The 71,563-nt window shown below is 39.6% G+C and overlaps 5 protein-coding genes across 10 annotated transcripts in view; all 5 read left to right on the forward strand.

Moving 5' to 3' along the window:
* Positions 1–2,913: 2,913 nt before the first annotated feature.
* On the forward strand, positions 2,914–20,797 carry kptn (kaptin (actin binding protein)). Its single transcript, XM_029449006.1, has 12 exons — positions 2,914–3,491; positions 8,174–8,256; positions 8,370–8,454; positions 8,544–8,598; positions 9,113–9,191; positions 9,884–9,957; positions 10,396–10,502; positions 14,755–14,847; positions 14,965–15,028; positions 15,168–15,303; positions 18,775–18,948; positions 20,451–20,797. The coding sequence occupies exons 1-12, from the start codon at positions 3,290–3,292 to the stop codon at positions 20,610–20,612; spliced, it is 1,314 nt and encodes a 437-aa protein (XP_029304866.1). The 5' UTR covers positions 2,914–3,289; the 3' UTR covers positions 20,613–20,797.
* A 698-nt stretch (positions 20,798–21,495) lies between these two features.
* On the forward strand, positions 21,496–43,875 carry nova1 (NOVA alternative splicing regulator 1). 2 transcript variants are annotated; one of them, XM_029447763.1, is made up of 4 exons: positions 21,496–22,016; positions 29,107–29,250; positions 35,432–35,598; positions 35,949–43,875. In XM_029447763.1, the coding sequence occupies exons 1-4, from the start codon at positions 21,842–21,844 to the stop codon at positions 36,966–36,968; spliced, it is 1,506 nt and encodes a 501-aa protein (XP_029303623.1). In that variant the 5' UTR covers positions 21,496–21,841; the 3' UTR covers positions 36,969–43,875. The 2 variants fall into 2 exon arrangements, with proteins under 2 accessions (XP_029303623.1, XP_029303624.1); XM_029447764.1 differs by lacking the exon at positions 21,496–22,016 and adding an exon at positions 26,189–26,485.
* A 5,804-nt stretch (positions 43,876–49,679) lies between these two features.
* Positions 49,680–55,896, forward strand: capns1a (calpain, small subunit 1 a). 2 transcript variants are annotated; one of them, XM_029447890.1, is made up of 11 exons: positions 49,680–49,832; positions 50,681–50,737; positions 50,831–50,867; positions 50,960–51,052; positions 51,229–51,286; positions 51,453–51,517; positions 52,101–52,169; positions 52,918–52,996; positions 53,292–53,408; positions 53,532–53,590; positions 53,706–55,896. In XM_029447890.1, exons 2-11 carry the CDS (start codon positions 50,691–50,693, stop codon positions 53,730–53,732), a joined length of 651 nt encoding a protein of 216 aa, XP_029303750.1. In that variant the 5' UTR covers positions 49,680–49,832; positions 50,681–50,690; the 3' UTR covers positions 53,733–55,896. The 2 variants fall into 2 exon arrangements, with proteins under 2 accessions (XP_029303750.1, XP_029303751.1); XM_029447891.1 differs by lacking the exon at positions 49,680–49,832 and adding an exon at positions 50,382–50,450.
* A 457-nt stretch (positions 55,897–56,353) lies between these two features.
* LOC115018707 (nuclear apoptosis-inducing factor 1) lies at positions 56,354–59,811 on the forward strand. Of its 4 annotated transcripts, none has more exons than XM_029447889.1 (5): positions 56,354–56,668; positions 57,339–57,536; positions 57,786–58,160; positions 58,563–58,616; positions 58,715–59,811. In XM_029447889.1, exons 2-5 carry the CDS (start codon positions 57,410–57,412, stop codon positions 59,155–59,157), a joined length of 999 nt encoding a protein of 332 aa, XP_029303749.1. In that variant the 5' UTR covers positions 56,354–56,668; positions 57,339–57,409; the 3' UTR covers positions 59,158–59,811. The 4 variants fall into 4 exon arrangements, with proteins under 4 accessions (XP_029303749.1, XP_029303746.1, XP_029303747.1 ...); XM_029447886.1 differs by having other exon boundaries at positions 56,355–56,668; positions 57,786–58,208; positions 58,715–59,157; XM_029447887.1 differs by having other exon boundaries at positions 56,355–56,668; positions 57,343–57,536; positions 57,786–58,208; positions 58,715–59,157.
* Positions 59,812–70,642: 10,831 nt separating this feature from the next.
* Positions 70,643–71,563, forward strand: part of dlb (deltaB) — a 5,383-nt gene continuing 4,462 nt past the window's right edge. Inside the window, exons 1-4 of the mRNA XM_029447356.1 lie at positions 70,643–70,862; positions 70,952–71,191; positions 71,328–71,385; positions 71,514–71,563. The exon at positions 71,514–71,563 is cut by the window's right edge and continues 208 nt beyond it. Of these exons, the coding sequence (XP_029303216.1) occupies positions 70,812–70,862; positions 70,952–71,191; positions 71,328–71,385; positions 71,514–71,563 (399 nt within the window). The 5' untranslated portion in view covers positions 70,643–70,811. The remainder of the gene's footprint in view (positions 70,863–70,951; positions 71,192–71,327; positions 71,386–71,513) is intronic.

Consider the following 71,563-nt stretch of genomic DNA (forward strand, 5'->3'; position numbering starts at 1 on the left):
GTATCTCCACAGAGGAAATGTTTTCTTTAGCTCAAGGCCAGGCTTTTTTAGTTTATTGGTTTGTAAATTTAAAATTCAAAACATACAAATTAAATAAGTGTATCAGAAGTTTTCCACATAGGGAATGAGGATCTTGTGATATTTCTGTTTCATACTGTCACTTCTGCAATGAAGGTACAATAAGTAAAGTTTTTACTGCCCCAAACTTATTTATTTTTTTAAAGCCAGAAATTACAACCTATTATTCAGGGTTCTACATCACTCCACTGTGAACTATGACTTTGTAACATGTATTACAGTAGCAGAACTTGAAAACTGAAACTGAAAAAAACTGAAAATACTGATATTTGTTTTAATGATGGAATTACACATTTTATGCACAAATATTTCCTGTCCCTCAATAACTGGTATGTTTTTTTTAAATGTTTTGTATTGTGCATCTATTCCAGTAATAAAAGTATTAAGTGTAAATGACCATTATAGGAAAAACATCCCATAATTACCATGTCATGCATCATAAGTGAATGTGCAAAGATTTGATTTGCTGTTGAAATGAACAGTTTGTTCAATGTCTGGGCCATTCAAAATGTCCAGTACTATATACTGTATATATATATATATATATATATATATATATATATACATGATAGTGTTATCATTGACCTCCTCACAGGACCTTCTCACAAAACAGCATCAGCATCAAATGTTTATCATCTTTATTACGCTGTTTTTTTCTTCTTTGTTATGTATAAGGTACATTGTAATCACCTGAGAGGTCGGAGAATGTTAGCAGCCAGTGATAGCTGCAAAATTGTTTGATTGTTTAAAAGACTGCCGAGGAAGTTTTTCACATCAAATGTGAATGTAGAAATGCTACCTGGTCCTCTTTCTGATGCTGCAGTGACATATAACAAGTATATTACAGTAAAGTACAGGTCCCATTGCCAGACCTTTCGAGGTGTGTTGAACTTGGTAAAGTAGAAACCAATCAATTTGATGAGATTAAGAAGAGACACTGTTGGATTTTTCCAGAGAGCTAGGTCTGGCTGCTGAGATGGGAACAACTCTGTTAGGTTCATGCATACACCTTTTGCACCTCAGATCCACATCCACACAAGTGCTTTTCTGCATTGCTGTCAAATGTGTTACTACACAATATTTTGCTTCCAATCAATTCCCAGTGAATTGTTAGACTTTTGGTGAGGATGTGAGAGTCCTGTGAGGAAACAGGCAGGTTTCTCAGATTCAGTGCAGCATAAGGAGAGAAAATTTGGTCAAGTTTAGGCTGAGCTAATATGAAACTCACCTAAGGCTTGGAAATAGACATGGGAGCGCAAGCTTCACCCAAAATATTCTATGACACTTTTTCCTTATTTACTCTCTTAAAACTGGGTAAGAGAAAGCCTAACAGATGATAAGAAAGAAGTGATATTGGAAAGTGAAATAAAACAATGTTTAGATTATTTTGACTGCTTCTTTAAAAAGTTGAAAGTTAACAAGCTGGTGGTGACCAACAGGAGGGCAGCGCACAGCTTTAAGTGTTCACTGACATCTGGTGGGCAAACATCACTACTGTAACTTTCTCTAACTCCACTGGGTTGTAGGTCGGCCTGGTGTATGCTGTACATGAGATGCCCTAATGGAAACATTTGTGGTTTGGCGAGTTTATAATCTAACACACATAATGGTATGTTTGCATACATTTAAATACGTACAATCTTTTTAACACTTATACTATTGTAGTTTTGTAGCATTATCTGTATACTATGATGTTTGACTTTTGCATCTTCAAGATTTGCTGTGGTATCTGTTTAGTATGTCATTTATTTACATCACAGTAGACACAATGGTCTGTATTTGGATACAGCCAGACTTGATCATAAATATCTTTCTGTAAATACATTTATGAAAGAAGAGAATAAGAGGAGATGAACAGTCATTAGTGGAAAAGTATTTTACTTAAGTAAAAGTAGCAATACCACGTAGAAATACCATTACAAGTAAATGTTACTTATGTAAACGTACACAAGTATTGGCATATACTTGAAGTATCAAAAGTAAAAGTTCTCAAATTGCAGATTAAAGTATATGATGTCATTGAATAATGATTATTGCTGCATTAACATTACTTTTATGTTGCAGCTAGTAAAGATGGGGCTAAGTGTGTTGCTATATAAGCTGTTGGGTAGCTTGGGAATTTCTCCAAGAGATCAATAAAGTCTTAACTCTATCCATAATAATACATAATACTATCAATGTAATTTATTTTGTATTAATAATCTGAATCTAAAAATAAAATGTAAAATGATCAAATAAATGTAGGAAAAAAAACTGTATTTCTTTCTGAGATAGTGGAGTAGAAGTAGGCTACGAAGTAGCTCAAAATGTAAATACGTAAGAAAGAACAAGTAACTCAGAATTGTACAGTAAGAAGGCTACAGTACTTGAGTAAATGTACTCAGTTACTTTCCATTACGGTCATTAGCAACATGTTATTGATAATACAATCACTAAAAAAGTAAAAAAGTCAGCCGTTTTATTTGGGATGTAAGAGACAGATAGTACCGGCAGGTGGCAGGATTATGAATGTGATGCGTGGAATCAATTACAACATGAAATAAAAGAGCCACGCTGCCTTTCAGAACCACAGGTGCTAAGAGGCAACAGGCCACAGAAGACACTCAGGCCAGAGGTCCACGAAATATAATTGTTTGAACTTGAAAATGATGACCTAACTCAGTCTGTAACAGGGTGGACATTTTGTTTGTTGTTGAAATAAGCACGGAGCTACCTTTCAGCAACATCAGAGGAAAACAAAACATGCAGAAAAAAACTAATAGTAAACCAAACCGAAAACCAACTTGGGGAAATGGGAGATGCATTAGCCTGGTTTCAACTTTGTCAGGAAAAGTCTTTTGTTCTCTTCGCTGGATCGTTTATGAGAACTAAGTGCTATATATCCAACAGTCTTGAACGCACCTCCTCCCAACCCGGATGTTTTGCTTCATGTACTGTCGGCGAGGCTATTTACAATCAGGCAGAAGCACACCAGACCATAAACTGTAAATGTATGTCTTCAAAGTATAACAAATAAAAGATAATTAGCATGAGCTAATCATCTAAGTGACGAGAGTGTTAGCTATATTTAGAAAATTCATTTTCTCATTTGAGCTAATTTGAAATTCAACTTGAATGGAGTTGGAGAAGACTGCAGCCAGTAAACAACCATCGACAGTCTTCATTCTTGACTTTTCTGATCAAATCAGTGAGTTCAGTTTCACGTAGCAGGATGCTTCGAGAGTCGTATCCCTTCGTGGAGGACAGCTTCAGCCGCTTCCCGTCGCAGAGCAACATCTACGGGCTGTGTCAGGCCGGGGAGCAGGAGCTGTTAGCGGCTACTCTCAAAGGGAAGGTGGTGTGTTTCAGATACCAGGAGCTGCAGCACAAAATCAGACCTGTGGCCAAGGAGGTTCAGTTCACCTACATCCCAGGTACTCACCGGAAACACCAAGACAGAAACGTGCCACAGCCTATGGAGGTCCACAAAACCCATATGAGGCAAAATAAGTTCTCAGTTAACTGACTGAAGTAACGGCCTACAGACACATTCAGTGGTCTTCTTGGAAGATTACAGTGATGTTTTGTAATTTAGATCAAATGGATTATAGCTCAGCTGAATATCTCGTACTGTTCTGTTATGGTGTAGCCGTATCAGTGATGTATCGCTTCCAATACACATTACAAACAGGGGTCCGGGGAGTAGCAAGAGCATACATCAATACATGCCAAGGCGCACATGTGCACAACACAGATCTCAAGTAGACCTACTGTACTGTACTATACTCAAGTGAAGCGAAAGTACCTCACATTAGTACAGTAGGTCACTGTACTAATGTGAGGTACTTTCGCTTCACTTGAGTATTTCCATTCAATGCTACTTTATACTTTTCCACATTTCAGTTCGAATTATTGTACTTTTTGCTCCACTGCATTTAACTGACAGCTGCTGATTTAATAGTTTACATACAAAACTTATGAGGCTATAAACTGTTTTGCATTGTTATAGATTAAACTACCCAACAGTAAATACAATATGTTAAATTAGCTACACCTCAATCCAACAGTAATATGTTAATTCTACTTACACAGTAATGCATCAGTAATATAGTATATCATATAGGCTAGCACAACACTGACAGGAGCCAAGTGTCTTTTACTGAAATACTATTCACCTATTTTTACTAATGTAACATTTTCAGTACAGGACTTTTACATGTTATGGATTATTTTTACTCCATTTTATTGAAGTATTTATTTCTACTTTACGAAGTAAAGGATCTGAATGCTTGCACAGTATACATGGCAGACACACTAATTGCAAGTGAAAGAAGTACAAATAAATCAAATCAAATCAAATTTATTTGTATAGCCCAATATCACAAATTATACATTTGTCTCAATGTGCTTTACAGACTGTACAGGTTACGACACCCTCTGTCCTTAGACCCTCACATCACACAAGGAAAAACTTCCTAAAAGAAACCCCATAATTAAAGGGGAAAAAATGGAAGAAACCTCAGGGAGAGCAACTGAGGAGGGATCCCTCTCCCAGGACGGACAGACGTGCAATAGATGTCGTGTGTACAGGATAAACAACATAGTACAAATACAACATTTGACAGAAATTATGTTGTGTTGGAAAAAAAAGAGAAAGTTTGGATGAATCCAGGAAAATGTCAATAAGGCTTCCCGGTGTCCAGCAGGACCAGGTCAGCAGGCGCAGCCACGATTCATGATCCTGACGTAAACTTTATCAGTGGCAACCTGCCACATGAGAGACAGACACTCCGGGGATGATACCCCGGATGGTGAGTTAGTAACTACATTTACATAAATGCATACAGATAGAGAGGGAGAGGAGGGGAGAGGGAGGGGAGGAGAGAGGAAGAGAAGGAAGAGAGCAGGGAGGTGTCCCCCGGCAGTCTAAGCCTATAGCAGCATAACTAGGGGCTGATCCAGGGCAAACCTGAGCCAGCCCTAACTATAAGCTTTATCAAAAAGGAAAGTCTTTAGGAGAAGGATTTTGAATTCTATTCTGTATTTTACCGGGAGCCAGTGCAGTGCAGCTAATACAGGAGTAATATGATCCCATTTCCTTGTTCTAGTCAATACACGTGCCGCTGCATTTTGGATCAACTGAAGAGTCTTAAGCGACTTTTTGGGACAACCTGATAAACACCAAATGAGTTTGTGATGGTCTAGGCCAGGGGTCGGCAACCTTTACTATCAAAAGAGCCATGTTGCCCCTCTTCCACCAAATAAAATGTATCTGGAGCCGCAAAATTTATTTGATAACACAGCTTATAAATTTTATATATAGTTAGAATATATTTGTTGCATTTGTGAAATTACAGAAGGAAACCGTTGCGATCTTATTGCTATTTTTACCTTTTTTAACAAAGGAAAACACCAAACTCTTGTGAAGGAGGAGGAACAAATACAGTGGCATGTTTAGACCTACTTTGAAAAGAGTTAAACACAGAACTATGCAGGACTATTTGAGTCCTCTCCATATTTGTTGAATCAAATAAAAAGGAAATTAATGTAATATAAAAATACGCAAGACAATAAAAAATACAATATAAAAATGAAATGAAAAAAATATATATATTCCACTTTGAAATAAAGAAACTGTATAGCTGCAGCCTAATAACTTAAAAAGAGTAAACATGAAAAAATAGGCCAGTTTGTATTTCATTATGTCTGTTTCAGTGTGTTTTCATCTACATGGTGGTGGTGTTCATTTCTTTGGCTTTTAAACAATTCACAACAGCCTCACAAATGCCCCCCCCCCCCATCATATCAGTGTCACAATATCAAGATAAAGATTGTGCACTGTGTAACTAAAAATACATAAAAATAAATATTTAGTTTAGTTTTTTGTGAAAGCTACAGGGAGCCACTACAGAGGTGTTAAAGAGCCGCATGTGGCTCCTGAGCCGCAGGTTGCAGACCCCTGCTCTAGTAGTCTAGTAGTCTAGTGGTGCAGCTTCCAAATACAACACCAGATGGTTGTGAGTTCAATACCAGTGTGCCCCTGAGCAAGATACTTACCCCTGAGCTGCTCCAGGGAGACTGTCCCTGTACTTAGTTCACTGTAAGTCTCTCTGGATAAGACTGTCTGATAAATGACCTGTAATGTAATGTAATAATGTAATAAGTAAACCAAGTACACAAGAAAGTAAAAGTAATGATGATAATAATAATATTTATTAATTAATTATTTATATAAAAAAATAGTGAAATATGATGAGTTTAATAAGGGTTAAACCCATTAGCTATATACATACAGTATAGTTGTATACAACCAAGAGTACATTACAGAAACAAAGCTAACTGATCAATACAGCTGTTGTAATAGTATAATATTATATGATTTAATATCATATAATAGGATATCAAATTATATAATATGATATAATATAAGACTAATACAATATGATATAATATAATATGATATACAATTATATGATATAATATAAGACTAATACGATATGATATAATATAATATGATATACAATTATATGATATAATATAAGACTAATACGATATGATATAATATAATATGATATACAATTATATGATATAATATAGGACTAATATGATATAATATAAGACTAATACGATATGATATAATATAATATGATATACAATTATATGATATAATATAGGACTAATATGATATAATATAAGACTAATACGATATGATATAATATAATATGATATACAATTATATGATATAATATAGGACTAATATGATATAATATAAGACTAATACGATATGATATAATATAATATGATATACAATTATATGATCTAATATAAGACTAATACGATATGATATAATATAATATGATATACAATTATATGATATAATATAAGACTAATACAATATGTTATAATATAATATGATATACAATTATATGATATAATATAAGACTAATACAATATGATATAATATAATATGATATACAATTATATGATATAATATAAGACTAATACAATATGATATAATATAATATGATATACAATTATATGATATAATATAAGACTAATACGATATGATATAATATAATATGATATACAATTATATGATATAATATAGGACTAATATGATATAATATAAGACTAATACAATATGATATAATATAATATGATATACAATTATATGATATAATATAAGACTAATACGATATGATATAATATAATATCATATACAATTATATGATATAATATAAGACTAATACGATATGATATAATATAATATCATATACAATTATATGATATAATATAAGACTAATACGATATGATATGATATAATTAGGGCTGTCGAATTAATTTCGATTAATTAATCACAGAAAAAATAAAAACAAAAATATTAACGCAGATTAATTGCGCTCCTAGATGCCCCTGACTTTTGCTCCGACAGCGCGGAGCACGGAGCTCCGACAGCAAATATTAATATTATAACACAAAGTTTGTAATTAATATAAAATAATATGATATACAATTATATGATATAATACAGGACTGATATGATAACATATGAAATGTTATGGTATGATATAATATAATCAAGGCCTAATATGATATAATATGATATAATAGTATAATAATGACAATAAGAAAACCATTATGGTTCCTTTTGTCATAAAGGCTAATATAGTGTTCATACTGTGTCAAGAGACATGTTTCACAATATGAATGTGTTTGTTAAAGAATCAGGTTAAATCATCACATCACTGGTAAACCAACAAAGACCTCCAAACCAGACCTTCATCAGAACCTGTGTTCATGCTTGTGCCACAGTGGGGCTTATTCCTCTGCTGCAGGAAACACAGATCATGTATTTACGTATGTTACGATGTATTTTTCCAGGTGTGCTAAACAGTGACAGCTTCTTAACTCTTCTCCTCTCTAGTTTCACTAAACCAACACATCATGGCCTAATCAGTCTTAGAAGTCATTTTCTTTTAGTAATGCAGATTTACCTTCTTTTTGTTTTTAACTCAGACTAATGTAGTCCTGAAACTTGAGCTGCAACTGTGTTGTCTTCCATACATGTCGGTTGTTGGTTGATGCTGCAAGATTTGATCTTGTCTTCTTTGTCTAGTCGATGCAGAGATTGTGTCAATCGATGCTTTTAACAAGTCTCCACCCAAAAGAGGCCTGGTGGTGGGCATCACATTCGTAAAGGTATGTGCATATATTGAAATTGAGGAGTCATAGCCTGTGTATATTTTCTATAAGGCTTGTACATTATTTATACAATTAGAGAAGCATTGTTGATAATGGCTGAACTCCTGCAGGACTCTGGTGACAAAGCCACTCCGTTCCTGAACATCTACTGTGACTACGAGCCTGGCTCAGAGTTCAATCTGGAGTCCATTGCACGTAAGTGAAGTGAAGCAGTGTCCTGGTGTGTGTAGTGCTCACGCTGACAGATGTTTCACATGCTGATGTTAGTGTGTGTCTCTGCACAGAGAGTTGTCTGAATCTGGAGTTGCAGTTCACGCCCTTCCATCTCTACCACACGGAGTAAGTTTGCTGCTGCAGAGCTGTGATACACTGTGAACCATTAAACAACACACACTTAACATTTAGCAGCTAACTTTGGGGTTCATCTTGGATTTTCAGTCTCACAAAGATATTCATGTTCACACTTCAGTTGGCATGGTAACTACCGCTGCAGGCTAAACCAGCAAGCTGCATGTTTTGTTAAGAAACACAGATCAAAACATATAAAAGAACCAACTCCTGATCAATCACTGAGTCCCCATTACATTAACCCAGAATGGACAAAATACTGCACTCACATTACAATGACGCAGCAGAGAGGAGTGATGTCATCACAAACCAGCTGACAGACTTATCATGGCAATGTGATGTACTGGAAATATAGTAAAAGTTTACACAAGCAGGTTGATCATGTGACGTAGTGTCAAAGTTTACAATTGAATTTCAGTCGGAGACTATATTTATATATATATATATATATATATATATAAATAAATAAATATGTATATGTATGAAAATGTTTTCTCTCTGTCAGAGTGCAGAGCGACGATGGAGGCAGGGAGACGGTGTTTCTGCTGAGCGGTCATGATCAGAGGATCCACCTGTACAAGGAGGTCAGAGCAGTGTGTGGTTGTGTGAACACTTGAACATGTAGATTTAATCCTTTCCTCCACTGTATCTGTTTATTTATGTAAATACCTATTTGTTTATGTGAGTATATCTTTTCATGTGTAGGTATTATTATTATTAAAAGTAGGTAATGTCATTTACATAACTAATTTTATCATAATTATTTATTTCATTATCAAATATTGTTGTTGTGTCCTTTGATTACATGTATTTGTCTTAATATTTATGAAAATTAAATTGTATTTATCCCTTTATATATGGAATGGAAATTGAAACAAAGAAATCTTTTGAATATTATTCATCCAACATTTTCTTTTGGTATTTCTTTAGGTAATAAACCAAAAGATCAGTACACTAGTTGTCTTCTAGTAAAGACTTCAAAGTGTATACAGTAGAAAACACAGGATTCATTTGTCAAAACAATCTGACCTTTCTCAGTTGTCATGGAAATGTTGACTCCTTGTCCACGTTGGCTTAAAAGTTGAGTTTTTACAGTGTTGTTCTGTCAAAGAGCTGACTCGTTGATTAAAAAGGATGAAGGCTACAGGAAGGCTTTTTTCCTATCAAAATGCATAACAAGATTGTAATGAGTTTTATATTTCTTTAGGAAACATCCACTTTGATTCATTATGCAACATCAGAGCATCATTCAGCCTGACTCTCCTGTTTCCAACAGAACGCCTCCCTCCACCAGTTTGAAGAGCAGCCGGTGGAGAGACTCTTCCCTGAACTACAACAACTGCCCAGCAAGTTAGTCTGAAGTCCCTTTGGCTCTATTATCTCTGTATCTGTTATTGTTTGTGTCTGCTGAGTAATTAGGCGACTGAGACCAGCGGCAACTTGTAAGTCACTCTCTTTCTCTGTGTTAATCAGCCTCAATCCAATTTACTTTATTCTTAAATAATACTGTTCTGTTCATGACAGTCTGATATATAAGAGATCTATAGGTCTATAAAGGCTATATAAATGCAATCCATAGCAAAACCATCTGAAGACTAACAATTTAATTATTAATATAATATATATATATATATATATATATATAATAATAAAAGTTGGATATCACCAACATCAAGGTTGCATATTAGCTGAAAATGGTGTTTCACTGCTGTCATATCAAAAAGCAATTACTGTATGTATGATCCATAACTCGTGTGTGTATTGGTTGTTTCCCCTCCCTCCATACAGTGTGCTATGGTTGGACATGTTGAGTATAGATGGTGGCCAGCGACTCTCTGCGTTTGGCTGTCAGAACGGCTGTGTTGGACTGGCTCAGGTCAACCAGACAGAACCAGGTGAGGCAGACCAAACACACAATAATGATTCCGATAGCTTCTACTGTACCACGTGACTCCTTCGCATTTCCCTCCAAAGTGTGATTGTGATACAGTGAAGTTCCCCCTATCTCCCTCCAGGGGGGCTGAACAAATCTGTCCGAACTCCTATGTTGCATTATTTATGAGGCCAGTATGAATAAACCCTAAAGGCACTGCACTACCACACATGTGTTACTTATTTTGGCTGATTATACCTCTGCAGAGCTATGCTGGGAACTATGTGGGGAGTCGGGTCACTAGATTCATATATTAGTGTGATAAAGAGTATCATTTGTCCCACCCTAACAGGAGGGTCCGAGCGATGTCGTTCAAGTACTGCCTGTAAAACTCGCACAGTCCTGTTCCCACATTCACCCCTTATCTCTCACGCTGTAATTATGAGCATTGAACATTCCAAACTGGGAGTTATGAGAGTTTCTGCTTCGTACGTGTTACGCCCTCTAACGGTCTGCGCTATTAGTGAACCCCATCGAGGCTCTGCTTCAGCACCCTCAGACACATCTTTGCACTCAGCGCCCAATCAGGAGGTAGCAGTCACACACTATGAAACAGCAGCACACCTGCTGCTCATCTGTCATTTTTACTCAGCAACCTTCAGTACAGACAGAACTCTGTCACCCTCTGGTGCCGCTGAGTTTCCCCTCGTAGTGATCCTCTCCTAGTTTCTCATGACCTGTTTCAGCCTGCTTGGTCCCTCCTCTCTGCCCGGTCGCTGGGGGGGACGTGATGGTGGCTAACTAGTCGTGGTACCATAGGCAAGCCAAGAGAATAGAAATAAAAACAAGAATAAGTAATGTATAAATTACAACAATAAAAGTTACAGTGTTGTGTAATAAATGTATCATTATTTGATATAGATAAAGGCAGCAGCAAACAGACAAGTCTTCAGCCTTTAATGAAAATAATTGAGAGTTGCAGAGGACCTGCAGTTTTCTGGGAGTTTGTGTTGATACAAGGAGCATAAAAGCTGAACGCTGCTTCTCCTTGTTTAGTTTTGACTCGGGGGACAGAAAGCAGATATGAGCATATAGTTGTTTACTAGTGACGTGTATACATTTTTTCAGGGCCTGTGGGAAAACACATGAGACAAGAGACATGTTTGCAATTTGCAGGAAATCTGAGTTCATGCAATTTGAAAAAGCCTGTTGGTAGAATATCAAGCCAGCAGGAGGAGGGTTTCAGATGTTGTATATTATCCTCCAGGTTTTTATAGTTTTTATAGTCAGATTGTGCCACAGTATTTGAATTGAATTGATTTTAAGTGGACACAGGGACAGCACATATCCTGTACCTGATATGGAGACTCTGACTGCTTGTCTAATTTTCTGAATCTTGTCAGTGAAGAAGGCGGCACATTCATTGCAGGCCCTGGTGGATAGAAGTTTAGAGGCTACTGACACAGCAGGGTTTGTTAGTCTGTCGACAGCAGCAAACAAGGCACCTGCATTATTATTGTTTTTGCCGATGATGTCAGAGAAGAAGGACCGCCTTGCATTTCTCAGTTCCAGATTATAAAAGCAAAGTCTCAAAGTCATAATGAACCTGGAGAATTGTTTTTCGCCACCTGTGTTCAGCTTTTTCAAAGCTCTCTTCTCTCTATCATTACCAGGGTAGCATCTCTCCATGGATATCTTTTCTGACAGAGACAGCCTTCACATTAGTGGGTGATATGTTTTGTGATTACCTCTGTTTGAACATTTGTGCGCACAGAGAAGGTGCTCTCAAAGAAAACACAGAACTGATCAAAACTCATCAGTCACCACAACCGTACAAATGTTCAGACCCTTGGAGATAATTAGGTCCAGAGTGTGTGTGTGGACTGTGTCACATGCTGAGTCAGTCCATAGTTATCAAGAACGCAACACAGATCTCTAGCCCCTCTGTCATGGGAGCGGTCAACATGGATGTTAAAACCACCAACAATAACTACACAGTCAACGTTAATACAGACTATAGACAGCAGACCTCAAACAAAGATATCAAAAAAGGTTGCACAGTATTTAAGTGGCCTGTATATAGAAACATAGCTTGAGAGGAAGTGCCACATACTCAAAAGAAGCAACATTTCCATAAGGTATCTGCTTCCATTGGAGATAATTATTAAAGAGGGAGTTTCTGTATTCCTGCTGCATCTTCAACAACATACACACTTCTGCTAACTGCTGGCTAGTGTCACGTAGGCTACACTACCTAGCTAGCTCCGGCTACAGCATGACTTGCTACCTGGTTTATCACTAGCTAGCAAAATCACTTCCTTTGCTAGCTCACTCGACATCGGTCAAGGTACTCTATGTTCAGTGTTGAAGAAGAAGCACTGTTAACTGAAGCACGGCTGTCTTTCAGTCGTAACACACATGTTGATTAGAGGCAGCTTCTTCTCTCCCCGACCCCGGTGGGCTGAATGAAGGGGAGACGTCTCGTCTGCAGTCGTCCCAGGCTCTATCTCCCACTCCCTCGAACATGCCTCTTTTCACCAGTAAAACTACACTGATACACAGACCGTTTCAGATCTAACAGAAGCATCCCATCTCTAGATATATACAGTTGTGGTCAAAGGTTTACATACACTTGTAAAGAACATGTATGTCATGGCAGTCTTGAGTTTCCAATCATTTTTAAAACTCTAATTTTTCTGTGATAGACTGCTTGGAGCACATACTTCTTTGTCACAAAAAAAGATTTTTGAAGTTTGGTTATTTTATGAATTTATTATGGGTCTACTGAAAATGTGACCAAATCTGCTGGCTCAAAAATATACATACAGCAATGCTAATATTTGGTTACATGTCCCTTGGCCATTTTCAGCTCAATTAGGCACTTTCGGTAGCTATCCACAAGCTTCTGGTTGAATCTTTGACCACTCCTCTTGACAGAATCGGTGCAGTTCAGCTAAATTTGTTGGCTTTCTGACATGGACTTGTTTCTTCAGCACTATCCACATGTTCTCGATGGGTTTAAGTCAGGACTTTGTGAAGGCCATTCTAAAATCTTAATTCTAGCTTGATTTAACCTTCCTTTACCACTTTTGATGTGTGCTTGGGGTCATTGTCCTGTTGGAACACCAAACTGCAGCCAAGACTGCTGGCTGATTTTTTTAGATTCTCCTGAAGAATTGAGGTAATTCTTAATTCTTCATTATTCCATTTACTTTCTGTAAAGCAACAGTTCCATTGGCAGCAAAACAGGCCCAGCGCATAATACTACCACCACCATGCATGTCAGCAGCAGGTGATAGCTTGCATTTTCTTCCTGATCATGGAGGTGACACAACTGTGCCATGCACTTTTTACTTACAAACAATTGTTTGCACAGTTGATCTTGGGACCTGTAGCTGCTTTGAAATGGCTCCAAGTGACTTTCCTGACTTTTTCAAGTCAATGATCCACTTTTTCAGATCCGTGCTGAGCTCCTTTGACTTTCCCATTGTAGCGTTTGTGGCTGAGTCTAATGATTGTATCAAATGAGCCCTATTTAAATGGACTCACCAGCTGTAGTCAATCATAATCACTCACAATAAGTTAAGAGGCCATGCCACATAGCTCATTTGATTGACAACTTTCTACATTACCAAAATGAATAATTCATGTTGCTGTATGTATATTTTTGGCCCAGCAGATTTGGTCACATTTTCAGTAGACCCATAATAAATTCATAAAATAACCAACCTTCAAAAATCTTTTTTTGTGACAAAGAAGTATGTACGCCAATCAGTCTATCACAGAAAAATAGTTTTAGAAATTATTGGAAACTCAAGACTGCCATGACATACATGTTCTTTACAAGTGTATGTAAACTTTTGACCACAACTGTGTGTGTGTGTGTGTGTGTGTGTGTGTGTGTGTGTGTGTGTGTGTGTGTGTGTATGCATATATACACACACACACACACATATATATATATGTGTGTGTGTGTGTGTGTGTGTGTGTGTGTGTGTATATATATATATATATATATATATATATATATATATATATATATATATATATATATATAAATGTGTGTATATATATGTGTGTTTGTGTGTGTGTATATATACTGTATATATACAAATACACACAAATGATATATATATGTATTTGTGTATATATGTATGTCTATATATATATATCTTTTGTAAAATTTACATATGGTTCTGTATTAGATGACTACAAGATGCAGTAATGATGATACTGGAGGATTATTGAAGATATCATTTGTCTGCTTTTATCAGAGGTGTTGCAGAGTTGGATGTTCCAGTTCGACAGTCCAATCTCTTCTGTGCTGCTGTTCCCTCTGAGCTACCAAACTGAGAGTGGAGAGAACGGTAAGTTTGTGATCTGTCTAAGTTTCAATATTTTTGGATAAGCAGTGTCATTTATGTCGTCACTGTGGATAAGTCTGGTAAAAATCAATGATTTTGATTGTGTCTCTCCTTTTGTAGGTGTGGAAATGGTAGGCTACAACCTTCTGGTCACCAGTTCTATAGAGATGGCAGTTGTCTACAGGTCAGAATCCAATATCTTTTTAAAGATGTCAGTGGAATAATAATAAAAGTGGACTCAGACTTCATTTAGCTGTGGTTGAGAAAATAGCTTTATGCAGAGTTCAGAGCAGTTTGTTGTTTGTATGTCTGTGTTTTCTCAGAGATGTCCAGGAGCGAGGCTTGTCTCACTCAGTGTGCCTCTCAGAGAGCGACCAGTGGGATGCAGTACTTTGTGCTCTGGTCATTGACCTGGATTTTGACGGGCAGAAGGAGGTGCTGTTGGGAACATATGGGCAGGTCAGAGCTTCTCTTTACTGATGGACTTTATTAATACTACTTTAAAGGATAAAGCTGGTAATATTCTAGATTTGTATTGTCAATAAATCCATGCAAAGATCAAAACCAACTGTATGACTTCCCCAGCCTGTCTGTGGCTCTCAGCTCCAAGCCCAGTGGATCCTACGAAGAATAAAATATTATCTTTTTAATAAAAATAAATGTTTTAGTTTTTAAGAAAGGCACAGTATTCCCCTAAAACAGCTGGACACTGTAGTTATCACCAGCCGTGACAGCGATGCTGACATAGTTTTCATCTTGTGAGTCTGCGTCATCATGGTAAGAGGAGGTTTGGAGAACTGCCAGGTGTTTATATTTCTGTCTGTCTGTTGACAGATTTAGTCAACGACAAAACTGTGCAAGATGCAGTGATGAAACTTTACAGCTGTGTGTTGAAATCGAGATGAAGCTTCGAGTTCGAAGATGGGTGTGGTCTGAGCAAGGGGGCAGAAGTAGAGGGGTTAGGAAATGGGGAAGGGCCCCTGGCCTGGTTTGGCATCGCGGCTGGAGTGATCCCATCGCAAGATGTTCTCTAGTTAACACTTAACATATTCAAACAGGACGAAATTGTGCATTTGTTGCACTATTTTCAGCAGTGTATTAACCTAGATTTGGTGCTATTTAGGGCAGCAGGTGTATGTTGGATTGATTTATCAAAATAAACTACAGTGTGTGTGTATTCCTGGTAATGAAGGAACATGTCACCCAGTGCAACAGTGTGGCTCATTGGTGTGTTTCTTAATATTGTTTGGACAATGAAGCTCTACAACACAGAGGAAAACGATATATCAGGCTTTGAATCACACATATATTTACAGTTAGGTCCATACATATTTGGAAATTGACACAATTTTCATCATTTTGGCACTGTACACGACCACAATGGACTTGAAATTACACACTCAATATGTGCTTTAAGTGCAGACTTCCAGCTTTAATTTGAGGGTATTTACATCCAAATCAGATGAATGGTGGAGGAATTACAACACATTTTATACGGGGTATCCCCTTTTTAAGGGACCAAAAGTAATTGGACAAAATAACATAATCATAAATCAAATTGTCACTTTTAATATTTGGTTGCAAATCCTTTGCAGTCAATGACAGCCTGAAGTCTGGAACCCATAGACATCAGCAGACGCTGGGTTTGGTCCCTGGTGATGCTCTGCCAGGCCTCCACTGCAGCTGTCTTCACTTCCTGCTTGTTCTTTGGGCAGTTTCCCTTCAGTTTTGTCTTCAGCAAGTGAAATGCTCACTTGGATTCAGGTCAGGTGACTGACTTGGCCATAGCAGAACATTCCACTTCCTCGCCTTAAAAATCTCTTTGGTTGCTTTCGCAGTGTGCTTTGGGTCATTGTCCATCTGCACTGTGAAGCACCGTCCAATGAGTTCTGAAGTATTTTGCTGAATATGAGCAGATAATATTGCCCGAAACACTTCAGAGTTCATCCAGCTGCTTTTGTCAGCAGTCACATCATCAATAAATACAAGAACCAGTTCCATTGGCAGCCATACATGCCCACGCCATAACACGACCACCACCATGCTTCACTGATGAGGTGGTGTGCTTTGGACCATGAGCAGTTCCTTCCCTTCTCCATACTCTTCTCTTCCATCATTCTACAAGTTGATCTTTGTCTCATCTGTCAGGATGTTGATCCAGAACTTTACAGGCTTTTTTAGATGCGTTTTAGCTAACTCTAATCTGGTCTTCCTGTTTTTGAGGCTCACCAATGGTTTACATGGTGTGGTGAACCCTCTGTATTTACTCTGGTGAAGTCTTGTCTTGATTGACTTTGATACACCTACCTCCTGGAGCGAGTTCTTGATCTGGCCAACTGTTGTGAAGGGCTCTTTCTTCACCAGGAGAAGAATTCTTCTGTCATCCACCACAGTCGTCTTCCATGGTCTTCAAGATCTTTTGGTGTTGCTGAGCTCACCAGTGCGTTCCTTCTTTTTAAGAATGTACCAAACTGTTGATTTGGCCACACCTAATGTTTTTGTTATTTCTCTGATGGGCTTGTTTTGATGTTTCAGCCTAATGATGGCTTGCTTCACTGATGGCTCTTTAGACTTCATATTGAGAGTTGACCTCAACAAATTCCAAAAGCAAATACCACACTTGAAATGAACTCTAGACCTTGTATCTGCTCCTTGTAAATGAACTAACGAGGAAACAACACACACCTGGCCATGGAACAGCTGAACAGTCAATTGTCCAATTACTTTTGGTCCCTTAAAAAGGGGATACCACGTATAAAATGTGTTGTAATTCCTCCACCATTCATCTGATTTGGATGTAAATACCCTCAAATTAAAGCTGAAAGTCTGCACTTAAAGCACATATTGAGTGTGTAATTTCAAGTCCATTGTGGTCGTGTACAGAGCCAAAATGATGAAAATTGTGTCAATGTCCAAATATTTATGGACCTAACTGTATATATTCCATGAATAAGACTTATTGTTTACCAATATTGTAGACACAACTTTAACCCTTGACCCTACCCAGTTACAACAACATTACATTGATAATAACAATGACTGTCCGCTAAACAAGACAACAGCAGCCAGTACACTAGTACAGTAAGTTTTGAAGAACAGGCAGTAGTTGTTGGTTTTGGGCATTTCATGTGATTTTTTGAGATTAAGAAAAATATAGAATAACACCAAACTTATGCTTGAAGTAAAATTACATACACAGTAAGTCCAGAGCAGTTGAATATAATGGAACATGACATAATGTGACACTTGACTAAACTTTGATATAAATACAGGTGCACTTTATTAACGACGCCAACTGTCAGTGTGGTTCAAAGTGCCATAACAGGCTGGTCTATTACAATCAGGGTCCCAGACATCAATTCTATAAAAGAAGTTAAAAGTGGAGACGTCTTGATGCAAGAGTGTGGCTCACCAATCAGAGGGCAGATAGACTAGAAGTACGTTATCTGTGGATAATCAAAACTACACACAAAATAACAGAATAAACACCCAAACAACTACCACTGCCACAGCAAGCCTAAATGATTTCACCACAAACCAACAGGTGAACTCCCTCTGAACCTGTGACCAAAAGCCAACGCAGCCACAGCAATGAAACACGATAAAACTGTAAATTAGCACTATACCCACCCGAGAAAGCATGAACAATGAACAGCAAGCAGCACTTGGCCTTGCCACTGTCACTAGTTCTGACTGTTTTTGCGCCACGTGATCACAGGAGCAGGACTAAAGCGAACACACCTGTGCTTCATGAGCCTCTTATCGGTGTTGCTCTCACCTCGATTGGCCAAATTGTGCCTGGGTCCTCGTGTGCCCGTCCTAAAATAATATGACATGTTTGTCTTCACTTTTCAGGCTTCTAATGAGGATGATGGACTGATGTGGGGAGGTCTGGATAATGCTGATGTTGTCTACCTTTCTGCCATGCAGGAACTTCTCTGTTACAAATTCCAGCCGGCAGGGAGAGGACGAGATGGACAGTTTAAGCTGCAGTGGAGGCGGAGCTTCAAGAGTCCTTTGCTGTCCATCATCTATTTAGACTTGACCGGCGACGGTTTGAGAGAGCTGGCTGTCCTCACACTAAAGGGACTGCATATCTTACAGGTACGTAGCAGAAAGCTGCGTTACGGTAATCTAAAAAACTCATTAAAGCTTCATCGTAGCTTCCTGTCAGCACCAGCGCCTCTCTGCTGTTGATCCTACTGTTGTTCTGCATCTTGTCATATTCTATTAATCATCTGCTTACCTAGTAAACACAAAAGATATTGTTTCTAAAGGAGAAGTGACTTGAAGCATCAAGTAGTTGCTGACCTCTACTGGCCACCAGAATAAATCACAGCAGAATGAATAGAACTGATTTTACAGGCTCTTTGCACCTTTTGTCTCCTCTGTTCCTTGTATCTGTTTTGATTGATTGATTTCATTTATGGATTATCAGACAAAGAAACTAAAGTATCCAAAGGATACCATGTTAGAGTGAAAATGCTTTCTTCCAACATGGTCCCAAGAAAACACAACAAAGCACAAGACATTAAAAAAATCAAACAATCCAAAAACACATCACCACAATAAAACACACAAAATAATTCCCACAATAAAAAACAATTACAGCTAAAATAACAATGTCATTCCAAATATCACTATAAATATGTTACCCTGTCCCAAAGAAAAGCCCTAACCTGACATCCCTTACTTAAAGATTTGATGTGTAAAGAAGGATGTTTCACTTCACCAGTGTAAAGAAATAGGAACATCCAGCTACAATATTCACTTGAAGCCCTTTACATGGATGCACATGGCCCTGGTATTATAGATATGCTAAGTATGGAACATTGTTATTTGAAAAGACGAATATCGGGGAGCATACCTCGTGATAATATTGTACATAAGATGAAGCTTCTGTTCTACTCTGAGCTTCAGCTTGTTGCTTGCCTCTGGCTCTACTTGCCTTATCACAGAGGCTGGACTGAAGAAGTCTGGTGATCAAAACTTTGTTGCCATATCCAAAGTATTTTCCTTTCCGACAGTATTTGTCCACAAGCATTTGGACACAGGCACACTTTCCATAACAATCAAGGCTGTTATAATCAAGTCTAAAACCAATTAAGTTTAAAGACAGCAGATAAATGGAAGCAGCTGCGAGCCATCCACAGACACCGGCTGCAATATTGCCTATGGTGGCCTATTATTGTCAAAAACAATCCACATAAGAACCAATCTTGAGAAGTGCAAGGGAACCAACACAAATACGTTATGTTCTAACATAATAAAGACATTAGGACTTAATACAGTAGAGTACTTTTTCATTTCAGGCCTCTTGAAGCACCATTCTCCATCAGTAAGCAGTTGAACTCCTAAAAAACCCGAAGGAAAAAAGATTCCTGTGATCTACTTTTAAACAATAAACATCTCACTTCATACAATATTTCAGCTTTGTCACCCTCACACATCCAACACCAGCTCAACTCAGACCCCAACAACACAACTGCTGTGCTCAGCGTACATATCTCTCCTGTACAAATGAATTCAACAGACTTCCTTAAATCTTAAGTCTTACACACTTTATAAATCATTTGGTGTTGTGTTGCTTTGTTCCCTGTCTTCAGCATACTCTCCCCAGGACTGCTGATTTGGTCCTTGAGCGGCTCTCCCTGAAGGTGTCAGCACTCACAGCTGGCTCTGAGCTGGACTCAGCCAAAGAGCAAGACACTGAAGAGAAAGATGCTCCAGCTCGGAAAGGGGGGTGTACAGCTCAGACACCAACTTAGGAAAAACGGAGCATTTTGTTTCCATGTGTAAGTCCTGAAGGTACAGACTGAAATTATTAACAGGTGGAACGTGAAGGATGTTCTCAGGGATGTGCATTCCTGAACAGTTATTTTTAGTTGTGATGACAGGCACTAGTGTACAGTCATTTGCAGATAATAAATCACATTTGGGTCTTTAAACTCTCTGCTTTTGTTGTTTGTTGCGTATTTGTTTCCTGTTTAACTGTGTTGTGTCTATTTCATTTGACTTAATATTTAATGTTGGAATGTGATTTATAACAAGTCCACACAGGTGCCAGAAGAGTGGCATTATTCACTCCTTTGTAGTGCAAACAACCTTTTTTAGTTAATCTTTCTGAGACTCTAATGTCTTAGGATAGCAGCAACTGTTACTAGAGAATTACAGAAAAAAGTGCACCATTTTTATTTATTTTCTGTAATTAAACATTTATATAATACAATATATTTTCATGCTAAACATCAGAAGATCAGATGCCATCTTTTCAGTGCTCAGTATTACATAATCATAAAGGTCCCACTGCTGGTCTCACTTTGCCTGAGGTGCTCTATTTTGAGGGTCAGAAAAAAGTTAAAGAAAAAACAAATTAGAAAGTAAAACATTTTTATAGCGATGAAGGGAAAAGCAGTGGCTTCAGATGGATCTGTGCTTCACTGGCCTCGTCTTTCGGCCGGTCAGTGGCACTGTAGTCCTCTGGAGCTCTCAAACTCTGTTTCCCCCTCTTGCACTACGAAGGCAACAATAACAACAGCTGCACTGAGGACTTCTCAGAGAAACATGACGTGAAGATGACTTAGAAAAAGCTTTGTTCCAAACATTGCCTCTGTGAAGCTGTTGCACTTGTTTTAATGGCTGATCGACTCTCAAACTGTTGTGCTGCTTTATTTTAAGACGCGGGGTGGTTTTGCGCGTCAACAATAAGGACCATGCTGCTGGAGAGACGGTGAGCGCGTTAAAGAGCGCATTTCACTCATTGGGATTTTTATATTTAGCTTTGAGAGGGACGCGCTGGACGAGCAGCAGAGCAGTGGAAAGAGAAGACCCCGATCCCGGTGTTGCCGTCTGTCATTTTGATCCATTTGTTCCTTTTCGAGCCTCAAAAAACTTGTCGTTCATATTGCGGTGCGCGTTATCAGGCTATGTAGTGGTGAGGGCACCGTGTGTGTGAGGGGCAATAGCGGAAATTTATCTACAGCTCCGTTGGGGGTAAATGATGATGGCTGGTGGTGGCGGAGCGGCCGTGGACCATAACGGGATATACTCAAACCCTAACCTCAACAGCCTGCAGCAGCCCATTCTTGAGGCTGATAACCCGGACTCCCGCAAACGACCGCTGGAAACTCCGGCGGAGGAGGCCGGCTGTACCAAGCGCACCAACACTGGAGGTAAGAGAGATTCGCAGCAAGAAACGGCTCATACACCGTGTCTCCTCTACATGAAGTCAAATCTGTTGTTTTAGAAGCCGTTGCATGCACTGGTGGAAGTAGCAAAACACTGCCTTCAATATCAGCCCACTGCATGCACAGAAACTCCATGCAGCATAGAAGCAGATACATGCAGCACCAGTGCAGTTGGTACTTTGAAACACTGTGTTTATGGCTGCAAATCCCAGCAGAGAGAGCATGCAGTCTGGCTGACTGATGGTTGAGTAGCCTCCTCAGGTCAGCTTTGAATGTGAACCCAATCACCTCTCCACATCTGGAGTTATGCTATGAAGTCCTTCATTCAGTGGAGAACTGATGATTTGTGTGTTTAGACTTTAATATTACAGAGGAGAAGTATTTACAATAGCCTTCTGTTTGTCAGTGTGTATTGTGTTGTTGTGGTTGTTGTCTAAGAGGGATTCCCTAATGCTTACTTGTGCAGAGGCCAAAGATAAATCGTCATTTTTTTCTGAGCAACACTGTGAGGAGGCCTTTGTTGATAGATAACAAGTAGAAAAGGGGAGAGCATATGACAGAAATGTCATCGCAGTTTCTTGTAGTTCTGACATCCTGAATCGGTATTGAAGTCAAACATCTTGCAAGTAAGTCCTAGATCCTATAGTCTGGGAACCACTCCCGTATACATCTGGTCTCCCACTGGAACAGTATCACGTAGCTTCATAATGTCTTAATGGTCTAATAACTCTGAATACAAGGTGGACAATGGCTATTTAACCTTAAAGGGGAAAAAAATAACAGCTCCTGTGTTCACGTGAGACGCATGATGGATTTGTAGATTTACTGTCAGCGTTCTGGAAGATCTTTAGTGGTTTGCTTTAGGGCTAAAATGTGCTGATTTTAGAGTTATCAAAATAACACTGTCAGGAGTTAAGTGTGCATTTGGAAAACCATCCAGTGAAAAACATACAACCCTGTAAAGATAGTCGGGTTCACTCATTACCACATGTAACCTAGATTCCTATCAGAGTCAAGTTATTTAAAGGTAATCCAAATCTGTTTGGTATTTTGTCATATCTGCACATTATATGATGGTAAAATTACAATTCGGACAAAATAAAATGCAAGTAAAAACAAGTAAGTGCCCAACAAGCAGAGCTGGGCCGTGTAGATGTTGACATATTAGGACCTTTTTTTTTTGGGACTCACAATTAAATTAAAGAATAACAACAGTCTGGAAATGTAACTCATCACAGAAAGGGGGAGTTGTGAGAATAGTGACGGCTACTTGGTGGGGGGAAGACTACAGAAACACGGCAGCGCCATTTTAGCCAATTGATCCAAATTCTTTTTGCTGTAGAAAATAAAGAATGAGCAAGGAGGTGCACACTTGCTTTATTACTCATCAGTAAGATGTGGGAGTGCAGTACTGGGGATGATGGCTGATTCAGTATTCCAGCTACTGTACATCTTGTACATCTTATTTCAGCGTGTGATTGATATGGTCTGCTGCTCATGGGCACCGCTTATTCAAGAACTTAATGTTAATTAGTCGTCCATGGAGAACAGGCAGTCTCTTCACCATATGTTACTGAAATTTTCTTTGTCTGTCTTTGTTTCCCAGACACCCCACCATTCGATGATAGCCGCATTATATCCTGTTTCTAACAGTATGAGTTTGTCTTTACTGCACCTCAGAAATGTAATTTCAGCAAAGCACATAAGGACCCTTGTGCCACCAGACAGTATTTTAGAGCAGATTCAGCTCCCATATGTCCTCCATTAGCACCCCTAAAGCCACTGTAGAACAGAGCAGTCACATGGTGTTCCTGTTTCTCGGAGAGTTTTCATCATTCAGACTTCACCATGACCTCCCATCCAATATGCAGGTGATATGAATGAGTAGATGGTGTGAAATTGCATCTGGAAAATGTTAACAGATACAAAAAATACATCATTCACAGAGACAGCTCTGACTTTAAACTGCTGCCATTTCTATAATAGTAGTACACCATTTTGCCAGCCTGACTCCATGTTCTTTCAAGGAATCTCTGCATCACAGCCGCTACCTTTAGATTCTGGTGCTGCACAATCAATCGTGTCCTGATGATGGTGTAACTGAATAGGCTGCAAAGGTGTTCCAGATGGCTTCCTAAACAACCTTATCTGTGCAGATACCCGATCACTACGTAATGAAAAACAATGAGAAAATGACATTTGTAAGCGTCAATGTATTTTGTGCGTGTTAGAAAAAGGTTGACGCATGCATACTTTTAAAAATAGTCAAATACATTTCAGGAACTGTATGAACTAAACATATACAAGAATAACTAGTTTTGGAGGACCGTAAAGAGCAGATGTGTGGTTGATTTTTAATACATGTTCATCATTTGTAATGGGAACTTTTGCCTTAGTCTCTTAATGCTGACCTGACATTGTGAACACTTCATGGTTAGGTAAGGTGTAAGTATACGTAATATCTCACCAAAATGAGGTGAAATGAAATGGCAGCCAATCTTGCGGTCATTCTGTATCGGTGCTAATTTGGACCACAGCACCAAGGCTGAGCTCAGGAACTGAGGCTCTGTATGTATGTTCACATGAAATGCACATTTAGACCATTTGCAATGACTCCTACACAAAACAAACGTTTCAGAAATGTCTTGTCACACTGTGCTTGATGTAATGTGTTTTAGCATCCCCTCCCATTTCATGTGATCTACATGTGTTACATATAACATTGCAAACCCCACAGCCTGTCTGGCAATAGTGGTAGACAGCCTGATAATCCTCAGCCGTCCCTGTAATCACCAACCCCTGGACTACGTCTGATATTGATCACGTTATTCCTCCCGAACTGATCATTAACATGACTAGCAGTTACAACAAAGAGAAGAAAGCCTGTGCTCTTTCAAAGCTGAGCCCCTCGTTGTGCATTAAGAGCGGTGGACACTGAATGAGGGAAATTACTCCTCTTTTATCAGCATTGCCCTTCTCTTCCCAGAATGAACATCTTTCATTAATTTCTCTCTCTAATTACCCATAATCTGAGCCCATGTCGCTGGCAAGCATGTGCCTTCCAAAAGGTTGTGTGGCTGAGGGATTAGGTATGATCTCGTAATGTTACTAATGGAAAGGTTGGCACAGGAATGTGAGCTGAATTTTTTTATTTTTGGTGGGAAGGACACAGGTGCCCTTGCAGAGCGATGTGACGTGAGCGGACTGTGAATTTGCCAGGTGGCAGTGAAAGAGAGAATGAGAGAGAGCGATAGAAATGAAGACAGAGCAAAGCGGAGCGATAGATAGACCGTGAGAGGGAGTGGAGTCTACAGGGAGGCTGTGTCTATATACTACAGCATCTTTCAGTGAATGACACTGGTAGAATTTTCTGGAAGCCATTTGCTCCAAAAGAAAACGGGCCACGATGTTTGAGTTTGATACGAGGATGAAACTAATCAGCAACCAGGGAAAAAAGGAGTTCCCTTTTTACAGGTTCGCTGGAAAGCGCTATTAAATGAAGCTGGTCCCCCCCATGTCCACACACAGACACTTACACACATGCACATTGCAGTTTTTACACACATTCAGTCACTTAAGATACCTCTCGGCGTAAGATTTATAGGCGTAGTGATTGGCTTCATCACCCCCCTCCACCATTCTGCGGCACTGCCATTTGCAATGGTTGATGAGCCCCTCCGCCCTCTCAAACATGGCCGTCTAAGGGATTGGGGGTGGGGGAAAGGAGGAAAGGGTGGGTGGCGTAAGGCACGCTGTCTCAGATCACTCCTCCTCCACCTCCTTCATCATCTGCTTATGTTATCCGTACACCTCTTCAGCCACTGTTGAAGGTCACTCTACATGCATCCCCATTCACCGCTGAAGCCCGCTCCCCAAGCCACTTCACCTTTGTCACTTTCCACTAAAAAAGTGAGTGAATGGAGTGCCATACTTTATAGTGCTGCGTCAAAAGAGGCGGAGTAGAGGAGAAAATTCAATTTTTTGGGACCGGCATCAGGGGGTGGGGACATGACGTGCTAGATGGAAGAGGCTACCCATTGGCCGAGCGAGGTGTCAGTCCTACGTGCTGCTGCAGACGGACAGGCCACTCGATGAATATGGATGAGAGCAGTGAAAAGGGTGATGCGGCAGGGAAGACCCCCCCCCCTTCAAACCGATGCAGGCTTGAACAATGCGTGCCGTCTTTCACTGAAAACACTGAGAGCCTGCATTAGCATTTTCTCAGACAATTGAGGCTCTGGCCAGCTGCAGGCATGGCTCGGATGCTGCGGTGAAATTTCTTTTTCTGCACCCACTGATGAATTAGACCTCGGTGAAAAAGTCGACTGGCCGCATTCCTCAACACTACCATTGCACCTATGCCTAGGCTAATGTTCAGATCCCCTTTAGAGATTGTGCCCCGGCATTGATGGCGATCTGACAGAGGACTTGAGAAGCAGCAGATCTCAGAATGGGTAAGCATCTAACTCTTTTTGTCTGACTTGTTGAATTTATCCATCATGCTAGACTACGTATAATTTCATACACCGACGGCTCATTTGTCCATTATTGCTAATTTTTGTTCCATCGTCCTTGCTGCCTGTCGGCAGCAGGTTAGTCTATTGAAATGCAGAATGGGTACTTGGAGGGTAGTGAGAAGGAGGGAGGACGGTCACAAGGCATTTCCTCCTGACCCACCCCCCTTGAGTGACTTAACTAAACACATTTGGCTCAGCGTCCGTGTCTCTCCTCCAAACCATCCTTCCAGTATCGGAAGCAGGGGTTTGAACTAACACCCCACTGGCTCAGCTTCCCAATGTGCCCCACTGCTCCCTTTCCCTGGCGGATTGCAGCAACAGATTGCCATGTTTACTCTACCACATGACGCCATTAAAACCTGTTACTGTGATCTCAGACACCAGGAAATAATTAATTATTGACTAATGACAGCAAACGTGGCTGTGAAGGCGATGGAGGAAATCTTAGTGGCTTCCTCCCCTGCTGGGTTTACTCTGGTTGAAGATGAGTAGAAAGTTACGCAGTGGGTTTTGGCTTGTCCGTCAACAACAGGTCTTTGGATGTTTGGATTCTGCAATCAGCATCATTCAAATGAATTTCTTTGTGTGGCTATGATATGAGATATCTTGTGATAGGAGTGAGGGCTCAAAACCCTACTGCGACCGTGTCAGACATGCATGATCTTTATTTTTTCACCAAGGTCATTTTATTGTTATTCGTTGTGAAAAAAGCGACTGCGATATAGCATGAAATATAAGATCAGACAATGGCCAGAGATGAACATAGCTGGTTGTGTAACGTCTCTGCTCAGGTTTATCTCCTATTTCTTTTTTTAGGATGTACTCAGAAAAATGACATATTGACCAGCACCTGACATATTTACTAGCTTTTGATGGTGATTTAAATTTTCAATTTCATGTCTGTGCGTTCAGGTAAATGTATGTATGATATATTTTGGGATTTGGGATTGTCTCCACAACTATGGATAATTATTAAAGTGAAATTCCATTAACAATCATATCATTGTCTGCATATTTGTCAGAGCCATTGATTATGGGTGATGTGCACGAAAAAAAGCCTGAGTCTCAATGGAACATGAGGGGCATATTAATGCAATAAGGAGAAGAGCTCCTTGTAGGCTGTGAAATTCCTTAATGTCACAGTGTCATGTTCATTCACATCTGAATCTAATGAGTGCATTACTGAGGCAACAGGTTGGTCTCAGTGCAGGGCGGTCCATATCCATCCATCCATCCGTCTTTCCTCCCACCATGCCGGTCAAGCCCCCACATTCGATACCCTCCACAAAACATAAGATGCAGTGACATGGTGACAGACCGTGTGGATTGGCATTTGAGATCGAAAATCTGTATCATACTACACTTTAAAACGTATTAGAAATCTACAAAGATGGACAGTGCCTTTATACATCTCTGCCCGCTCAAATGACGTCACCCTTGAGGCAGCTAAAAAGGATCGAACATGACGTCATTGCATCGAAATCAGCATGCAGAGGAGATTATTTGTACCAGTCCTAAAAATGCACCTGTACTAAGTGTTTACCATGATGTCATAATATTTGGAATTCATGGGGAATTACAGCTGCTCCAAATCTACGAATATAATATTATAGATTTATTGTTGGCAGGTTCTTTAACTATATTTAGGTCCAAGCTTAAGATATTGTTGATTGACTTTTTACTAGATTTGTGATCTCAATGTGATCAGGGGTTTCTTGAACAGACACTTGGCCCACTTTAGTGCTGATTAATTCTTAATTAGCATTTTAGGAAATGAAACTTTCCCAACTAAATGGGAAAAAAAACATATTTGGCTGCAAATTCTTCAAACTGACCGATTGTCAATCACCGTCTACTACAAGCCACTGTAAGCTACAGAAGCCCCTTCCAAAATGGAGGAGATTTAGACCATCTTGGCAGTATCCCCTTTGAACAAATCTGTGGGATTGGTTCCCATATGTTCTTCTCACGTCTGTTAATTACGAAGGATCAGTCTGTATTGGCATTCATGAACTGCATGGATAATGAATTCATGTGTTTGCATTTAGTCGTCTGTGTTTTACTTTCTTTCTCAGAATATACGGGCTACTTTTTGACGTCAGATTGGACTATCAATCCAACTTTCCTTTTAATCATGTGTGAAGAATGATTAGTAACACTGGACCTGGCTTTGCATTTAGTCAGGTTTTCTAAAACTCCTTGAAAACTGTTAAAATTAGACCACTGCAAACTGGAAAGGAGGTCATCATCTACTCTACAAGAAATCTGGGACAGGACACAGAACATGTCACAGTCTGATAAAATGTGAATGCACTGAAAGCTACAAAGAACTCAAAAGGCAAACCTTCTTCCAGACACCTTCCCTTCACCAGAGGAACAGAGACACAAGATTATATTATTGCCTTTCCATATGCCATATGTCAAAGCTATGTATCCCCACTGAGATGTTTTGCTTGCTCAGGGTATTGGGGGTTGGGCACAAGTATGGTGTATACGATGATGGGCAGAGCTACTTTACGAGATGTGACCCTTTTCCACTTTGTGTGTCTTTCCCCCAGAGGAGGGTGAGTACTTCCTGAAGGTGCTGATCCCCAGCTATGCAGCCGGCTCTATAATTGGCAAAGGTGGCCAGACTATAGTACAACTGCAGAAAGAGACGGGTGCCACCATAAAGCTGTCCAAATCCAAAGACTTCTACCCAGGTAAGAATGTACACTCAGTAATTAAAATCTGTGAGCATATAGCTTATGAGAGGAGCGGTGTGATTTATTGAAGGAATGACGCTTTGGTGCAAGAGAGCATTTCACACACTAATCGTAAACACTTTCAACTTTACTTTACTGTATGTCCTCGAGGGACTAAACATGCATTTAGATGTTACAGCTGTCAGACGCAGCGTTTGAGTCTGCAGGCAATTTCTGTTTTAATTAAGTGGCTTGGCTAGCAGGTTACACCCTTCCTTGCAGGGTTTGATCATGGTTATTCACAGTTTCATGTTGGTGCATTCACTCACTTTTCTTGGAAAATTGCATGGGCCTGCCATTTTATTCCCCTCACAAATTCTGTGACGCAGAGGACACAGCATACATTGAAAGCATTAATTGTGCTGGAAAGTTTCACTCAAAAATGGCAACAGGGGAAGGATGCTCGGGAAGCTCGTGACCCCTATCATACGGAGGTCAAAACTGAACCATCTTATCCTCCAAACACAAACGCCTGAGTCTGGATGTTTGTCCTTCATGCCTCAGAGGAGGCTTCAACCTACTGAAAAATAACAGGTGCTGAGCGTCTCGCTGCTTATTAGATCCAGATGTTTTCTGTGATAATTTATGAAAGCAAATAATCCCTGTGTAGTAGAATACTTTTTACTGTATACATATTTAGAACTTATAGGATATAAGTAGCAGTGCACATGACCTCTGAAATATGAGTTGCACAAACTATGCACATGAGAAATACTATAGATGTTTTCAAATTAAAGGGTTCATGCTCAGTTCTCTTACCTAAGGCAACTACCACTATAAACAGCAAGTGCAGGGAAAGAGGATGTTCATAAAGGCTACCATCATTATTGAATCAGTCCTGTGACTTCTCTAATTTCCGCTGAGTCCTTAGGTTAGTTAGAGAACAAAATAATACACTACCTACAGGAAAAATGCACAACATGGTTTGAATTTGATCTGTTCTGTTGTGAGTTACATTGGACTGACAGATTCGTGGCAAAGAATTACCGAGCACTGGGGGAGAGCAAAAGAAAGATGTGCAAGCATAATATTACTGTACTTTTTCTTCCACTGTGTTTCTGTTAGCCATGTTCAGAAAATCTCTACGAGGCCAACTATGTTTAAGAGAATGAAGTATGGCTACTTCATTGGCATAGGAACAAATGAAAGGAGTAATATGTATCATTATTTATCTCTTTGGGGTGTAGATGTGTTCATAGGCCACCACCTGCTCGGCCCATCCCCCTACTCATTATAGTGATGAGTGAGAAGAGTTCAGGGAGAGGGTGCTGGCAAGGATTTGATTGGGTGGCTGTTCTGGCCCACACAAGCAAAATGAAACGGCTGCTACTGTACACTGCACAATAGCGAAGAGTGCCGCTTTCTGAGAAGCCAGTTGAGGCTAAAGCTTTAAATAAAACTCTAGTTGTATTAAGTATGGGCAACTTGGTGAAGTTTCTTACAGAAAGATATAGCTGTTATTACAAAATCAAAGTCAAACTTATCAGCTACATCTGTTTTACCTTCCTTCATTGTAGGATCAGTTGCAATTTAGGCTAATGCCGTTACACAGTTCACCTCCTCACCTCTCATCCTGCGGCAGCCTGACCACACTCCAACAACATTACAATCGCACTCTAGAAAAATCAACGGACAACAACCGATGCAGCCATTTTCTTCTGCAATCCTTTTTGTGATGGCTCAGTGTGAAACTCCCACCCACCACACATCTCCCATCTGTCAGAGTAAGACATGGGACCATGAATTCAAAGGTCTTGATAGGAACTGTACAACTGGGTCCTGCTGTGGCAGACTGAGATGGATGAGCAGAGATAGTGAAGGGTGTGGATGATACATGATTGTATGTGAGCCAGGGGACAGGGGGGCAGGCCCAGAAATAGCCTGTTTCAATCTCTCTCTGTGGACACGACCCCTCTACCAGCTGTAGTCAAGCTGCTCAAACACACGCCAAGTTTCCCCTTTCCTCCTCTTTCCGCTCACTGTTTCTCTCAGATTTGGTTCCTGGTAGTTTGGAGAGTTCAGGCCAGAAGGGATGACATCATACTTGTCTTAAAATGTTGTTTGCATGCTTGCCTCCTAACACATGGGCAATAACTGTTTTTGTTTTTATTACATGGTTTGAACCCATCTGAACTGTTTCATGGCTCGATTACTTGAGCCCCCATAAATGCAGCACTCTGTGCATTCACCCACTCGTACCGTGCATTCAGCAAACGGACACACCTACTCACACCTACTTACACATATCCGCATATTTAAGCAGAGAGCCGTGGGAGTTAAGGATTTAAACATAAACTTAGAAAGAAGACTTCAAACGCCTTTGCTTGGTGCAGCTGGCCTCTGGCCAAGTACATGTATCGAGTAACTTTGTACATCACGAACAGATGAGACTGTTGTGATGTCATAGAAACACTGGGTGTATGTTTTCCATTATGTGATCATTAAATTGTCAGTCACAATATGTGACCTCATACTGGAAAACAAGAAAAAAGAAGATATTTCCTTCTAAAAGTAACTTCAGAAATAGCACAGTTTGTTGTTTTTCAACTGCATCTCCAGATGCAGTATATACTGTACACACTAATGCTCCCTATAGGGCAGTATCAAATCTGTCTGATATGACATCATGGGCAGGGATTTCAAACTAATGGAAACTGCAGCCTTTTTCTTTCTTCAGATTCATGTCATGCTTCCAGTGAGTTTCTGGTGACCGACTTCCACCAGGAGCAGATGTTACACTGTAGTATTCTGAAGTATTGTTCTGCTTGGTACTAATGTTGTTTTGGAGAGCAAGCCTCTCCGTATGCCCGATCTGCAAGCACAATATCTGATGTGTCAATACACAGCAACCAAACAGCTGCTGCAATTTCTTTTTGTGATCCGCAAAGATCCGTTGATTAAAAAGGCACTTCACAAATTCAACACACGGAGGTCAGTTTACTTGTGACTAGTGCCTGTGGAAATAGTTCATGATGTAATATCACAGTTATCTTAGCTTGGGGTTATAGACTATACATTTTTATTGAAAGCTTAGGTGGTGAGTTTTAAAAATACTACCAGGAGGGGGGGGGGGGGGTCTAATGAAATACTACCGAGTTGCATTATTGGAAATAAAGGCCCCCGCATTTTTAGAGCTTGACGCCATACTAAAAGCCAGGATATCTCAGCCTCAATCCTCCTCTTACAAGTCCCCAAACTTTATGGACGTGCAATACTAAATCGCCAAAATACTCCTTTAAATAATGAGCATCTCCCCCAAACTAGTGACTCACATAGCTGCTCGTGGTGACTAGTGCTTAGTTAGCAGTTATGCGAGTCACTAGTTTGGGGGGGAATGTTTTTAATTTAAAAGGCCATTTTGGCAATTGCTATGCTAGTTACTTTTAGCAGCCATAAGTCTTGAAATGATTTTCCTTTTCTTTGTAGGCTTCTTTAGCCAATTTCAATTGAGCCTTGAGAAATTCTAGCAGTACACTTCAAATTAATCAAATTGTTTGTGTTTGCAATGGCTTGTTGTTTGCACCCAAAATAATGCCTGATTTGCTTTTAATTACTGCGAACTGTGTTGCAATTCCATACAACACGAATGCTTCCAGGTAGGCCTATACACTATCATTAATCTTGACGTGCACTATTTTGGCCATGAGTAAAGAAGATATATCTTTGCTTCATCATTTTTAGCCTCATTCACTGTGCAGAAAGATGTCCTCACATGAAATCGGTTTAGTGTCATGTGACCACCAGTTGTTTTCCAGTTCATTTCGTTTTAGTAATGGCTGCTCGTCATCGCAACTCTCAAGCCTCTTTTATTTTGTTTATTTGATGTATTTGATTTGGATTTCTGATACATACTTGTCAAACTTAATAGTCTGTTTTAGTTGTTAAATATTTGTTAATGGAGAAGTCTGGTGCTATTCACTGTTTTCCTTATTGTCAACAAATCCTGCGTAAAGACCATGAATGAATCGATCCTATATTTTCTTCCTCTGTGCCATTAAGCTCCATAATGGCACAGAAAAGTACTAAGAATGAGACACACTGTTTTGCTTTGTGACATAATTTTTTTTAGAAAAGCAAGCAATATGGCAACAATGTGACATGATGAAAGAAATCAACTCTGGGATTTCCAACAAAAACATTCCTTCTCAATTTGTAGTGTGAATAATTACTTTAAAAGTCTGCTGATGTGATGACTGTATTTATGTGTGAAACTTTATGCGTGACATGCTAAGAGTCTGAATAAATCAGAGAAAGGTTTTGTACAGAGGTAGGTTCTCATCACAGAGAAGCTTAAGCAAGACAGAAGTATTGAAACTTTCTTACTTCAAGATAGAGTCATTGGTCTCATGGGGAAAGCTGAAGGCTGAGATGTGTGCTCTCAGGGGCAATGACACATTTCTCTCCCCTCCTGCCAACAAGAGGACGAGCCAACTCTTACTGCAATTCAAAGCCCAGAGCTTTTATTATGAATTTGTCATCCTCAAGGAGAGACAGAAGGCAAAAGCTGGTGCTAGCAATTTAGGAAGTGAAAAGTATTGACAATAAAAATGAAACATTCAGATAGTTTCATGTCCTGTTCATGGTGTCTCATCTGGGACAAAAGTCATAGTCTTATATCATGGTCTCTGCCATAGGATAAACTGACCTGGACGCATGACTGACATTCCTTGAAGACCCTTTTAGATACAGAGATGTTAGAAGCTGCTGTACCAAGTGAAGTAGAGGGACTTCCTCACCCGGCTATGAATGTTGGAAAAGTGAATAAAAAGTGATATGGACGTGTTGCGGCACTCAAGATGGTCTAGTTTATTATTTGTTGTATTGAGGTAGAGCAAGCTCAGTCTAGGTAAATTCCAATCTTGTTTGTCTCATTTTCACTGGATTTTGGACATTTTAGCAATGATATTGTATGAGGAGTGCATGTACCAACATAAAAATCTACAACAGGTCAAGTGCCTGTATCAAGAATGACAGGCAGGTCGAACACAACAAAGAGCAGCGCCAACCATGCTTCTGTCCGAAGCTCTAAAAGATTTAATTTATAGGTTGCTTGTTTTTCTTTCAGCAGGAGTTTTCTTTTAGTTTATTTTCATCACTTTTGGTAAAAATGTCAAATATGCAGGACATGTATCTTCAACAGTTTTATGTTAATGTTCTTCGTGCATTATCTAGCCCTTTATGTCTATTATCAAGAACTTAACTAGCAAACTATGGCAATAAGGTCAATTGCAGGTCAGGCTTTTCCCATTTTACCCATTTAGAGATTCCTACTGCTTTTCCTGATATGCCTGAGCTGACCTATTGACAATTTACATAGTATGTCTATGGCAAGAAGCCAATCAGGTCTTACTCAGTTCTGATAAATGGCTTGTACGACCCAATCTTGTCATTTGAGATTCAATTGAATTAGAAAAGGAAATGCCAATGATGAAGTAGAGCAGCACCTCTAAGATACAAGATCAGCTGGTTTTCCCATTTACAAATTTTACTCAATTAATGTAAAGTATTTGCTTATTCAGATGTATGCTCTCTATGCCATCTATGAAAATGGTGTGACGTTTCCATTTCACAATCAAAAAAGAGTAAAATGTTAAAGAGAGCAAGACAGAAAGGTTGATACAAAAGGGAGAGTGTTTTTAAAAATGCAAGCAAGTATAAAGGACTCGCTGTTGCATCACCTGTTTTACACGGCTCGGCCCCTTTACCATGGCAACGGAATGCTAGTTGGGTCGTCAATGTGGGTGTAGAAAGAAGCCTCGGGGGGAACAAGCTTGTGTTTAGTCTGTTAGAGCTGCAAGGCAAGGACGAGCTCAGTATTACAGCCCTGAAAGAATTACATCATTGAAGTGGAACCCTTCTTCCCCCCTGTGTCGCTAACCAAGCACGGTTCTTTCTTTCAGCTGTTTTCTGTTGATTGTGTAAATGGGGGAAGCGGGGAATAGATTAGTAATTGGGTGTCTTTGTGAAATGTCAAGGAACATTTTTCATTGCCAGGAAACCTTAATGTAAATGTAGATTTAAGACCAACCCTTAGCAAATCCCTAAAAATCTTCTCGCCAAGTACCCACTCAGAGCACAAAATAACTAATAACAGTAACTAATCATTTGTGTTTGTCCTCTTCCAACTTCCTCATCACAGGAACAACAGAACGTGTCTGTCTGATACAGGGTACAGTCGAAGCCCTCAATGGTGTCCATAACTTCATTGCGGAAAAAGTCCGCGAGATGCCCCAGAGCGCCCAAAAACCTGAACCAGTCAGCATACTGCAGCCACAGACCACTGTCAACCCAGACCGTGTCAAACAGGTGAGATACTGTTCAGTCATAAGGTCATGAGGATGTGTTGTCACTTCCAGGACACCTTGTTTATTAGTCACCAGTCGTTCTTGTTCTCTGGGCCATGACCCTAATTCTGGAAGGGTCAGGAAAATGTGAGAGTATGTGGTTATTTTTACCTACAGTCTTTCATAGCTAGACAGAGCCATGTGGCAGCTGCAGCCTAAACCCCTGGGATTAACAAATCGCTGAGTAAAGCAAGGGCTGGGATAGTACTCTGACTCAGTGAGAGATATCCCTCTTTCTGTCAACCCTTCGTGCTGTTACATATTTACCTTGTTACCTTTTTTTGCTACTTTAATCTTTCTATTTATCTACAGGCCAAATTGATCGTGCCCAATAGCACAGCTGGGCTGATCATTGGCAAAGGCGGAGCCACAGTGAAAGCCGTGATGGAGCAATCAGGGGCTTGGGTGCAACTCTCCCAGAAGCCAGAGGGCATCAACCTGCAGGAGCGGGTGGTAACCATCAGTGGGGAGCCTGAACAGAACCGCAAGGCTGTGGAAATCATAGTACAGAAGATCCAGGAGGACCCTCAGAGCAGCAGCTGCCTCAATATCAGCTATTCCAACGTCTCGGGCCCAGTGGCCAACTCTAACCCCACCGGCTCCCCCTACGCTAATACGGCTGAGGTGCTGCCAAATGCAGCCGCAGCAGCTGCCACTGCCTCCAGCCTTCTGGGCCAGGCCGGCTTGACAGGAATGGGTGCCTTCCCTGCCACCATGTCCAGTTTCTCTGGCAATGATCTGCTGGCCATCACCTCAGCCCTCAACACGCTGGCCAGCTACGGCTACAACACTAACACCCTAGGTCTGGGCCTCAACCCTGCAGCTGCTTCTGGGGTCCTTGCTGCAGTAGCTGCTAGTGCCAACCCGGCTGCTGCTGCTGCAGCTAACCTATTGGCCTCCTACGCTAGTGATGCCTCCGGCAGTGCTGGCCACCCTGCTGTAGGCCTCGGGGGGTTCTCCCTGGGTTCTCTAGCAGCTGCTACAGGGGCTTCCAATGGTTACCTAAATGCAACATCCCCACTGATGGCCTCCTCCCTATTGGCAACAGAGAAGATGGCGGATGGGGCCAAGGACGTGGTTGAGATCGCTGTGCCCGAGAATCTGGTTGGTGCCATTTTGGGGAAAGGAGGGAAAACGCTGGTAGAGTACCAAGAGCTAACAGGAGCCCGCATCCAGATCTCCAAAAAGGGAGAGTTCATTCCTGGTACTCGGAACCGTAAAGTTACCATAACAGGGTCGCCAGCCGCTACGCAAGCAGCGCAGTATCTGATCAGCCAGCGGATCACTTACGAGCAAGGCGTGCGCGCTACCAACCCACAAAAGGTGGGCTAAAAGGAAAAGAAGAGGAAAGAAGGAAAGGATGAAGACAGAGATAGAAAGGAATTGAGAGAGTCACGATGAATAGAAAAAAGAAGCGTCCAAATATCTGTTCAATATTTCAGTATCAAATGAAAGAATCACAAAGGAGGAGGTGGGGGAGACAACCAAGATAAGTGTGTGTGATATGTGAATGTGTTTTAAGGACTGATGTCCTGATGTTTTTTAAAAGTTTGTGTCGAGTCCTTTTGACGATGGTGATCAGCGTAAGCTGAACTGGTCCACTGCCAAGCTGCAGATTCAAGGGTGAGGCCGCAGGGTTTCACCCTCCTCCAAAACCTCATAGCTGTTTTCCTATTTTTGTTTGGGTTTTGTTGGTTTTAATTTCAGTTGCAAACCTCAGCTCCCGGCGAGTTGAGCCAGTCAGATGAAGTTCCAGCCAGCTGATAGAGCTGTTTTACAAACCTTGCTCTTTGTATACAATGCAGAAGGTATTGTTAACAGGGTAGAAGTTTTGAGGCACCTGAGGTCATCTCAGTCTATGGGGAAGCAATCTGAGTATAATTTCTTTAAAGAAGTCGTATCTAAGTTGACACATGTTGAATTCTGGCTCATATCATAATTGAACTTTCTAAATTTGGGTATTTTATATTTTCATCCTTTATTTATTGACATGGTCTCATTCAAACACAAATAGATTATTTAAACCTGTGAATGCAGGTTGATCTGAATGTAAAAACAATATTAGCCTATTGCTATTTTTTATTTACAGGGATCAAATATTGTGTTGCAGTGAAAGAAATGTATAACTCAAACCCAGTCTGAACTTTACGGTTGCTGTCTGCAAGTATAGTTCAGGGGTTGAATAATCAATGTGAGAGGATAGAGGAGACACACAGGAATGTATGAATATATTTTACACGAACACACATAGATAATGCTCCCACAAACACTGAAACATATTTGCATATTCAGTCACAGCTACAAACACACATAAATATGTTGTTTAACCCTTTCTTGGTGCTATAGGATTAGGTTTTTATCTCCTTTACCATGAAATCAGAATCTCTCCGGCGACTATTCTCTTGATTTTAAAAAGCTGATGTGTCGTCCAGCCATTAGTAACCCATTGGATCTGACACAGCCTCTCACCTAATGAAAAAGGATTGATTTCAGCCTTTCATGATGAAAAGCAATCCAGTCTTAATATTTCCAGTCCATCCTCGCTCCCAATGCAATCTTTTCTTTTCTTCTTCTAAAAATTGGCTATACAAAAAATTGGTTATTGGCTATAGATTTCACCTGAAAATATGTTTTCCTTAGTCACACATTTGTTACTTACCAGAATTAATTTAAAGCTCAGACTACCTTGATGCAGTGTCCAACCAGTTCAGTCGGCAAAGGGAGCAAAGCACTACAAAAGCATTTTGGTATGAAAAGCTGTATGAACCAATATCTGTGAACAAAGAAACTATTGCCTTTACATTAAGGGTACCAAATAGTCAAGAGACACACACCAATGAAAGGGAAGTTGAATGACACTTGAAAACAAGGTTTGGACTCAATTTTTCTGTGAGCCTTCCTTTCCAATTTACATCAAGACAAAAAAAAAAGAAGCGATACTTCAGTTCATCCAGACAGCCTGTTATCGTTCCCAAAACACGTTAACACTCACTAACTGCGTGTGGAGCGCGTAATAAAACATCATGAAATGTTTTGGCATCGTTGTCTTTTATGGGCAATTGTTTGTCTAATGCAGGGAGGCTAATTGTCTAGAGCATTTCCAAGCACTCGAAGATTACCTTGGCTTCCTTCTGTGCTGCTATCCGTGGTGTTCATCCTGAGTACACTGGGTCTCTGAAGACTGCACTGTGAGACATTAATAACACAATGTAAAGCATGTCTGTCCCTGCTGGGATGTGAGTATATTTTAATGTGCACATCTATGTCACATAAACAAGACCTACCAATACTGACAGAAGGGATATTTCCACAAGAGCATTTATACTCCAGCGTCTTGTGATGTTTCTGTTTACCAGTACCAATGCACTGCACTTAAATTAGCAGACGTTTTCTGATCAGCAAACCACAAATTATTCCCACCACACTTTCCTGCACTCTCCAGTCCTATTATGTACACTTCCCCACTTAAAAAAACATCTTTCAATTGTCCCTATCAACCCAAGCTCTATGATCAGCTTCCTGAATACACGGCTGTGAGGGCTGGTGCTGAGTAGTGTCCAAAAAAATCAGAACCACTCCCGTTTTTGGGGAACTTCAATGAATAGCCTCTTCTCTTTTCATTTTCATAGTTCATGTTTAAAAGCAAATGGATTTGAAAGTGTTTTAAACAACTCTTTGTGTCTGAACATTGCAACAGTGAGCCTTTCTTCCTAACTGAAATCTCTCCTTTCACTACGTGTCTGGAAGGCTTCACGGTCATCCATAACTACAATCTGGCCACAAATGAAATCATAGCATAAGATAAACTTTTACTGCCCAATATTTTAGCATATAATAAGATACAAGCACAAAACAAGGGGATGTTTTATCAATGCAACTGGACTGCTTGATTGCAGAGAGTTCTCCGTCAAAGCTCTCTGATCATTACATTCTGCCAGATACTATTTCTCTCTGCCCTTCATTAACTTTCCTCTTTCTCTCAACATTTTATTCCCCTGCATGTTGCTGTTTCTCACCGTTCTGAGATTCCTCCTGTGTCCTAATCCCAGTCTGTGCTTCTTCCTACACTGTGCTCTCCCCCTCTTTCTCCTTGCTCCTGTCTTGTCTTCTCATGGGTGGTGTGCTGGTGGTGGGGGTTATGCACTATAGGTCAAAAGGGTATGAAAATATTTTCCCAGGCCGTAGAGTTCACAAGGCTTAAATGCACAGAAAACACCTGCCTCCAAAACTGTGACACCCACAAGACCAACCAGCAACGTTAGCGCAAAGTATCAAATTCCCTCTATAAGAAGAACAAGTAGGATTTAGACAAGTTTAGACCGTGAACTATGTATGGCCTTCTAAGGGAAGAGAAAGTACTGTTTTTTCTTCCAAAAGAAGGCAAATCTTGGTTGAATAGATATTCATGTGTCGGCTGAACAAACTTAGCTCAAGTTTCAGCCTCTAAACAAAGTAGTAAGGACAGAATGCATAAGATAGTGAGCGTAAGGTGGGAACTTGTTTGTGACCTCAAGCCGAAACAATGACATCCTTTATGCATATCCTCTTATCTGAAAATGACTAGAATTCATTTCTGTGGAATACAGTATGTCATGTCATATGATCTATATGTACTTTATTGTAGCTATTCTAGTTTGTAGTCCAAATGCAGTCCAGCGTTGTCGATACAATGTGAACTATGTTATATTTGTGTGGATGATGAGAGTGCCAACTAAGCCTGATTAAGATTAGCTTTGCGATTTGTTTGTGCATTATGATGACTCATCATCAACCGGTGGTGTCCATATTTCTGTCATTGATGATTTAGTTTGACAGTAAGAAAATGTAAAGAATATTGGAAGCAATATAGTAGCATGTTGTCCTGTTTTGTGTTTTATGTCTGTTGTATGAACCTTTGAAATTACTAAGATTTTTGAATGAATAGGTTTACATGTACTTTTTGTAAGTTATGAAAATGCTGCTATTTGATAAGTAAACTATACAAAATATTTTAGTTGAAAAGATGTCTGGTCTGTTGATTAGAAACATGCTCTAAAAGGCTGGAGCATAAAACGAGGTGTATAGAATACTATACAGTATTGGTAAGATAGTAAAAGTAATAATAGACTCCATAGTACAACCTGTGCCAAACTACACCTCCGCAGCTTCTGAAATTGTAGATGTGCGATCAAATGTTAGCTATCAATAACTTGTTTAGAAGTGCTGATCAAGTGCCAATCAAACACTGTCTTTTAAGTTAAGAAAAGATAATCAAACACATTACTTAAGAAAACAAAGGACAATAACTTTTTGTGCATTGTTTTATCCCATAGGTACATAGAGTAAGAGTTAAAGATTGTGATTTTTATGGATCCATGTTGTTTTACACTCCATGCATCCCTTGTGTGTTCGTTTGACCTGTGGCTTAAGTACTGCTGTCTCACAAATGTCTCTATAGGCCAGCATGGACTAAGCATAACATGTTATAAGCATTCATAACATACCATTAACAATCAAAAATGTGTTTGTGGAGTTAGGTGTTATCTTTTTGCACGTCTTCTATTGCATGGTATCAAAGTAAATTATGGAGGAAAAAAATTACAAAAATTTGCGAGGTGTCTCGCAACATTCAAAGACATAACGCTGCATGCAGTCAAATGTAAAGCACTTAAGTTTACTCGCCTCATGTTAAGAAAAGTTGTTTTTTATGTTGTGAGTTGGGAGGGAGCTCATTATTGTCATGTTGGCCCAAAAAAAAGACGCACACACACATCTCAGATCAAATTCTCATCAATCAAGTTCATGTCTCTAAACATCATCAGAGAATATATTTTGATTTTAGGTACAGTGAGGAGTATTACAAATGTGAAACAAGCAAACGTGAAAATGTTATCCAGTGCATTGGCTCCTTTTGTTTTACCTTTTTAGGATATCGGACATGCATTTATTTTACAAACAGGTTGAACCTCATATAACCTGTCCCATAATGTTTTTAGAATTCTTTTTTATGCCACAGCTTGAAAGCCCAGATCTAATCTATGAATGTACACATTTACTCTTTTTTTTATTTCTGTCGAATGTCATCTGTCTTTAATGTAAATTCAGGGCAGGAATGTCAAATTCATGTAGAGTTAATATCTATGTCAATAACAGATTTCAGCTATAGTCAGGTAGGCCTCACACGGCCATAGTCATGAACCAGATATGTTTTAACACAACTTCCGATTTGCTGTCAACATTATCTTGTTTGTTTGGTGTTGCATAAATGCACTTTACTGATCAGTGGGTCATATTGGGTGTGAAATGAAGCAAACCATGTTGACTTTCAACAGTATGTTTTTTTTGTTTTCATTCGTTGTTGCTCTGATGTTACTTTTATTTATTTATTCCCTGATCCTGTTGGGTCTCATGAATGATGGAAAGGGCTGGAGTCTCAGAAAAAATAGAAAAGTAGCACCTGTTTGCTCACTCGAAGGTTTCTCCTTCACATTCCCTTCAGCACAGGTTTGTGTCAATTACTGAGTGCTTTGTTTTTAACTAACTTGGAGGGGTCTGTACACTTTGTTCTTTTGTGTCCTCTTTTGCTTTAAATGACAAATTAGCAAATTGTGATTGAAGCACTGGGCTGAAGGTACTGAGGGATCCACGTCTGGCTCATATAACAGTCAGATCTGAGAGACATAATCGGCACCATCAAAATGAAGATGCCTCTGCCACCTCGACACGATACAAATCACACAGAAGAAACCTATTAGACTTTGTGTGGCAAAGGCCATGTTAATTTCTCTTATTATGTTGTGTCACAAACCCCTGTCGGTGTATTTACTACTTCACATCTGAATGACAAACAAATTACAGTATCATTCCAGAAAATGTTATATGTTTATTTTTTATTTTCACTCCAAATGTGTCCAGGACATTCATCCGCCTCCACGGAGCCCTTTCACAAGAAGGCTAGGACTGGTTTTAAACACTGCAAACTTGCTAAGACTCCTTGCTCCTCTCTTAAAACCTCTTCTCTCTGAGTGTCACTCGCTCAGCATACACGACATCTCGATTTGTGTTCCATTACACTGAGCACCTGCTACTGTGTCCGCCCTTTAAACGGATTAAGGTATTTCTGAGCCCTTTCGACTGAGAAAATACAGGATTCTTTGCCAACCTGACATGAGGCCATTTCTGTCTTTGACCCTCTGAACCTCCCATGAACTTAATTGACCTTCTCCATCTCCAAGAACTCATGTATGTGTTGGATATTTTACACCACTTTATCTGTCAAACTCTGCAAGACTGTTCGTTTGTTTTCTGGTTATCTGGACAATTCTGCAGGGTTGAACGCTTGCTTAAGTGTAAACTGAAGAAAGCATGCCAGTACCTTGCAACCATTTTCATGTCATTGTACATTTTCTTTCCGGGTTCGGTTTTACTTTGTTTAACCTCTGTTCAATCCATCTCAAAAAAATGGACTGACAGCATAAGATCAAATATTCCAACCTAAGAAAAGTGATGTTTTGTTGATTGGGTACATTTCTCTTTGATATTAATGACAACGGTTCTGTCTTTCATTTGTGACGAGAAGAATCTGTGAAAGTCTGCAGTATTAACTACCTAAAGGGCTTTCTGGGGCAGCATTTATATGTCTTTTAAAATGAAAAGGTCCTCTGAATATATTCAGAAATAAGAGGAAAATGTCTTGTGCCATATTAGAAAAAGTCTGAAGGCTTTTTATGGCAAATATTTGTCAGCAAGAGTGCCAAATAATTCCATACTGAGCCAAAAGGCAGCCAGCCTACATTACTAAATGTTAGATCACTGAAATGGTTACGTCCCATTTCCACTCCCCTTGAAAAGCATCACCCTAAGTGTACAATGTTTGAGCTCATGTACCATTATTGTTATGCTGCCAGTCTGTTTTCTGCTTTTGTCAGAGAAACATCTCAGAAGCAGTATTTTTTCTAAGTGATACACTGTTGGTAAAAAAAGACAACAGCTACTATGGTGAGGAAATGAGAGGGTTTTAAAAGTGTCATTGTTTTTATTATTAGTTTATTTGAACATTATTCATTAATAGATTTAACGGTAATGACTATTTAATGTAACTGTAGTACTGTGTTTGTAAAAGAAATTCAGTGAGTTGTGTTTTATGACTCGTGGACTACCAGTGAAGTCAGCATTTCAGTGTTAAATAATTGAATTGTTTTTTAAAGATTATTTTTGCGACGGCAACAAAGAGTCATTATAAATGTTCATTTTAACATCACTTGTCTTCTGTTCCTTTTATTCTCCACCTAGTCCCGCTACGCTGTCTCACTTGAGTGAAAGGTCGAGTGTTTTATAATTGCAGCCAGCGCGTTCTATGAATAGATCGATTTCTGGTGTGCTCAATCTGAGCACAATTTAATTGTGAACAAGGGTTATGTTTACATGGGCAAAATGCTCATATAATGAGGAATCAGATTATGGTGCAACAGTTATGTGGTGAAAAGCAGTGTGTGTGTGGGGCTGATACTGAATTACTCTGTGAGGCCTTAATGTCATGCATGCTCATGTTTAGCAAGTGTGTTCATCTTAGCTTAGCGCACTGACATTTTCTGATTAACACTAAACACAAGGTTTTAAGAATATATCCAAGCTAAATAATTTAACGGGTAATTGCTCATAGACCAAGGTATTGGACATATTGAATTTTCACCTGATTATGCACTAGATGAAAAGTTAATGGTTATAACAATTCATCCTGATGGGAACATCAATTATGTCGCTCAGGTTGAATCAAGCAGTAGTAGATATTTCTGTCTGGACCAAAGTGGTGTAAATCAGATTTCCTTCGAGAATGGTCCCTTCAGTTGGATAATATAACTGACTAGCATCTGATATTCAATGAGAGCCAATAATGATAAAATATATCAATCTAACAAACAGGGTTCATTAATATGTTGATAAGATGATCAGTGAATGTCGTCACTTTAGTTAGAATATAACTTTAACCAGGTTGACACTGGATTATTGGCGCTTAACCTCAATGAAAAGTGCTCCGAAATATTATACCATATTTTATATAATTGAACGCAAACTCTATATAAGCTCTGCGCACAGTCCCAAACGCCTTTACATTACAGTCAAGTTACTGGGTACAATTCAAAGTTCTGCAACAACACCGACCATGACCTGTATGTAATGACGTCCATGAGCCATCCAGCACACGACATTCCTCCTACACACACATACACCTTTAATCTTCTGAGCTACACACCCGAAGAAGGTGACGTCACACACAGGTACAGGGCTGTAGCTACACTGACGTGTCTACAGTATTTCTTCTGGGAATTTGTGTTGTTTTAGCAAACGGAGCTGCAGCTTAAATTCTATAATTGAAACTGGTATATAATAGTGGATTCTTTAAAGGTGGGTCCCAATGTGTTTTAGACTTAGCATGTTTAACTTTGACCTGTTTAGAAACAGAGAATAAATCAAGGGTTTCAGTATCTCCCTACAACAATGTTATTCTTGGCAGCACTGTGTATTAGGACAGAGGTCAGACCAGTCTCATGCCAGAAGACAATTTAGACCATCAATGCCATAAGTGAACATTTTAAAAAGTGAAATTAGAATTACACAGGTGAACACATATAATTAATCCTTTTAATATACTGTTTTTGATCTATGGTCAAAATTGTGTTCAGGAAAAAAATGTCCACCTAAAGAAAAGGTTTATTTCTCAAATTTAAAGTAAATAAATAAAACATGAGCATTCAGTCACGTCTGAATGTCGACTTATGATAGTTACAGTATTGTCTCCAACTGTTCTAGGTTCCCAGAAGTTAGAGATAAAGGTTAATTGCTCATTTGATTTAGATACATTTGGACATTGGCCGTTGCCTCGTGGAAAGCTTGCATGTGGCTTACATAACATTTAGCAGAATGATGAACTAACTTGCAAATATGGCCTGACAATTAGGCGTATAACTGATGAGTTAGTCATAGGAAATAGTAACCACCCTGAGGTCACTGGTATTTGGGGAATTACATGTTACTAATTTGAATTTATGAACTCCTCTCTCTAATCCCCCACAGTTCCTCCCTCCTAATGCCATTCCATTACAGACATATTTTAAATGCTTCAAATATCTGTTACGTGTTAGTTTGTTATCCATGAAAAACAACAGCACTTTATTGTCCTTTTTTTTAAGCGTATCTTCCAGTGTCTGCTTAAAATCATACTTACCAATTGGCTTTTTGTTTAGCACATTAGATAGAAAGCAACTCCCTAGCATTATGAAGTTAAGAAAATCACCCTGCATTGTCCTTTGTGCAGCGACGGAGTGAAAACATAATTCAAATATGTCTGCACATCTGAAATGGAGAATGGACTGCATTTATGTCGCGCCTTTCTAGTCTTTCTCGACCACTCAAAGCACCTTACAACAAACAATCAATCTCAATCCATCCAATGTATTGTTTCTACGTTAAATTGAGGTGTAAAACCCTGCGGCAGTATACATTTAAGGCACATCTTATTCCTGCTGTGAGACAGGGTAGCAGTGGGCTTGAATGATAAAATTGCGTTGTCAAGGTAACAAGTTGTTCTGAAGACTGCAAATATGTCGTACAGGGGATGCTCCTATGAAATATTTCAACCTGCAGCCTCGGTAGCACTGAACTACACAAGCTCTGCATTTCACTCCCTCTAAGTCAAGCAGGTAACTGCAGATGTAATATGGTTTGCATTCATAATTCAGAGACATTTAATAGCCAGTCTATCTTCATCAATGTTATTGAAATTATTCACTGCAAATCTCATTTGTAAAACCAAATCGTAGCTGTCGGAAACCTTGGGGTGGCAATGTGATTTCTTCCAAATGATGAATGAGGAAAAAGGTGGGGACTGCTGGAGAATAGAGATACACAGTGGCACCCTTTAACATGGCTCCTGATGTAACCATGGATACCTCTATTTCATGGATGGAGTAATTTTAGCTGGAGTGGGATCTGAAGGACAGACATCACTGTTTCTGCACTGCACATCATATATTATCATCTTAAATCATCACGTTACACTCCAGATATATTGAAACACAGCAGTAAACAGCAGTCTTGACAATGAAGTCGATAGTTTTGCAGATTATATGCCAGCAGGTGAAGAACATTCAATTTGAGGACAGTTGCTGAGTTGAGGTCAGGGAGAAAAACTGAATCATAATCATGATCAATATCATAGCTGTAACTGTCCTCAGATTATTTGGGATTCCACATGAGGCTTTGAGAGGCAGAAACAAGAGAGATGTTTTAAAATATGCAAAAATATTATTGGATATGTTGTTCATGGACATGTTGCTGTGGTATTTATGAATTATAGTTCTGTTTGTGTTGAGAGTGGAAGATAGTAGCCTAGTACTGAGGCTTACCAGTTGAGGAGAGAAGAAGAGAAGTGTCTGCATTGTCAATGAAACAATGATAGCGCTGGCCACGAGGGATTAAGACCAGATGTAGCTATGATAAAAACAGAGCAGCAATAAGACAAACTCAGACACGTCTCGAAGTCAAGAAACAACTCAAAGTGTCAGATTCAGAACACTCACCAGATAAATTCCCTTTTTTTTTTGTTGCAATTGTTGTCGTGATTTTATGAGGGAAAAAAGTGAATATAAACAAATGGGATACTTTCTTTTAGCAATGTTAGGAGGTAGACATTTCCACATGACTCCAAAGGTTATAAGCACATATTTGTTGTTGAGTGGTGTGTGTGTGGAGGATCCTTTTGTAAACTGATGAAAAAAAAAATGTTAATCCTATTTGAACCCTGTCATGATTAAAATGGCATTTTTGGATGCAAATCTCCATTTTACTATGTGAAAAAATACAAAACCAGACAGACAGGGCTTTATAAGCCTGACTACAATGCAGCCGTGCAGTGGTTCACATCAGCCATGGCTTTATTGAGCTAATGGCAGACAGATCTACATTTATGTAAATTAACTAAATTATTTGTACCAATTTTTTTGCTGAACGCCGAATACAGTAGAGTATCTGTTTTAATACAGTAATGTGCTTTGCTATAACAAAGCTCTGTCTAACGCTCTCTTACTCCACCTGCTGTTTCTGTCCTCCAGCTCTTCAACCCATGTTCAGGTCCAATCCCATGTTGAGCCAGTTAAACCTGAGGGGGGTGCTGTTCTATGCTGTCCTGGCCTGTGTGGGGCTGTGCCAGGGAAGGCAGATGATTAAAGTCGACATTTGATCTTTATGCCAACATTTAAATTATTCATATTCAACCATGTATGACATGTGTGTATGATTTTTTGACTTCTTTTAAAGTTTTTTTTGCATGTATGTGCTTCTATTAGTGGATCAACAGCCGAGGAATGACGGGAAACAGAGATGGGAAAATGACAAACAAAGCTCCCCTGTCGGACTCGAACCAGGGACTGCTTTGTTTATATAGCACTTAAAGCGCTTTGAGCACTTTACAACAGAAGCCAACATTCACCGAATCACACACACAAATTCATATGCACCTTCTCATCAGTGGTGATAAACATTTACTCACTCACACATCGGATGGGGTCCAGTATCTTGCCCATGGACACTTCGACATGTAGGCTGTAGGGGCCAGGAATTGAACCACAAACTTCCGATCGGTGGTGATGACAGCTATATGTCCGGAGCCACAGCTTCACCGCAGGCCAAGGCCCCAGTACATCAGAATGAATGAAATGTAAGATGTGGCCATTGTATCTGTGAATACCTAAGGCTCTTCTCCATCAGCAGAAACAGAAGCAGTTTTTCTTGATATGAGTAAATCAGTGCTTATATGATCCAATTATCAGAGAATAGGATTTTGTCAAAATAAATGAAAACACAACTTTCTCTCCATTCTTATTAAACTGTGTTTAATTATTCAATGTGTTGTGCTATCATTTTTAAACATGCCCCACATCCATTAGCAAATCCCTCCAGTTCGTCTATGAAATTGTTTAACTTCCATTAAAATATAATTGTTCAAAGAAATCGTTCATTTATTAATATGGCAAAGTAAAACCGCGGGGTTGTATAGCAGGAAGCTCCAGTGGGCCTCAGCTGTCACTATAATGCAGTTGTTCTCAGACCATGATGGGGCTCTCCAGCTACACGAAGGTCCCAGTCAGTTTCCTATTCTAGCATTCTTCAATGGTTAGCCATGGAGTGAGAGAATGACGACCATCCTGATCAGAGGGTCCGGCTCACTCTCTGTTAGAAACCTGTAGTCGAGACAGACAATAAAAATCACATCTGAATACCTGAGATCCAACTATTATAAAACCAGGGGGACAGCATATTTAAATCTATAATAATTTGTAGGCTACATACAGAAAACATATTACTTAATTATTAAGATAAGTTTAGGTATTCTGTTTAATGTTTATGTTTATTGGATAGAAAAAACATTTGTTCCCCTTTGTGTGCCATAAAACGCCCTCAAATACATGTATGTGTGGAAGTCCAAGTTAAAATTAACCTGCAGAGGTGAATCTGTTTTGAAATAGATAACCTCTATAATTTTTACAGTGTTTTTTAGGGCTAAAATATTTTACTATGACTCTTCCGTGTGTTTAAAACCTATTTGTACAGGAAACATACAATCTTAGTAATTTCCCCAGTTCACCACCGCAGTGAAGCCAGCCTCCACTTCGAAAGAGACAAACTAGTCCCCACGTTGTTTTGCGGTTCGTAGGCATTACGGTAAGAGCGTGGAAGAAGTGGCTTCAAAATAAAATAAAAGCTAGATTCCGGTGAATGTGATGGGCAATTTAACATTCATTCAATAAGTCAGTCAGTCAGTCAATAACACATATAATAATACAAATAATAGTAATAATAAAATAAAATGAATAAATGATAAATGCAACTATTAATAAGTACAAATAATAACTACTGCCTGCATACTGTACTTCAGAGAAACATTGAATTCCTTTTGTGTGAATAATAACTCAAACTTAATAATAAAAAATATCAATAACCAATATGACCAGACACTATATATACACACACCGTATAATAATTCAAGTATATCCAGAGACGGTTTACCAATCAGTTTATTTACTGAAACTCGAAGTAAAGACGGAAACAACTGTGAGACATCCTCTCGCAGACCAGCTCCTCTCTGGCGTGTCAGTTCGTGTCGACGGATCCTCCTGACAGCTGAGTTTAGTTAGAACTACAGAGTGCTGTTTCCTTACGGTAACGTTAAATATAAACGTCGAGTTTTACCGTTTACATTAATGTGTTATTAGATAATTGGTCATCACAGTCATTTCAAGTGTTGCTGTTAACGTAGCTACCTTTAAGTTAGCTTAATGTTAGCTTAGCTAACGCGTAAATTAGCTAGCATTAGCATCTTTACGATCTTTACAGGCAGTCGTCAGTACGGATACAAGAGGTTGCACGGTTTACCATTAGACAATGCTTTAATGGCGGTTGGGTCGCATGCATAAACTAACCTGACATAATGCTAACTTTCTAGAGTAATGTTAATATACTTTAATCTTCTGCTGGGTTAGAGCACGTTAACGTACCCACTTTTAGCAGTAAGTTAGTACTGAAGTGGGACATTTAGTTACCAGCTAGTGGGATTGTTAAAGTCTGAATATAAAGTTTATTATAAACCTTTTAAAACTGATGCATTGTTCTCATTCTGGGTGCGGCATTGAATGTTTTCCATAACAGGAAACCTTTTAAGAGGGGGTAACTTTAGTGGGCGTGCCACTAATTACTTTCTGCTCGAAGAAAACACCGGACATGCTGTCGCTTGTTGGGGAACAAGCTCAACCAGTTCTGGGGTTCAACCTGTGCATTTTTGTAATGGTCGACATTAACATTATATTTTCTGTGTATATTATGCTTTCTTGGTATGCCTTCTACTCCTGCTTTCTGAGCCATTATGTGTAATAATTAGATTTTAATTACGCATAGATACATTCATAAAATCATGACCCACAGTGTTGAAGTCATTAGTCAAGGAGTGACTTAATTCTGGACAGTGTGGTGCAAATCCTTCACCTAATTCATGTTTCATTTTGCATTCACAGTTGACTGAAGATGTTTTTTGCCAAACAATTTATCAGTGGCATCATTGATGTTGTCAGGTGAGAATATACACAAAGTCTAACCTGTAAAAGCCAAAAAGAGATGGTTTGTAGCTTCACTTGTCTCCTAACTTTTTGATCCTGTCTTTTTAGCAACATCGACCCAGCCCAGTTTGTCCCTTCTGAACCTGTGAGTGACAGTCATTACATTACCAGCTGTATCTAGCCATCACTGTTCTGCTAACTCTGCATTCTAATGTTAGCTGTGACTCTGCCCCGCAGCCTCCACCACGCAGGCCGGCTGTATATGCAGAGCAGCATGAGAGCGATGAGGAGAAACAGTTCCGCAGAGTCTTTCAGCAACTCGCTGGAGATGTGAGTCCTTTTACGTCTTCATGGACTTCTCTTTGAATTTCTGTTTTCTGCAGTAACCACACTATCTATATACAGTATATTCTAATCCATTAAAACGAGAAGAACATCAAAGTCTGTGTCTGTACAGGTTTCTGCTGACTTTGTGATATTCACAATGTTAAATATTTGTCACATAGGACATGGAAGTGAGCCCGTCTGAGCTGATGAACATCCTAAACAGAATCATTTCAAAGCGTAAGACGTGTGTCATATTTAGAGTATCTCTTACACATCCCTTTGTGTATTTCTTGTAGTTCTTTGTGGTGTGCTCTGTTGTGTGATCCAGTCATTTACAATAGTTACACATTTTATTTTTCTGAGATTTACAGAATGGTGAATACCTGTTTTTCTTGTGTTTCAGATGGAGACCTGCAGACTGATGGTTTCAGCATTGAGTCTTGTAGGAGCATGGTGGCAGTCATGGATGTATCCTTTCTCTCACTGTAGGCTTTATGTGTTGTGCAATCCAGCTGTCTATACGAAATTGACATTAATGGCAAAGTAAAAATGAGGGATACACTGATTCCGATTTCTTAAGTTTGTCCTGCCGATTTTTCTTTCTAAGAACTATAATTGAAAGGCTATACAAAGTGAAATGTTGGCTCACCAGACTCCATCACACCCACAGCTCATTAAGACTGTGGGTGTCATGATTTGTTCATCAAAAGAGATTTTCACAATTGGGCCCAGCCCAATACATACAGTTAGGGTTCATAGCTCTGTAATGTAAGATGGAAAGTTTATTAATAATCCATATTAGTTGCAAATAAAACTGAGTAAAGATAGCTATATGGGATTAAGTGATCCATTTTATTTTGTAGAGTAAACCTCAACTGCAATGCTGACAGTTAACGTTCATTCCCTGCTGTGTATTCTACACCACATGAATGAGGAAGGCACGTAAAGACCCACCTTGGGCAAATACAGTGTGTCCACAAGTAATGCAACAGTTTGTCTAAGCTGGAGCCACAGAAGAAAATCTTGTCTGTTGTCCTTAATGCTAGTTCAGAGTGACAGCACGGGAAAACTGGGCTTTCATGAATTCAAACACCTCTGGAACAACGTAAAGAAATGGCAGGCAAGTACAGCAGGTGCATTTTATTTGTACCGTGGTCAGTATTAAATGATCTCCAGTAGAAGTAAACGCAGAAGAAACTTGAAATGTATTCAGTATCAGCTGTTCATTGAAAAGAAGGATTTTTATTTGAATGATTGATTAACTGCCCTGTTTGACATGCATCTGTAAGCAGTGTTTACTGAAGGGCACACATTATTAATATGGAACAAATCATTACCTGTCCATTGCATCTTGGTAACCTACGTCAGTAATGTGGCACATGTATGTGTTGCTTGTTGAATTGAGCCTACCAGTACAAGACAAACACCCATTCCCTTTTTTAAATGTAAAATAAAAGCAACATAAAATAAATAACATTTGTATTCATTCTGAAAATAATGATTTTAAAGGAATTTCTCATATAGTTGTTACACCCACACAGGAGATGGAGTGGTCTTCCACCAATTTGGTCGACATGTAGAAGTGTCGTTGGGCAAGATACTGAACCCCAATTTGCTGCTGATGGCTTAGCCAACGGTGTGTGTGAATGTATATCTCCTGATGAGCAGGTGGCACCTTGTATGGTATGAATCTGTATGAATGGGTGAACGCTGACTTGTGTCGTGAAAGAGTGGTCGCAAAGACTAAAAGCGGTGTATTTATCATTCATATGTTTAGGTTGTTGGAGAGTAGAATAAACTATTTTTGTGAATCGGCTTACTATGAAACGTTCATGGTTTAAATGCTTTAAATACTTGTTATTGTTTAGGGAGTTTACAAATCCCATGACGCAGATGGCTCCGGTGTCATTGGTGCAGATGAGTTGCCCACTGCTTTCAAAGCTGCTGGTGAGTTTTTCCTTTCAAATTTCCTCTATTGTTGTTTAAATGTTTGCACAGTTACTGAAAACTGGCAGGAAAAACAAGACGTTATCAATAACCGTAAAGGGAGCCACATGTACAGCAATAGTCATGGAAGCATTAAGAACTTACAAAAGGGCTTTTGATTAACCATCAACAGTCATGTGGCTGTGCTTATTTATTTTGGATAGTTGTTTCATAAGACAGAAACCTATGTACATGCACCCTTTGTCCAAAAGCTATTTAATAGTACAGTGTTTTCACCTGTTCATCTCTTCCTCAGGATTCCCCCTCAACGACCAGCTGTTCAACATGATCATTCGCAGATACAGTGATGAAAAGGGGAACATGGATTTTGACAACTACATTGGCTGCCTTGTTCGGCTGGATGCCATGTGCCGTAAGTTTGAAAGAGCCGTCCTAAAATAGATGGCTTTATTTGTTTTGCAGCTTTATCTGTGGGATAAGAATGATTGACTCATAAACTGAAGGTGTTGTAGGCTTAACGAGTGTTTTGATTCAGGTGCCTTCAAAACCCTGGATAAGGATAACAACGGGACGATCAAAGTCAATGTTCAGGAGGTAAACTAATCTGTTTTACATTTCAGAGGGTTTGACTGCAATCTTGATTTTTAAAAGCATTTGATTGAGTTGATGGTAAACATTCACTGTTAAAGCTGCTCTTGTGTCTTTTCAGTGGCTTCAGTTGACCATGTACTCTTGAGTCCAGACGACGTCTCTCCTGCTTGTTATAAGGAACCACTTTGTTTGTCTACACAGTACAACATATTTTCTCAACCATCCCCACACTTTCCTGCTATTCAGAAAATCCCCTGCGTGTGGAGGTTTCTTTTGAATGTTAATGCAATGCAAGGGTTATGGGATTGTTCACTGCTACATTATACTTGCAAGACAGAATTTATATTTTATTAGTAACCCAGAAAAAGCACAAACCAGCACTCAGTGAAATTACCATAGCTGAGGATCAGAACATGATTCAGGTGCATAAAGATGATAGTATGTTGAATTGGTGTCATTTAGTTTGCTTATTTAGCATTTGCTTCTGATCTTCCTCATGCCCGAGAGAAGGCAGGCCAACATCAAGATGTTTTACACGGTGACATTTGTGAAAGCAGCAAGCTCCTGTTCATATATGGCTGGGATTAGTTTCAAAAAGATTGTATGTTGGAGGGATCTGTTATGCCGCGTTTCCACTGCATGGTGCGGATTGACTTTCTTTTTTGGTTTTCCATTATGAAAAGTTGTGGATAGTACCTGGTGCTTTTTAAGTCCCACCTCAGCCGAGGTTCGATACAAAGAGGTGATGTTAAAACACTGCTGACTACTGATTGGTCTGAGAGAATCGTCACTAGCATGTCACAGGACATCCTGCACAAACCGGGCGTTTTTAAATAGAAAACTACCACAATAGGGATCGCTGTAATTCTTTCCCTTAACCCAGATTTTAAAAGTGACAGCCGGCAAAACTACAGCGTACACCACAAAGTGCAGACATTCCTCTGTTTGGTTGCTGATGAAAGTATTCAGCAGTGGAAAACAAAAAGGAGAAAAGCACCTGGTACCAAAAGTGAGTGGAGCCATACTATGCGGTGGAAACGCAGCTTTAGAAGGCTCTGTGTAGATAGCCTACCTCACTGTATTTGGATTGAAGAGAGGTTAACAGTGTAAAGCTGTGGCTAAGTTGGCGAAGTTTTTTGGTTTGAATGGCCACCCACATAGTTGTTTCCATCTTTGCCGAGTGTTATCCCTTTAAGAAAGGTGTTGGCTGTATAGAGTGCTTGATTGGCACCTCCATCTCTCTGCTGTTCCATCTTTAGCAGTCATATTACTACATGAGGTTTAGTGACTTCTGAGTAATTTCTCAAAAAAGCTCCCCCCTCCCCCACACACACTTCAACCGTTGCTCGGTACTGTGCTAATACAGAAGTTATTGCTGATAACATGTCCACAGCATTGCATAAGCAAAGCATCCACCCTCCAGTTCCCCCTCAGGTTGACACTGTTAATTCTATCAGCACGGTTTCCGTTGTTTGTGCAAGTGGCCATCGCCATGTTGGGAACAGGATTGTCGGGGAAATGGTCAGTCAGTCTGTACAAACCTACGGCGCTCAGAGAAGGTAAACGGGTATAAGTGCACCACGTCTTTGCAGAGACTCATTTAAAAGGTTAGAACACTAATGTCAATCATCAGAAGACAAGACAACCATGTATAAAATATCTAGACCGCTTTGTAACGTTAAACATGTAGCGTTTGTTAGACCACAGTCATATTCATTATCTTTATGAAACCAGCCCCAAGCCCACTGACAGGAGATTCTTGTGCCTAAACAACAGTTTGATACAAAATGAAACACCATTTTGTTTACAACTTAAAGAAAAGTAAAGTAGATGTGTGTATTATAGTACTCTTGCACTGCAGCATATTGCATGCCAATTAGGGTTTGATGATTTGTACACCATTATTTTGCATCAGAATTGCACTGTTACTGTAAATGCATAGTGTGCTGGAGTCCAAATGCTTTGTCCTGAAAGTAATGTACAACAACCCAAGAGACAATGTTTCGTTCGGGCAGGCTAATGTTTTGCCATTTAAAGTTTGATGCTGGTAATGCAACTTGGCCATAGAATTCTGTTTCAGCAAACTGATCATATTACCCATCACTGTATACTGCCTGCACAAGATCATGCCAACACAATTTGTAAATTGATAATATATAACATGCGTACGCCACTAATGCATGCAGCCAATGGCAAAGATGCCAATATTAAATGTTTTAACCATGCAGTTATAGACGCATGGTTACTGAAAAGGATTGGTGAAATAAATACCTGTGCCATATTTGGAATAAAAACGGTATGTTAAATGAGTTTGTCTTATTCTTGGTGCACTATTAACAGTTGTGGGCTATTTTTAGTCATTAATGGAATATAATTTGGGCTGGGATCTGCTTCTGGACCAGCAGATTGTAAATGGCTATAATGAATGTAAAATGTTTTTGTGTGCTCAAATTATAGAGTTACAGCCAATAGTTTGTTGTTTAAAGGGTTGTTTGGTGCTTCATAGTTATATCCATCCAGTCAACCTTAATGTCTCTCTTTCTGGCCTATGAAAGCCTTTTAGGATTCAAATCTGAAAGGCTTTCAAATTGAATGTCTATATACATATTTAATATAACCTGGCAGATTGAGATACAATCATGCTAACTGTTGAGGCAATAAAGTGATAAATACCAAAGCCCTCTTAGTCAAGAAGTGCGTGTGTGCGCGCGTGCGTGTTTTGACTCGACAGCCTACGATACCAGAAAATAGGCGTGCTCCTTCAAAATAAAAGCACGGTGTTACAACGGGAAATATAACGGAGTAACGTAATTAGCGAATTCACTAGATTAATCGTTGTTATTGTTATAAGTTACACGTGAAACCAATGCTTGAAGGACCTGTACTATTTCCATACTAATATCATTACGTTCGTCAACACATTTCTAGCCAGCTGCTTTAGTTAGCTAGCAAACTAACGTTAACCGGACATCTTTTGTGTAGCGTTAGCTGCATACTGGCTAGCTTGACAATAGCTATCTTGTCGATAGGGAAGTTTATCATTACGTTTCTGGACCAAATCCCAACTTCTTTGACTTTGGGGTATGTTCACCATCTAATTAAATATTTTTGCCAGTAAGGTATTCCTCGTGAAGTGAAGTCACGTTAACCAAGCGTATTCCTTAGCCTTTTCTGACTCTACGTAGCATTAGCTAACGTTGTCTTGCTGCAAAGAGAGCTAACCCAGTGTGTGCTGTTGTGTAATATTATACTAAAGCTAGCGAACTAAGTGCATGTTGCACCATATGCGGGAAATTAAATAGCTGTCACCTGTTACAAATAACCAGGGCAATGTGGGTATCAAGGTATATTATGAGTGTAACGTTAACGGCGAGTGGGCTTTACATATAGCTAACTAGGCTGTCGTGATAGCATCGTCCATTGTCCATTCACTTTGACGACTAGCACTGATATCGAACCGGTTCTGTTTCCCTGTTTAACGACATGAGAACCTTTAGACATATGCATGTAACTGCGTTTCAATTAAAATGTTGATAATATTCATTCATTATCTATCTTAATTAACTCACTACATCTGCACACACGGTCATTGCTCAGCTGTTGAGCCTGGAGTCTAACGTTATCACTGTATCAATACTACCTACCTTAAAGTATACTTTATGAATCAATACATTCGTGAGACATGAGCAAATTCATTATTAACACTCCCGTGGTCTTTTAACTTTGTTGTTAACACAACACCCCCTGTCAGACAGCTGGAGAAGTTGAAGCACAGCAGAGACTACAAAGTAGCTGGATACCTATTGACACTGTGTGGGGAGGATGTCTTCACCAATATACTACAACCAAGACAGTGTTACTCGCTTCAAGAAAAGAAAAGCTCGCTTCTCTTTCAGTGAAGTCCACATACTGTTGGATGAAGTGAGGAAGCATCGTATGGTTGTTGTGGGTATGTGTCTTCAAGTGCTTATCCCATTAAAAATGAAGACGATTGTACTTTGAGGTCTGTAGCTAGTTAATAAAAAAAAAAAGAAATAAACAAAGCTAAGCAGGTTTTAGGCAAATGGTTTGGGCATATGAAGGTTTACTAGACATAACAATGAATCTGTGAGTAATAAAACGTTAACTGTGGCCTGAAAACTGTCACAATGACATTTCATGGCAAGTGCTTAAGGTCTTTTTGTTTTGTACCCCAAAGGCAAATTCAATCGTGGTGTGCCAACAGACATAAAGAAGCGCACATGGGCAGAGATTACTGCACGTGTCAATGAGATCGGGGAGTGCCAACGTGAGGTCATCGAGGTCATCAAGAAATGGTCGGATCTAAAGTGTGACACTAAGCGGAAAGTGGCTGCCATGCGGTCTGGGACAGTGCCTAACAGGGGCCTCAACTCTCGTCTCTCCCGAGACCTTAATCAGACTGAGAAAATAGTGCTCCAGATTCTAGAGATGGACGAGGAAGATGGGCAGAGCACGGGAGACTTTGGCCCACTGGGAGATGACGATGATGTGCCAGAGGAGGAAGAAGAAATGGAAGAGGAGGATATGATCGGAATGCAGAGTTCTCCTAATGGTGGGTTGGACATTTCGTCTATGCCCCCACCAACGTCCTACACCATGAGTGAGTGTCAAGAACAAACATAGTGTCAGTATTTACTCATCTTCATCTCAGTCTAAACAACAGTGAAGTTTATATGTCTACATTACACACACCAAGTTGTTTTGAACAAATCCACGTCACCCTCCTCAAGGGCATTGTGTGCAAATATGGTTCTCAAATTTTCTCACCGGATATTAATTTATGGCACATGGAACACACACACACACACACACACACACACACACACACACACACACACACACACACAGATGGCCTATTGTTTTAAGTAAACTGTTCCTTTTAATAGCTTAATTAAGAAGTTTGTGGGGAGAAATGCATGCAAACTGTTTTATTTAAATGCTTTGAATGTTGTAGGGGACTCTTCACAACCTACATTTGATGTGCAGTATGAGGTACCTGGAACAGAAGGTGAGTTGTCAATATTTAGGTACAAATTAAGAAAACATTTTGCAACATGTTTTGAGTAATAAGAAAACAAGATAACAAGTCTTTTTCTCTGACTCAAGATGTTGAAGCTGCATTTGGAGACTCAGACGATGACCAAAGGGATGACGTGCTTCCTTCCACTCAAGCTGCAAAACCAACAGAGGATCACCAAGGAAACAATGGTATCCAGAAACAAGGACAACCTCAGATGTCCTCTGGACCAGCAACGTCTACAGCCACGCTTCCAATGCCAGGTCAGCCCTCGCAGAACATGAGAGACAGCATGCTACATAATGCATCGCTGAGCCTTCAAGAACAGCATGCCACCAACATCCTGTTGGAGACGGTTTCACGCTCCCTCGAGCTTCTGTCTGAGTCGGTACAGCAGCTGGCAGAGACTCAGCAAGAGTTTGTGCGGGAGTCGCTGCACCTTCAGCGAGAGACGGTGCAGGTTCTCAGAGACTTCACAGGTGGAGCCATTGCACTTATGCATGACAAACTAAATGGACGACCAGCATTATAGCAACAAAGTGTCAGACAGATGTTGTTAAGTTGTATCACTGACTACATACATGGCCTTCAGGTGCAGGAACCTTTAAGTTCCTTTGGACTCCACCGCTGGTTACTGTACTTTTTGATAGTAATCAACAGATTTTCTGTTGTTATATTTTAAAACTGTATTCGTAGAAACATTGTATCGATGGAATTGCTGTCTGTGAGGTTACATGGAAATGGATTGAGAAAATAACCAACGTCAGCCATAAAGAAAGAACATGTGGAGGGTGTTTGTCTTCTGTTTTTTTTTGTGCTACTGAGCATTTTTTATTAAGCATACACCACATTTAAAGCCTCTACATTCTTTTAACTTTGACATGCAAAGAATGAGTCTTTGATTTTGAAAAGTCAGTCAAATCCGTTTGTATGTCCTTGTGTAAATTGTAGTTGCATCAGTGTCTGGAGATTATCACATGTACTGTAATGGTGAGTGGATTTCCACACCTGACCATTATATGGTCTTTATGTCTGAAAGCTAAACAAGGTGTGTTAGATATTTTGACATTTTATGTAACTGAATAAGTTGTGATTGTCTGATTTTGTTTTTTACATTGCAAACTTGAAAATGAAAAGTTTCAACAAGTTTCTTTTAAATATGAAATAAACCCCTCATGTATTTAAAGAGAACAGAAGTCATTCTCCTAGCTGTGACTCTAGTGGACATGACTGTGTGAATCATCTGGATTCAGGAGCTGCATTTTCCTGTCTGGTGCTTTATTGTCTTATAGCCTGCATCTTACAGTATTGTTGATCAACTGATTGTGTTGTTCACTAATGATGGTACATTTCAAATCATCTTAAATGAGAAAATATGAACTGCTTTATGGTCTAATTATCCAATAGACTGTTAGAAACCTTAAGACAGCAGTAATGGTAAAACAACACTTGTGATCTTTATCCGTAAGTGCTCTTAAACTAATAAATGAGGCTTCAGCTGTTTTGCATTGTATATCAAAGGCTTTCTTATACAGGGTAACACTGGAGATATTTAATATGTTTCCTTCTGAAAGACCAAAAGCAACAATGAATTGATCCTAAGAAGTGTTATCACTGTGTCCAAATCCTGATGTGTCGTATTCCTCTGAGCCATAGAGCTCCATTATTGTGCTATTTGGAAACACATCAGTGAGCCATGTAGTAGTAACATATGAATTGATCCCCCCACTGTGTAGTAATCTGCTGAAAATAGTCCCTAACAAATGTGCAATTTCTCCTGTATAAGTAATATTTTTCTAAATCCTGATTAAGGACATTACTGAGACTTTTAAAATGGAAGTATATATTTCTAATCCTTTTTAAAGATGTACTTCTGTAAAAGGCTTGGGGCTTAGTGCCACAGACAAGGTACAGAAGTCAGAAAGCAATAAGAGACGAGACCAACACGTTGGTTTTGGTCTCATTATGGGATGTATTGACAATAAGATAAAGGGTAGAATAACAGCAGATTTATGCAATGTTTATCATCCTTCACTTAAAGCCATCTTGACACTTGTCAGATGGAGACAAAGGTCCAACAGGCATCGATGTGCACACAGATTTGCAGGTTCATAGAAATTGCAGTAGGGGGCTCTGCTGCAGTCTGTTGAGAGGCCAGACTGCTGATGATAGCAAGATGAAGCCATATCCATAGTTTGCTCTTGTCAACATTGTGTTGTGCACCAATACTATTTACAATCAAAATAGTTTTTCAAGAGTTGCGTGAAATGTTGAATATCTCTGGCTTGTAGCTCTTTTTATCATAGAAGAACAGTTCTATCAGGAAAGTGTCTTGAGTGGCATAAATCATGCTGCAACTAAGCTTCATTTCAGATCACGCCTTTAGCAAATATATTACTAACAGGAAACATGTAAAAGAGTCTCACACACACACACACACACACACACACACACACACACACACACACACACACACACACACACACACACACACTAACACATACAAAGTGACACACACACAGAGACAGACAGACACACACACACACACACACACACAAAGTGACACACACACACACACACGCACATAAAGAGGTAGAGTTAAGTCACATTGCATTGTTCCCCTGCAGCCCCTTCTGCCTCAGTTGGCTAAACAGCTGCTGGGGGCGGCCTGGCGTGCCGCAGCAGGGAGGGAGAGGAGGGTGGGGTGCAGCAGTCTGCTGGGGCTTCCTTATTGGTGCTCAAAGTAGCTGGAAGGCAGGGGGCAGCATTAGTGTCTGTCTGGGGGGCTGAAGTCCTGAAAAGGCAGCTGTATTCACATTGTGGTCTGGTCTTTTACCTTCAGTTCTTAAACCTGAGACTTAAGCCTCTCTGAGAAGGGCATTATTCACTTTGAGTACCGATACAACTGTTTTCTACTTGATTCTAAACCTGTCTCCTGTTTTAAGAATAAAAATACAATTTAGTCTAGTTTACTTAGAAAGTGAATATTTACACTGAACCTGTGTGTGATTTAATTATTGAATTTCTGTATAGGTTGCACTCCTCTGTACTATTCCACATGAAACGTTGCATTCATGTGGCATAATACACCAGCAGAAAGAAATAACTCAGATAATATACGGTACATTCAAATAAATTGTAAATGCAAAAATGCCAATCCAGCCATAATATGTTGCTCCAATCTTCTTCTCTCTCCAAGCATTATACTGTAGACACTCTTTTCACGTTTCTACAGAGTTGGTCGACATCTGGCAAAAAGAGGCATGGCTTTAGAGAGGCACAATGTAAAGGAACAAAATCTATCCATCGATCTGTCCCTCTGCAAGTCTATATGTACGTTTCCTCCCCTTTTCTATTGCCCCAGTTGACCCCTGTGCCCTTTTCTTTTCTTCAGTTTTCATCCCCACCTGTTCTCATACCCTCTTTCCTCCCTGCTCCCTCTTTCATCTACCATCTGCCACTGAAGCTGCTGAAGAATGAGTCTGTGCTGGAGTGGAAAGGTAGGATTGAAGGAAGGCGGATCTGTCGCTCAGATTAAATAATTATCATGCTTCCTTTTGTGCCTCAGCAGAGTAATTATACATCTGCTGCTCAGCATAATCAGAATTTATGTTGATTTGGGGAGAATTAGTTTGTTCCATATGTTAAGGTATTAATTGTATGTCATGCACCTTTTTATGATGGCCTCTACACAGCCACTGTAAAGAAACGGTCTATATGTTATACGATTTGTGTGGTCCTTGTGTAACTATAGTAACACTTTAATTAGATCTTTATAAATACACAAATACATCCTAAAGAGAGATTATTACATGGCTGATATATACATTTACAGACCAATGTAATGGGTCATGTGCTCAGATGACTACATATAGGAATCATGTCATGAACTGTCTGATTCAAATGATGGAGGTGACATACACTGCATATCAGCGCTGACAGGGAGGGATGATAAAAACGGTTCCAGCAAAGGAGGAAAGAAATAAAAAAACAGGGAATTATCCATCCACTGTAGACCAACAGTAGAACCTATATACGATCATTTGAGAATTACAAGGTGCCGTCCGTCATCACACGGGGTGTGTAATGAACAAGAATGGAGTCACACACACATACATAATAATAATGACAGACATCATGTCATCAGACTTGTCATCAGACACAAGATTGGAGTGCAATTTCAGTAAAGATGCAACTAGCTCACTCAGCTATTTATGTATAGACACAGATAAGTCTTAATAACATTGCATACTTAAAAATGTTGGAACATTATTAATTGTATGTTTGTGTTAACAGGATAGTATTATATATGGAATATTATTTGGACATAATGTTTTGATTTAATCATGTAAAATGTGTTCATAGGTTGCAATGGTGGAATGTAACTAAGTACATTTACTCAAGTACTGTACTTTAGTACAATTTTGAGACACTTGTACTTCACTTGATTTTCCCATTAAATGCTTAACGACATTTCAGAGGTAAATATTGTTCATTGTAGTGCACTACCTTTATTCATCAGCTAGTTACTTTGACTTAATGTTTGACTTAATAACTTATAAGAGGAGTTCCCAACCTCGTATGCACTGTGTACAGTTTTTTGACCATGTCGTAATCGATCATCATCCTATCCTAATCCTAACACAGATTACATGTACTGCTGATTGCTTGTGATAACAGACTTTACATACTGATGTCCTACTTTAGTTCAAAATCAGTATATTGTTGTTTGAGGCTGGACCAGGGGTGACGAGGAAAATCATAGCACAGACTAGAAGAAGATGGTCACAGCAAAATTTTCCTGTAATTGCCTTCTTTAATATAAATCTGAATCATATGGTTTCCTTGAGTATATTCAACGAATGATTGGAGACTCATTACCGCTCTAGTCTAATCTTAGTAGATGAGACTGCCCAGCTCAACAAGCTGAAACTTTAAAATGCTGACAACTTTGTCAATGCATCAGTAATAATAATAATCCAACAATATAATCTACAGTATATAATCTAGCATTAATAGAGCCACTCGGCATGATGCTGAGAGTTACTTTTATACTTCTGCTGGACTTCAACCCGCAACAGAGTATTTTTACATGGTGGTATCACAACTTCTACTTACGTAAAATATCTAAATATGTCTCTGAATAATGTTGTTTTGTGATATAAACTGACTAACTAAATTATAGCTGTGCTCTCAGCATCCAGGCTATTTGGAAACAGGATCATCAAGCCAAAAAAGAGACAATGAGGCGAGTTACAATAGCACAGAAAGGTTTACCACAGAGGATGATCCATGTGGTCGCAACAGTGTAGAGCTACAAGAACAATGGGCAAAAACAGGATCCACCTGAGCCCAACCTTATTCAACTACTGGCCTGCATGTCTCCAATAACCGAAATATCGACAATATAGATATTATTATGGACAATGTAAGAGAACCACTACCCTGCAGCAAAGGAGAGAGGAAGTGGCACTGATGTGAAGTTCATGGTTTTAACTGATTGTTGTATTGCTAGTGTACTTTGTAATAATGTTGATTATGTAATATGAGTTGATAGATAATTAGTGATGAGTGGCACATACTGGTATGGATCTAATGGATTTAAATGATGGTTAAATAACATTATTAATTGTGAAGGAAATCAATCAGTCTTAGGTAGTGACCTCATTTAGGTAGTCCTTCCTGAGACTCTCAGTGCTGGCATGGAGTATCCGGTTCCCTTTTTCCAAATACAACAGGGAGAAATATCTGTTATCTGGATGGTTCGGATCCTAATTTTCTAAGCCTTAGGGCAAGTTCACACATGCGCAAATTTAACAGTCTCCTCCCGTTCACTGCGAGCGAAGGGGCAATGTTCAGGAGTAGGTTGTTTTCCTGACACCAGCAGGTCAGGTCCTCTACTGCCTTCAGGAAGGCCTTTCATTGTTATCCCTGATCAGGCCCACCACAGCTGTGCCGTCAGAAAATGTGATGATGGTGTTGGAGTTGAAAGTGGCAACACAGTATTGTGTGTACCGAAAGTAAAGCAGTGGCCTCAAAACGCATCCCTGGGGTGCCCCGGTGTTAAGGAAGAAGGTGGAAGAGGTGTGCCGCACCCTCACCGCCTGGGGTCTGCCTGTCAGGAAGTCAAGGATCCACATGCACAGTGAGATGTTTAATCCCAGGTCTTTAAAATTTAAGGAAATGTGTTCTTTTGAAAGAAATTTCATTGAATGTCAAAACAATCTTTTCAAACTTTTTTTTGAGTCTTCACAATTATTAACAAAACTTAATCTTTAATTTTATTTTGATTTACACTGAGCAAAATGTGTTGCTTTTGACTTTTCAACAAAAGAGCCTTAATTAAATTTTTAGAGATCTAGTGCACGGCTCTTCCACAAACAATTGTGGTTTATTTTGTCTGTTACACTTATTTTCCTTATTATTGATAGTTTCTATAAAGCACTTTGGTCAACATGTGATTTTTTTTTTAATGTGCTAATCTTAAGAACTCTAATCATGGGACTAAAAGAGGAAGTAAACCTCTTATGCCTGTTGTTTTTGTTGTTGTTGTTTTTGTTCTTGTCCTGCATTTTAGCGGCTTGAGATTGCTTTTAGCTTTGAAAGGTGCTTTACAAATTCAATTTATTATTATTATAAAGGTTCTGTATGTGTATGTGTATGTGTTGCAGGAATAAGGAAAGAGGGAGTCTTTCCTTATTCCTGCAACAATTCCTATTCAGAGCCCGGAGGAAAGCTGAGGTAAAAATAGGGAGATTAAGCAAAAGTACAGCACTTCTGACTGTATAACTGCAAGTCAGCTGTCCTGCAAGAGTCTGGAGGAGGGTGAAAGGCAAAATAGATTGAATAATTAGGCACATATGGCCCGAGGAACCAAAATTGAATAAAATGTTTCAAAGCACTGCTTCCACAAAGTATAGTATTTCTGTCTGTATGGTTGCTAACCAGTGATTTGCCTAATAATGCATCTCTAAATACCTCACGCTCCTCTGACTCAGCCATCATTTTTCTCCCTGAGGATGTGGCAGGACTGTGTGCATTTTTAGGTACCCAACAGTACTTCAGCATCCAGCATCTTAATGAGATCAACCAATCAACCAAATGCCATGCATAAATTTGTGGCATTATGTATGCACTGACATTCGCACAGAACATCACGGCCCACCAGCCTCCCATTCCACACCTCCTATTGTCCCACAGTCAGACAGCAGGCTGGGGCTGCAGAAGTGGCCACAACAGTCAGACTTCTCCCCCGAGAGCCTGCAGGGGTCAGATCTGCAGCAGCTCCCCCTCTCTTTCTCCAAGTGTCCTCGGGGAGAAGGATCTCCAAGCTGCTGTGGGCTGTGATGAGGCAGATGCCGGCCACTCAAACTAGTGGGAGGTCCGGGGGGGATGACATGACTCCTCTTTGGTTCCCATGCCCTGTGGCACACTCTTGTCACACTCCTGCAAGTAATACAGATGACAACAGCAAAGAGTGTGCACTGTCCATCTGCTCTCCTGACACAAAGACACAGGGAGATGCAGCCGTACTGTAGATGCACGCAGTGCATATATTTAATAAGTGTTTCTGTCTCTCCCAAAGAAATAGTTTGGCTGTGTGTGTGAGATGACGGTGATTTATATATATATATATATATATATATATATATATATATATATATATATATATATATATATATATGCACATATATATTCGGAAGTGTAATTCATCATGTAATCAGGGCTTTTATCTTTTCACATTCCAGATTCATTTCATTCTTCCCTTGTAAGTTTTGTTGAAAATAAATTTGATTTATTTGTATTATTATGTGGTGAAAATATCACAACGTTCAAGAGCAGCCAAAGAGCTGGTGCCTCCGCTTAGTTCACCTGTTCAGTTGCTGTAGTAACCATATATTTAGCAGCTCTTTATTAAGATCATCCAGAGGCTGTAACTTTGGCGGAGGTTCCAGAAATGAAAATAAAGCTTTTTGTCTCGTCTTTGTGAAAAGAAAAATACAATTTCATCCTCAAATAATATGATATACAAAGCATGTTGGTACTACACCAAACTCATGACTGAGTCAGTAGAGAACATTTTAAAAGTTGGTATCACTTTACAAAAATGGACACGACACCAAATAAAACACCAGAAGGTTGTGAGTTCAACACCAGGGCTGCCACCATTGTACCCCTGAGCAAGGCAGTTAACCCTGAGCAGCTCCAGAGAGACTCTCGCTGTAGTTAGTTCACTGTAAGTTGCTCTGGATAAGAGCGTCTGCTGAATGACCTGTCATGTAATGTAATGGACACAACACCATGTGTACCAGGGAACAAATGAGGAAGTAACAACTGGTGAAGCATTAGTTTATGAGTAACTTCTTATCAAGTTAAGCTAAACAGACAAGTAGCTAATGATTTGTTAATTAAGAAACAAGTGAGGAAGGAATCAGGAACAACTGATAATTGATGAATCATTAAAGAGTACTTTGCTAATAATACTCTAATAATTAAAGTAGATAATGATGAGTTACCAGAGAACAGACTGGGAGATCCTATATTAAATAATAATTAAGTAATCATTACTTTATGAATATCTGTGAATCGATTATACTCATCAATTTGACATCTTTCATGAGTCGTTCCTGATTAACTCTGAATTAGTGGACATCACACAACTCTTTAAAGGTTCAATGTGTAAGATCTGCCAGAATTTAAACTTAAAACATTAAAACACTGAACTATCATCATCAACAGAGTGTGAAGAGGTAACAGTGTTGACGTTATGTCAAAGACGTCTCTGTGTTGTGTTGTAGAGATATCTAAATTAGCATGCTAACTGACTAGTGCTGGCCCGTCCTGTCTAGGATGAATAGTGAGTCACTGTAGCTCCAGTCTGCCTCAGTACAGAGGGAGAAGAAGAACAGCTGCTGACTCAGCAGACTCAGGACTTGCAGTGGCTGCACACTTTCCTCCCTGGAAGCAGTCCTATGTCGACGCGGAGAACGAAACAAAGACACAAGTAATTTCCTCATGTCTGCCGCCCGGACCCAAGCCAACATACAAACTATCAACACATAATGTTACACGGAGCGTACAGCCCCCAGTGACACAGTAACACAGATATCTGAGCTCCACCTGAAGATTAGAAGATAACATTTAGACTCTCAGAGTTCCAGTCTGCTCTGATGAAGTGACTATAAAATACACAGTAAATATATCAACACTAGAAGAGAGATAAAGCTGTAGAACACAATACACAATATAAAGAATACATTAGATACTCTGAAACGTATAATAAAATAAATATGACAAACTACTACAACTAAAATATATAAACAGGTTAACATATTATTATGTATACTTATACTTTATACTACATACATACTGATGGTTTTGATGAATTTAGATTGTATGGAGCCAGTAGTGGAGGTGAAATACTGCCCCTATTTCTTTGGAGCAGGTGATTCAGAACTACATATTGAACCTTTAATTACTAATTACTTAAATATTAGTTATTGTTTTTGTGTCCCTTGACGTAAAATGAAACATAATCCTGAATAGTTTCTAAGTAGTCCCTCATAACTTCATCATTATCTTTACGATTAGTTATTGACAAGAAATCAGAGACAGCAGGTTCCTAACAAGTGGTTTAGTCATCATATTCAGACCACATATACATTCATTTTTACATGTGTCAATTATTTTAAAGTGTTACCAAAAGATTTACCTTGTTGCTGTATACAAGCCATTTTTGCATTGAAAGTACATTTGTAGGGAACATTGTACTGAGAAAAAAGAATGAACCCTTAGATTACAGTCTGGTGCATTATCTTCTTTGGATTACCTGCAGAAATTGTAATAAAATCTAAATTGTCTTAATTTTGTAAGGGACCTACTGGAATACCTTGGTTACTTGGTCCCACTTTTAGAACCACGGTTCTGAACTCAAGGTTTGAAATAAAAGTGTGCGCTGACCATGAATAACTGCAAGAAGCTGCTCTAGCGTTTTTACTTACTTTACATACAACTGTGTATGTGCCCTCCCTCGTTTAGGACCCTGTCCTGCAGAGAAGCGTGCCAGGATGTTCAGGGGGCCACCTCAGGCACGCGTCCCCTTTCCTCATTATAATATCAATAGGACCCTACCCCCACCCGCCTATCACCATACGCATACACATAACCCAACGCACACTTTCAGTGTGGGATTAATAATAACGCAAAAATGTCATGCAGTTGCCATATTGAAATCTTTGACTTTAGTCAGTTTGTTCAGATGTTCTGTCCACTGTAGTCCTAATGACTCATTTAATCTGCATTCAGACAGTCTGATTCAAACTCGCTTTTTATATATGTTAGTGTTTATTTGTTAATGTATCACAGCGATGTCAATGACCATCACTGTTTGGATACAGTTACGTTAAACTCACCTCCAGGCAAAGATAAAGAAAACAAACACAAACCAATATTTATTTTTAAGTGCGTAAAGCTCCTTATGATATAATTCTGAGGCTGCTTATTGTTCTATTAAATCAGTCATGCACGTTTCTATCAGTGTTGAAGGCTGGATCAGCTCTATGAGGTATACAACTACTCAGCGTCTTTTACGCAGCAGAACCAAAACAAGTGGAGTCCCAACTATAGGACGTAGGAGAAGACAAGGATTTAAGATACTGCAACATGATAAAGGAGTTCAGAGTGATGAACCTTTTTGAGTTTTCTTCAACATCTTAAAACTGGAAATCTAACTTTGAGAAGAAATGGCACATCTACACCTGATATACCTCTTGGCTTTGGCCTTAGTGCTGAAATAACAATCTCAAAATGTCTTTACGCACAGCGTGTCTGATATCAGCTCCATGAGCAAATAACACCATCGCTGCAGCGACAGCTGCTGAAACTGACGGCCGACCAGAACCCTTCCTAAATCAATACAGAGAGTGTGTGTGTGTGTGTGTGTGTGTGTGTGTGTGTGTGTGTGTGTGTGTGTGTGTGTGTGTGTGTGTGTGTGTGTGTGTGTGTGTGTGTGTGTGTGTGCTGTGGGTGGACGCTTTGGGGAGACAATAGCCGGGTTTGGAGCCATGTGCCGTTGATTACCATACAGCTGTTCGCATGAGGTCCAGACAAAAGCAACATGATAGTCCAAACTCCGCAGAACCCCCCCTCTCTCTCTCTCACACACACACACACACACACACACACACACACACACACACACACACACACACACACACACACACACACACACGAGCGAGCCACACCACCCCTCCTTCTTTCATACCCGCGCAGTCTTCTCCAGGCCCAAGAGTGCGACAGAAGAGGCCTGAATAGCCGCTCGACGCACAATAGTTCTTATCCGGGACCTGCCCACTCTTTGTCACCCCACACGCGTCAGAGCAATTATATTGTTGGAAGTATAGAAAGAAAAGTTATGCACTATTCTTCCCCGCTTCCTTCTGATCTTTGTTTAGTGTGTAGGCAAGCTCCAAATAAAACAACTTTCCAAACAATGATCTATACATTGGTGACAAAGTTAACTGTTGACGTCCATGTTTGATGAAATGCGGTGGCCTACATCCGATAATGTTCTCGCACGCTCATTGTTTACCAAATTTCCCAAAATCTGAATGTAAAAAATGTTTTTATTCTCTTGTATGAGGTGTTTTTCATATTTGGCCTAGAGTCGTTTTTCACTTAAAATATATAGTATATTAAATGTTCTTCTGGAGAGTGCTGCTTTAGTTTTAGCCAATAATGGCGATTATGTTCCACCAAACACATAAGCTTTAGTGGTTAAGATTCATGCAGTAATGCTAAACATATATGCCCTGCTCCAACTTCTTATACATATTCCTATTAAGAATTTAGTCCAGGTGTAATGTGGGCTTTCTAAATCCCCAGGCAGGCAGGGCCCCTGTGTCAGGCTGCTCCCCTGAGGTCCGCTCCGGCTCCACCTCTTTGCCTATGACGCGCAGCATCAGAGGGTATAAAACTACTCAGCGTCTTTTACGCAGCAGAACCAAAACAAGTGGAGTTCCAACTATAGGACGTAGGAGAAGACAAGGATTTAAGATACAGCAACAGGATCACAGAGTTCAAAGTGATGAAACTTTTTTGAGTTTTCTTCAACACCTTTTGGGAATATTATTGCACGCGACGAATGCGGACATCCACTTAGAACTGGAAATCAAACTCTGAGAAGAAATGGCACATCTACACCTGATATACCTCTTGGCTTTGGCCTTAGTGCACGTAGTAAGTTGGCTTCTGTTTGTGCTGAAATAACAATCTCAGAATGTGTTTACGCACAGCGTGTCTGATATCCTGTTTTTCTGTCATTGCAGGTTTGGTCCTCTGGTGTGTTTGAGCTGAAAATTAATTCATTCCACACGGCGCAACGTATCTGCAGGAGACACAGGGACTGTCACATATTTTTCAGAATTTGCCTTAAACACCCGGAGGATGTGATCTCAGCGGAGCCGCCATGCACCTTTGGCACCGGACACACCAACGTTATCAGGGCTGATCACACTTCGATTTCCAGCAGTGCTCCCATCAGGGTGCCTTTCCACTTCAAATGGCCGGTAAATGGAAAAATCATAGTTAAACAATCTGCCAATTAATTTATCAATGTCTGATAAGTGCGTAAAATACCCACATTGACCAATATGCATCAATGCTATTGTACTTGAAAGCTCTCAACGTTTTTTTCTGTTCTAGGGAACATTTTCGTTGATTATTGAAGCCTGGAACGCTGAATCTCCGACTGAATACACAGGTAGGTTGTTTCTGGCGGCCGATTTAATGGTTTTATTGATATCAATAACACTTTAATACAAGATAAATCACATGCACTTTGCCTGTTGCAAGATAATAACATGTGTTAAATGTCCCTTCTCTCTGCAGACAACCAAAACAACCTTGTGAGCCGCTTGGCGACCAGGAGGAGACTTGCC

This window comes from Cottoperca gobio, chromosome 14, assembly GCF_900634415.1.
Source record: "Cottoperca gobio chromosome 14, fCotGob3.1, whole genome shotgun sequence".
In the NCBI taxonomy this organism is placed as follows: Eukaryota; Metazoa; Chordata; class Actinopteri; order Perciformes; family Bovichtidae; genus Cottoperca; species Cottoperca gobio.

Bases quoted from the DNA above. Each gene is read 5' to 3' on its own strand.
- kptn (XM_029449006.1), top strand. From the start codon at position 3,290: ATGCTTCGAGAGTCGTATCCCTTCGTGGAGGACAGCTTCAGCCGCTTC. The intron at 8,455-8,543 runs GTAAGTGAAGTG...GTCTCTGCACAG, and splicing joins CAATCTGGAGTCCATTGCAC to AGAGTTGTCTGAATCTGGAG. The intron at 15,304-18,774 runs GTCAGAGCTTCT...TCTGCCATGCAG, and splicing joins TGTTGGGAACATATGGGCAG to GAACTTCTCTGTTACAAATT.
- nova1 (XM_029447763.1), top strand. From the start codon at position 21,842: ATGATGATGGCTGGTGGTGGCGGAGCGGCCGTGGACCATAACGGGATA. The intron at 22,017-29,106 runs GTAAGAGAGATT...TCTTTCCCCCAG, and splicing joins CAAGCGCACCAACACTGGAG to AGGAGGGTGAGTACTTCCTG. The intron at 29,251-35,431 runs GTAAGAATGTAC...TCCTCATCACAG, and splicing joins ATCCAAAGACTTCTACCCAG to GAACAACAGAACGTGTCTGT.
- capns1a (XM_029447890.1), top strand. From the start codon at position 50,691: ATGTTTTTTGCCAAACAATTTATCAGTGGCATCATTGATGTTGTCAG. The intron at 50,738-50,830 runs GTGAGAATATAC...CTGTCTTTTTAG, and splicing joins GGCATCATTGATGTTGTCAG to CAACATCGACCCAGCCCAGT. The intron at 51,053-51,228 runs GTGAGTCCTTTT...TTTGTCACATAG, and splicing joins TTCAGCAACTCGCTGGAGAT to GACATGGAAGTGAGCCCGTC.
- LOC115018707 (XM_029447886.1), top strand. From the start codon at position 57,410: ATGTCTTCACCAATATACTACAACCAAGACAGTGTTACTCGCTTCAAG. The intron at 58,209-58,562 runs GTGAGTGTCAAG...TGAATGTTGTAG, and splicing joins ACCAACGTCCTACACCATGA to GGGACTCTTCACAACCTACA. The intron at 58,617-58,714 runs GTGAGTTGTCAA...CTCTGACTCAAG, and splicing joins TGAGGTACCTGGAACAGAAG to ATGTTGAAGCTGCATTTGGA.